This window comes from Urocampus carinirostris, chromosome 17 (genome assembly GCF_059441175.1).
Source record: "Urocampus carinirostris isolate Australia breed hairy pipefish chromosome 17, RoL_Ucar_1.0, whole genome shotgun sequence".
NCBI classification, from domain to species: domain Eukaryota; kingdom Metazoa; phylum Chordata; class Actinopteri; order Syngnathiformes; family Syngnathidae; genus Urocampus; species Urocampus carinirostris.
This window is the reverse complement of record NC_142365.1, coordinates 983,900-1,038,801: the sequence shown is the minus strand read 5'-3', so window position 1 is coordinate 1,038,801 and position 54,902 is coordinate 983,900. Positions and strand designations below refer to the sequence as shown.

Sequence of the window (54,902 nt, the reverse complement as noted above, 5' to 3'; positions counted from 1 at the left end):
CAGTCCTGTCAATCCCCGGTTGTCAGTCCGTCAACAAACCTCTGCCCCGCAAGACGTGGGCTTCGACTTGGTCCGGTTCCCTTACTGTGTTTCCTGTCCGGTATTGTTCCCGTTTATTTTGTCCTGTTTGATATCAGTTTCCAGCTCCGTTCCCGTCTCGTTTGTCCTGTTTAATTTTGATATCCAGTTTTGATATCAATCCTGTCTGTCCTGTTGTTTAATATCGATTTCCAATTTCGTTCCCGTCTAGTTTGTCCTGTTTATTTTCGTTATCCTGTTTCATTATCTATTCTGTCTCTCCCCCCCTGTCTGGTATCGACCCCATCCGTCCGATATCAACTCGGGCAATTGGTATCGATCTCGTCGGCCTCTGGCTTCCTATCATTCCACGCCAGACTGCTGCCTGACGTGCGTCACTCCCCATTTCCCGTAAAATAAAAGGCTTGTGTGAGAAAGGTCACGCGTTTGGGTCCTGATCCTGTTCCGGTTTATGACAAACAAGGCCTAAAATTGTGTTATAACCAAAGAAAATTTGTAAAATCCCTCTTCGGGCCAACAGCATATTTGGTCTTGGAATAATCCAAAAGCCATTGAAAGTAATCAAGTTACATTACATTACATTGCAATATAATGGTAGTAGGATTACCTTACCAGTGTTGGGAATAACGACATTATAATTAACCGCGTTATTTTGTGACATTATGGGTAATGTAATTCTTATGTTATTAAGCTTATAACATCACGTAGAGAGAGGGATTGGATAGTCACTTTATATTGTTTTAGTGCTGACTTATGTTGTGAACAAAATCTTTGAGGTGCAGTGGCCTATGTCTACTTGACCAGTTCTCTCAGGTTGATCACGTCACTGTAACCATTGGGTGCTAAAATGTTCTTGCAAAGTTCATGCATAAGTTCAGTGCCCCTTGTGTTTATCCAAGGTATTGTTTCGATATTATAGCTATAAGAAATGCAGAAAAATAAGAACAGAAGTCCAAGTTCTGCTTGAAATGCATCCTTTTACAAAAAGTTTTCTTGGAAACAAGTATTTATCAATAAACGTAGCAATGGTCAACTGTTGTTTACTAAACAATGATGAGCGCTCAAAACATACTTTTGTTACGAATAAAAGATGAGGGTTCAAGCTTTATTTTGTAATGCCTATAATGTCAGGACCAGAACGGAGACAGGACCCACTCGCGTAACGATTCTTTCAAGTTTCATTGGAAGAAAGGAAAGGGTTGCCCCCGCGATCCAGTGATCGCTGGGCGCAGGAAGCAGGTCGCTCTGAACGCGGAAGTGGGACTCTGGCGCAGGGCGATGGCGGTGTCGGGAACGGAAAAACGGGTCAGTTGCCGGGACAGGAGAGCAAAAACGTGCTCGTAAGCGAGTCGTAAGCCAGGAAAGGAGAGTAGACGTGGTCGAGGACAAAAAAGGTCGAAAGCCGGGACGGGAGAGTAGACGTGATCAAGATCAAATCGGGTTGAAGCTGAGGGACGGACGGGAGCAAAAGCTGGTTGGAGTCAGGGTCAAAAAAAAGGCTTGCCTAGATGGACTGACCAAAGGCAAAATGAATTGGTTGGTTAGTGAGTACCTATAACTACTGACTTTTTCAATGTAGCATGCCCAACACTATATATTACTAATGACTTTTTCCTTGACGTAACTAGTAACTGTATGGGATTACAATTTAAAAGTAACCCACCCAAACTCTGTCGGGAAGTCCCCCAATTTAATCTTCCTCGGTCCTCGGGGATCCTGTTTACGCGGCGATTTAACAGGTCCGCATAACGCACACCTGGAGTTTTCAGGCGCCGGCCATCATGGTCGGTCGGCAGCCATCTTCCACCTGGCCCGCTTTGATGCCATTGATCTTGTTTTTGGCTCTGCTTCGCATGGCAACATCTGCTCATTAGGGCAAATGACCGGTCGGCGCTAAAAACGGAACGGACGAATCCTCTCCAAAGCATCTCCATGTGTTTCACATCAGTCCCTCCGTCCCGTCCCTTATGGTTCTTCTGTTCCCTGAGGCGACGTTGTTTACTGATGAAAAACTGCTGCTTCCCCTTACTGAGAGAAGGTCTCGGCCTACAAATCGGTTCTGTTAACTCACAGGGGGTAGTTTCATCCGTCGATCAGATGTTTACTACAAAAAGTCTTTTGGCGCTTGACTGAAAGACACCAATTACTTACACGGACAAGTTACTTCATTGAAAAAGTATTTCAGTTGCCCTGTTGAGTACTGACACCAAGAAGTAGTGTGTTATGTCGTTAAATACGGTGGTACCTCTACTTACAAATGTCTCTACATACAAAGGTTTCAGGTGCTTTACTAAACATTAGCATCGTAATTTATATCTACAGTGTTCATTATACCTCTGAAAAGTAATGGATCCCGGGGACTCGCATGCTCAAAAATCTATGGGTCCCAACAGAGATCTAAGGGTCCCCAAAGTTTAGTCTTATCCAGGTTGAAATTGTAAATCGGCGACAAATATATCATATAAATCCATATATTCATTCAGTTTTAATCATTATTGGTAATACAAATCAGTTATCACTTCAAGATTTTTCAGTTCACAAAAATATTTTACATTATACAAAATAATATTGCTGAAATATGAATCTATATATTCATGCTGTTTTATCATCACAGTTCATTGGTAATACAAAGCAGTTATCACTTCAGATTTTTCAGTTCATATATTCTTCATGGTTTGCTGTCCCGCCACAGTTGTAATGCCTTCTTCAAGGTCCAATCCATTATCATCCTCCTCATAGCGTCACCAGGAATATAATTGAGTCCATTTTGGCAGAATAGTCCTTTTCTTGCTAGGAGTATTCTTTTGTTTATTTTCTTTCGTCGAACCGTTGGCTTCAACACACGTGTTTTCCTTGCCTCTGCCATCTTCCGAAGAATTTCTCCGCCGTTTTTTTTGCCTGAATTATTGCCGTTGTTATCACTTTCTGCATTATGTTTCGATTTATTACTGAGACTGAAGAAACGACCAATTTTGTGTTGATTTTCACCTTCCCTCGACGACAAGCACCGAGATCAGTGTGCAGACGAAAACTTGAACCGCGAGACCAAAACAACAATGGCTGATCTGCCTGATGAAAAGTTTGGAGTGCGGTAAATCTTTCTTTAAAAAAAAAGGAATCAGTTAATAATGACAATTTTGTGTCAAAAAAAGTTGCGTCCCAGGGACGCGTGTGGATTTGAAACCTTGCGTCCCCAGCAAAAATGAAGCGTCTAGGACGCAGGGACGCAGGCAAACCAGAACACTGTATCCAAATCAGGGGTGTCAAACTCATTTGAAGTCAGGGGCCACACGATAGAACAAACATTCTGTTGAGGGCCGGACGAGTAGATTAAAGCGAAAGAAAAAGAGAGACAAAGAAATAAGAGAAAGAGGGAGGGAAAAGGAGAGAGGGGAGGACAAAGAAAGAAAAAGAGAGAGGGAGAGAGCGTGAGAAACAAAAGAGTTAAAAAGTCATGAGTGAGAGGAAAAAAGAAATCAAAAGAGAAATAGAAAAACAGAAGGAGGGAAAAGAGTAAAGAAAGCGCGAAGGGTAGGAAGAGAAAGAGAAAAGAGAGAAAAAGAAAAAAGGAAGTTAGAGCAAAAGAAGTTAAAAAGACACAGAGTGAGGAAGAAACAAAGAGCAACAAAGGAAGAGAAAAAGAGAGACACAGAGAGTGAAAGAGACGGAGTGGGAGAAAAGGGGTGGAAAAGAGAGACAGAGAGCGAAAAAGAAATGCAAGTACAGTGTCTTTGTTCAAGGCACCTGGCTTTGGCAACATCAAGTTGACCTATTTCAACCTGCAGCTTGTTTTTCTCTTGCGCTTCTCTGAGTGTCGTCTGGCTGGCTGGATTCAATCCCTTAGCGGGCCTGATCTGGCCCGCGGGTTGCCTGTTTGACACCAGGGATCTAACTATATGGCAGTGGCTATTTTGAATGGTGAAAAGATGCGATGTAAACAACTCGGAAGAGAGAGGAAAACCGTGCCGCTGAAAACGGCGTCAGGCATGCAGTTATATTACCCCGTTACGTAAATAACGCTGTTATTCCCAACATTGCCGGCCATTTTCACCTCATTGGCTCGGTAATTACCACGACGACGGACTCGACACTCTTCCCGGTCGCTTTAAGAGCAATGGATTGACATATTTGTTTTGCTTCCCGGCACGAGGCAGCCATTACCACTAGGATTCACGGATGGAGCGCATGTTTGACTGACAGAAGCACCAGCGCCACCTTGTTTTGGTACTAGCGTGGTGAGTGGGGTTCTGCTTAACGTCCCTGCGCGAATATTTCTGCTTTCTACAGCAACTTTCGCTCGGGGGAAGCTCTGATTTCCATCAAATAGGATCAAGCCGGGACATCAGGCCTGCCACCAATCATCTCAGCAGGCTTCGGTCGTGGCCTTTTGACTCGTTCCGTGAAAACAGCTCTCCAAGATGGAGATTCCTTTTCCAAAGTGCGTCACTGCTGAAAAACGGCTGAAATGATGTATCAGCAAAAGAGCGGGGCAGGTAGAAGGGACCATATATTTTCTTCCAGGATTTATTCTTTTTTTTTTCAGTGAGAATGCCGACCGAAATGCGGGTCTCATTTCTAGAGAAGAAAAGACATTTCCAAATGCCCTCAAAAGGTATTCGATATATATGTATTTATATACGTATGTAACGGGTGTCATAAAAACTTTTGTTTTATTGAAATTCCTGCTGAAATGTGTTGTATAGTTTCTGTAGAAGTGTCCTGCAATGATGAGTCCAACAGTGCCACCTGCTGGTATGGGGTAAGGTTTGGTTTGGCTTTAGACATGTGACCGGAAGGCGGGGTTTTGTTGAGGTGCTGCTCCACTTTGTATCTACACTTCCTACTCAGAGCTTACACTCTACTCTGGTGTCAGGACCAGGACGGAAACAGGACCCGATCGTTTCTCACAAGTTTATTGAGATAGAGAGAGGAAGGGCAGCGCCCAAAATCCGGTGCTCGCTAGACTCTGGAAGAAAGTCGCTCTCGCAATCGGATTGTAATCCGAATACGGATGTGGATCTTCCGTAGCGGGGGATGGCGGTGTCAGGAAAACAGGTCGATAGCCGGGACAGAAGAGCAAAAACGTGGTCGGGTTCGGAAACGAGTCGTAAGCCAGGACGGGAGAATAGTTGTAGTCAGGATCGAAAATGGGTCCTATGCCGGGACGGGAGAGCAGGCGTGGTCGGGATCAGAACAGGTCGTAGCCGTAGACAAACGGGAGCAAAAAACGGGACAGGTAGGAGTCAGGGTCGAAAAAGGGTTGCCTGGTGTTAACTGAGGTTTGCAGACGGACTGACAACAGGTGACAGAAAGGGTTTTAAATAGTGACAGGGAGCCAATCAGAGTCCGAGGCAGTTGGCACCAAAGGAACGGGCACAGGTGAATCACATCGGTAATCATGACACTTTGAAGTAGAATAAAACGGACATTTTGGGCATGAGAGAGGAAGTACTTTTTGGAGTATGAGAGGAGGCTAGTTTCAAGAGTAACAGGAAATCAGTCTAGAGTAAGAAACTACTTTTGGTGGTAGAAGAGGACAACGCTCGATTTCGATGAAAAATAAAGGGACAGCATAAAACAAGTACTTAATTTTTGGCATTGACTATGGTGGCTTTCAAAAAACGAGTCGAAGACAGACGGGAGCAAAAAACGGGACAGGTAGGAGTCAGGGTCGAAAAAAGGCTTGCCTAGTTTTCACTGAGGTTCGCAGACAGACTGACCAAAGGGGACAGATGGGACTGGGTTTGATACATTTACAGTTTCAAGAGCCTTCACCTCATAAACAACGAGGACTATCTTAAACGAACGTTAATTCTTACTTGCGTATGTGAACCTGATTCAAATGTCCGTTAGAAAGAACGGAGTATTCAGGTCTCGGCCAATGTGGAGGGGAATCGGGATTTTCTGGGAATGAGTCACGGGTTGATTGGTGGACCGGTGTCAGTTGAGTGTGTGTTATTGTTGTGTTGGCACCATGAGTGTCACTGGAGCCTCTTGGACCCACAGTTGTTGTTTAGCGCTAATGCTAGCATACACAAAAGTGTGAAAAATGATTTCATAAGCACGTGTCAAATGGTGATGTATTCAAACAGTAACACGAGTCCCGCAGACTCTTAACTTAGTGTCTGTCCTAAACACCATCTCAGCGGAGAAATGTTGATGTTGTTAGGACTTTAGGAAGCAAACAGTGCCGCGGGGTAAGGTTCGAGAGGTTCGTTTCGAGTGAGGCGCACTCACAATTACAAATAAATGAACCTTAATCGTATTTATCATTTGGTTGTGTTGGCGTAGACCAGGGGTGTCAAACTCGGGGGCCACACGATAGAACAAGCATTCTGTCGGGGGCCGGACGAGTAGATTCAAGAGAAAGAAAAAGAGAGATAAATAAAAGAGAAAGAGTGAGGGAAATGGAGAGAGGGCGGGACAAAGAAAGAAAAAGAGAGAGAGGGAGAGAGCGTGAGAAACAAAAGAGATAAAAAGTCGTGAGAGAGGGGGTAAAAGAAAGGGAGAGGAAGAAAGAAATCCAAAGAGAAATAGAAAGACAGAAGGAGAGAAAAGAGAAAAGAAAGTGCGAAGGGTAGGAAGAGAGAAAGAGAAAAGAGAGAAAAGGAAGTTAGAGCAAAAGAGGTTAAAAGACACAGAGAGAAAGAGACAAAGAGCAACAAAGGAGGAGAAAAAGAGAGAGAGAGAGAGAGAGTGAGAGAGAGAAATAAATACAAGTACAGTGTCTTTGTGAGAGGAACCTGTTTTTTTGGCAAAATCAAGTTGACATATTTCAACCTGCAGCTCATTTTTCTCTAGCGCTTCTTTGAGTGTTGTCTCGCGGGCCGGATTCAATCCCTTAGCGGGCCTGATCTGGCCCGCGGGGCGCCTCTTTGACACCTGTGGCGTAGACAATCCGTGTCCCGCGCATTTTGAAATCAACTTCTGGGATTCTGACTATTAGAAATAAGAATCAAGGCTGAAGAGAGCAGTTCTGTAGAGGATTTTAAAACAATCAGGAAAAATAAGAAACAAACCGAATATTCTGGACTTCTGAACAGGACAGAGTCCTCCCAAACAAGGCATTGATATAATGGGAAAGGCCTTGGATCGGCATAAATGAAACTTTTAACTGAAATGGGATGTTCCAGTCACCGTAAGGGAGTTACTGTTATGATCTAACGCGCCATCGTTCACCAGGTGGCGCTGGAGAATCCCCGCTCCGGCATCCCATTATTCACACTTGCCGTTCTTGAAGGATTTGGTCTAAATTGACTGCTAAATTGTTGTGTTTCAAGCCAATCCAGCCTGCCCAATTTCCTGGCTCCTTGTCACCTATCCCCCCGAAAGACTTCCTTTATTTCTCCAGCCATGAGTTTTTTCCGGACTGTGTTTAGGTTTTGATCATTTCTTACATTCCTCCCCGATTGGAGCGCTTTTTGTTAACTCCCTCTACCCCCCAAACAAAACTGTCAACACTGCTCATGTGTCAACATTTGGGTTCAACTGCCAAACATTACAATCATATCTTCACAACAGACCTTTGTTAAGACTGGATCTAACTTGATTTTGCAAGTGGGATGATAAAATGATGGCAGACTTATCAGAACACCACTTAGAAGAATGGTTTGGGAAAACAACCACTGAATGATTGGATACATTGAAATATCATGTGAATACAGCAAGTAAAACTTCAACAAAATAAATGGATTTTTTTTAAAAAACTAAATAAAAATGATGATTCCTAAAGTATTGATATGATGATCAAATTAAAAACAAATGCAATCACTTCATATTTGTCAGAGCCAGAACACATGGTAGACCCAAACGCGTCACGTTTCACTCAAAAGTTTATGGGGATATTGAGGAAACAAATGCCAGCGATCCGGTGCTCGCTGGACAAGCGTGATCGGAATCCGGAAGTGGATTTCCCGGGGCGGGAAATCGGAGCGTGGCCAAATGGGAGAAACGGGTCGATAGCCAGAACGGGGGATCAGAGTGTGGTCGGTGGTCAAAAATGAATCGTTAGCCTTAGCGGGAGATCAGAGTGCGGTCGGTGGTCAAACACAGGTCGTTAACCGGAGCGGGAGATCAGAGAGTAGTCAAACGGATAAAACGGGTCGATAGCCGGAGACAAACGGGGAATCAGAAACAGACGAGTGGTATAGGATGAAAAGGGGACCGACGAGAGCCAGAGTCAAAGTGCTTGCCTTGCGTATGCAGAGGTTCACTGACGGACTGACAAGGTGGGACACTAGTACTGGGTATAAATAGGAGGGGAATCAATCAGGCAACCGGCAGCAGCCGGTGCCAAACAAGCGCGTAATCATGACAATATTGACACATTTGAATAATCTAACAATTGGCAGAGCAAGAAAGCCTAACATAACTAGTATAGAAAATAAAATACATTGTATTGCCACTTAAACTTGTAAATGAAGTCTATATGCTACTCTTTTGGAATATAAGCCCTAATAGATAATGGAGAAAAAGTCTATGCAACGCAAAATAAATGACTGGATGTCTTGACTTGTTGTTAGCTTGCTAATTCTATTACTAACTCTGCGGTAAACGAGAATCCTTGGTCTCACTACTGCCCTCTGCCATGAGGCAAAAGAATGGCGTGCCTCACTCTCCATCTGCAGAATCTTAATACAGTAATGAGTTACATACTATTTTTTCAGCAATTCAAGAAAAAAGCACAAAAATTGTAAAGTTGAGTGAGAAATAGCTTTAACACTGAATACATGTAACCATGTGCGTTCCCTTCTTAAGGTTTCTTCATTTTCCTCATGTTGAGGTTTTTGAGTTTTTCCTTGCCCTCATGTAGGTTTTAGATCAGGGGATGCTGTCGAAATAGTCTATCTAGCTCTTGCTACTTCTTGTGATTAAGGGCCAAACAAATAAAGTTGACTTGGCGATTAGCATGTAGTTATAAGCATGTAGCTGTTAGCATGTAGTTGTTAGCATCTACTTGTTAGCTTGCTGTCGTTAGCTACAAGATGAACACTGTGTAATGACACAGTAATAACCTAGTAATAACACAGTTATAATAAAATGAACGGAAAGGATGTAGCATATAGTCATGAACATGTAGTCGTTAGCATGTTGTTGTCGTTAGCATGTCAAGTGCGGCCCTCGTCTCTTATTTTACTCATGCTGAGGTTTTTGAGTTTTTCCTTGCCCTCATGTAGGTTGCAGATCAGGGGATGGTGTCACGATGGTCTGTAGTTTGGAATAGTCTTTGATCTGCGCAGCCCTTTGAGACTCTTTGTGATTAAGGGCTATACAAATAAACATGACTTGACTTTACCCAGTCTGCACTGAAGGTAAATACGTTGGTATCCTATATTTTGTGACATTTTTTCAAAAGAACTTTGCTTGCACTTTGTTTTGAAACCAATATCCAGGACGAAAATGAGCCATAGAACTCCGAAGTAATTATGGGTAAGTGGTATGTTTAAATTGATATTGGACACTGGCTCTGGCATTATTATTTTTTCATAGATTTGATGAAATATTTTTTATATTTCCATGAGAACAGCTGAGGCACCGCCTCATCTGCCTCCCCTGATTGCACATCACTAGAAACAAATAATTTCCCGCAGCCGCCTGACTGACTAGAGATATTTCATTTGGACAACATTCCTGCATCATTTACAACTCATATTCCTCATATTGAGGATTTTGCTTCACGTTGCTACATGCTAGTTAGCTTGGTAAGCTAATACGAAGCCAATTGAGCAAACAGATGGCAATAATTAAGTCGGACTTCTTGTTATTTTGTTTTCTAGACAAATAGTTGACATTGAGAAGCGGATGACGGCTTCCGGGCCCGATGCCAAAACAGACAAGAGAGCCGTAGATGAAAACTAGCAAAGAGTAGAAAAACATCATCGGTCTTGTCCACCCCGCCGTGACTCCATTTTCATCCGGGCAGACTGAAGACTACACAAGAAGAGGCAATCGATTTTTTTTTATGAGTTATATGTTTTAGGGCAAAGCCACACACATGCTAACATCCTTCGCTAGCCAGGGTTGGGTAGGGTTACTTTAACTGGATTACCGTATTTTCCGCACTACAAGGCGCACCTAAAAGTCTTAATTTTTTTTCAAAAGCTGACCATGCGCCTTATAAGACAGTGCGCCTTATATATGGATCAATATTTAATCGCAAGGTCTCGCAACTTACGCAACAGCCGCCGACTCGATTTTCCCCCGAAGGCGAAGTCGTTCGCGGTGTATGCTGGGATTTATATACCGGCGTTTCATTGGCTAACCAATGTGTCAATCATCATTTGAATCGATCGCTATTGGCTAAAGTTATTCGGAGCCTCGGATAGGCTAGAGGGCCGAAACAAACTCTGCAATTGGCCGAAAAAGATGTGTCAATCATCCGTTAAATCGATCGCTGTTGGCTGAAGTTATTCGGAGCCTCGGCTAGGCTAGAGGGCCGAAACAAACCCTGCAATTGGCTGAAAAAGATGCGTCAATCGTCCGTTAAATCGATCGCTATTGGCTAAAGTTATTCGGAGCCTCGGATTGGCTAGAGGGCCAAAACAAACCCTGCAATTGGCCGAAAAAGATGACTGAATAGCAAGCTTGCTAAACTACGCCATAAAGAAACATGTTTCATTAGTCTGTATTTGTAAACATTTTACTCTCCTGGATTTACTACACTCACGGTTGTAAGAAGACCATGATTGCGTATCATTATTGAACGTGAGAACTTAGGTGAGCTATGCGGCTTTATATTTTCCCGGTATCTGTTTTAGAACGATCTTGATGTTGCTGTGATGAGTTGAGTGAATTCAACTCAATTCCAAGTGTTTATTGTCATATGGACAGTAAAGTTGCAAGCGAAAAAGAAAATAGAAACTAAGGAATGGTTGGTATTTCTTGAATCCCAAGACTTTAACCTTCCGAATGATATTTGAAACGATGCATTTGAGAGACATCGTACAGACACCGCATTAGCACGTGTCTATGACACATATTTGCTTCTTTGCAAGCTTTGGGAATGTTAAGGGGGTAAGAAGTTTGACTGAACTATCTGACTGTTTTGTCCACGTTCCCATTGTAGCGCCTTATCATCCGGTGCGCCTTATGTATGTCAAATATAGGACCAAAAACTATATTTTCGGGGTGCGCCCTATAACCCGGTGCGCCCTATAGTGCGGAAAATACGGTACTTTCAAATACTTTTGGATGACTCCAATACCAAATATGCTCATAAAAGACAAAATAAACTAAATAGGAATAAAATGAAGACTCCCAACACGTGGTAAGCTTTCTCTCCTGGCTTTGATCTCTTTGAACATCAAATGCGACAGAAACAAAATGAAAATCAATCAAAACAGCTTTTTGCCGTTCCATGTATTCCGTTACTCCCCAAGCCTGCACAAAATTGAGTCATTGTATTCATATTGAGTTTCTTTTGTCTTTTATTAGCATATTTGGTATTGGAGTCATCCAAAAGTCATTGAAAGTAATCCAGTTCAAGTAACCCAACCCTGTCGCTTGCGCACGTAAAAAAAAAAAACCGCTCCCTTTCAAAGTATCAAAACAAATAACAAGCAGAGATAATTGCGTGTTGTAGACATGAAAATACTTCATGTGTTTGCCAATGTGGGTTGAAATGGATTGTGTTTTGGAGGACAATGAGTCACTTCCCACATGATTGACTTTCTTATTTTGAAAAAATAAGTATTGTATTTATTTATTCAGCCAGTATAAACCATAAACATGATATATACAAGAAATCATTTGACACGCGAATACTCAATAATGATCAAATAATAGCTTTAAAAGAAAAAAAAGAATAGAGTAAAAATATATTGTAGTGTATAGTACAAGGTAATTATATAGAATAGTTTAAAAAGAAAGAATATGGAAATAACAAGAATAGAATAGAATGCTGAAGCAGAAGTAGTTTGTGTTCAACCAGCAGAAATTTTTCATTCGTCCGAAAAACATTGTTGACATCTCCTTAGCACTTTCTGTCACAAACCAGGAACGGAGACGGGACCCAATTGCGTTCGTTTTACTCAGTTTTATTTAGAAGGACGAAAGGACTTGCACCCACCGTCCGGGGATCGTCAGTCACGGTAGCAGATCGCTGGGATTGCGGAAGTGACACTTCCGTGTCGAGCGCAGGCAATGTCGAGAGCGAGGGAAAACATAAACGGGTCCAGAAAAAAGGTCGGCAACGGGAATCAGACGGAACAACAGGGCAGGATAGAGTCAGGAGTCACAAAAGTTTGCCTAGCGTGTAGCGTAGGTTCACAGACGATCTGACGGGTGTTGTCAGGAAGGCGGGGGTTTGAAAAGAGGCAGGGAGCCTGATTGGCTCCCTGTCCCTATTTAAACCCACTCCTATCTGTGCCCTTTTGTCAGTCCGTCTGCGAACCTCAGTTTACACTAGGCAAGCCTTTTTCGACCCTGGCTCCCACCTGTTTTTTGCCGTCTGTTCCCCGGCTTCGACCTGTTTTTTGATCCAGACCACGTCTACTCTTCTCTCCTGGCTTTCGACTCGTTTCCGACCCCGACCACGTTTCTGCTCTTCTATCCCAACTACTGACCCGTTTTTTTCCGTTCCCGACACCTCCATCGCTCGCCACGGAAGTTCAGAGAGACCTGCTTCCTGCGCCCACCGGATCGTGGGTGCAACTCTTTCCTTTATTCCAATAAAACGGAGAGAAACGTAACGCATGTGGGTCTTGTCTCCGTTCTGGTCTTGACATTCTGAGGTAGGTAGGTAGGTAGGTAGGTAGGTAGGTAGGTAGATACTTGATTCATCCGGGTAGGGAAATTCACACTTCCAGCAGTCTACCCCGTTGTTTATTAACAGATGAACATGATGCCCTAGGGGTGCTTGTAGCGGAGCGGATGACGTCACGCTCGTCCAAAAGTTCGACATCCCTGGGGCAGATGGAAATCTTTTCTTTGTGAAAATCCAGGGATACACCACCTCGTGTTAGCAAGTCCGCCTCCTCTCCGATTCCCCCCGGCTTTCGTGTCTCTGTATAGCGGCGTTGAAGCCGGATAGCTCCGGGTGGCTACACGTTAGCGTCCGGAATGCTAAACGTGAACCGCGTTTCCGCAAAACACAGCAACTGCGCTCGTTTCTGACCTCGACCACGTTTCTGCTCTCCTATCCCAACAGCTCACCCGTTTTTTTCCGTTCCCGACACCACGATTGCCCGCCACGGAAGTCCCACTTCCGCGTTCAGAGCGACCAGCGATCACCGGATTGCGGGTGCGACTCTTTCCTTTTTTCCAATAAAACGGAGAGAAACATAACGCAATTGGGTCCTGTCACCGTTCTGGTCTTGACATTCTGAGGTAGAAGAAGATGATGCTCCTTCTCAGCGTAGAAGAAAACGCTATTTTTTTGGCGCACCCGATGTGGCAGGATTGTGAAATAAGATATTTTCTTTTAGCATTCACCGCAAGAATAGCCGATATAATGACATAAATATGTTCATATCGCTCGATTTTTGGCCGGCGGTCATAACATTGTGGCTGACTGGCGTCGAGCGCTGAAAAACAAAGCGGATGAAAGAGAAACCGTTTCTGCAAACATAAAAAAATGAATCCGTGGCTGCTCGATTGTTGTGTAACGTTGTCAATGCTGCCAAAATTCTTCATTATAGTACACGATGATGAATGTATATGGTGAGCATGTTTTTTCGGAATGTTCTGAAAGCTTGTGACACTTTGCTGCACGCTGGTCTTCCTGCAGCAAGCCAGACCTTGCACATGGAATGTGGTTATCAGGATTCAAAACCCCCCCACCACCCCAACCCTAAAAAAAGCTGACTGCGTCAAGATCCCGACTCCGGGGATTATTCCCACTCCCTCAATAGTTACAACACCGACATGACACTCACTCCATACGAAACAAAGCGGCGCATATTCCGTATGGGTCCGAGCATTCACACAAAGTCGGTGAGCAACGCTTGAAACAACAGTGAGCAACGGCAATCCCAAGTGTGGCAACTGAGTCATTATCAAACACTTCCAAAACTTGACATCACGTTACATTTTGCTGAGTTTCCGGCAATGCAAATTTTTTTTCTTCTTTTGAATGAATTGACTCGTGTAAGATTGCAAAGATAGCAGGGCCTTCAAACGTCATTTTTTTCCACAACAATTCTTTCCATTTCTTTTTTTTCCTGGTATCTTTTGTCGCATTATCCTAACATTTTTGGGGGCTTATTGAGTCGGTTGCACGATACACAACGGTATTTAATCACATTTTTTAGTGGAAGTACAATGTTGGCAACAAGATTGACTTAGTATCATTGGAAATGATTTGAATGCAACACAAACTTTTTCTTCTTTTTTCCGTGTTTTTTTTCTACTTTTTTTTTTAATTCCTTTAAAAAAATGTCATTGGTTTATTTTTTCCGAGCTGTTACTTTTTTCTTTTTGTTCTCTATTTACTTTTTTTCTACATTTCTTTCTTTTCTTTTTTTCTGGCGTTTTTTCTTTGTTCTTTTTTTCTTTTTCATTTGTTTTTTTTTCTCAGCGCTTCACTCCTTTTTCATTTTGGTATTTTTTTCTTTTTTGTTCTATTCCCCCCTTCGTTTAAATCATGTTGTGCATCATTTTACATCATATTTGGTCATGTTGGGATTAAAGAAGCAAAAACAACCCGAAGAGCCGTTTAGGACCCGAAAGAGCCGGTTCCTTTTAGTGAGCCGAGCCGAAGAAACCGGTTCTCGAAAAACTGACTTTACTCAACTTTGTTCTACTTCGACCTTGACTTCCAAATACCGCATTTAGAAAACAGCGTCGGGGGAACCCGTGTATTTTGACCTTCACGCACTGTAACTTTGACTTAAGTCGCTTCTTAATGAGTCATTTTGAGCCCTGATTTTTGTGCACTGGCTAGATTTTCTCGTGCGCTGAGAATGTGCGAGCAGTGCGCAATTGCACACCCGCGCAGCTTGGAACACTGAAAGGGACCGCCGTGGTTGTTTGTTTTTTATGATCAGTCCCCCCTCACCCCCCTCTCTCCTCGTCACCCCACCAAAAACAAAAGCGCGAGCAATAATCTCAAAACCTGAAGGAATTTGCACCAAAATCTCACATGTTCCGTGAAAAGCAATAAATAATCGAGCCAGGGCTTTCGCAATCCCAGTTTGGCTTCCCGGTCGCATTCCCGGCGAATAAAAAGATATCATTCGTATGATTTTGACAGTGCTGATAAGGCAATACTCTGATTTATTTTGCTAATCGCTTCATCATTTGGCCCCCTTTGAAATCGACTTTCTCTTCCCCCGTGAAACACTTTGTCCTGAGGCACGTTATTTCCGTGACTTTTCTCAGTGTTGGGAGCAAAGAAACACGCTTCTCTGCATGAAGTACTCTAAGGCGTTATTCATAACATTTTGAAACACTACTCTAGTTACAAAATGGTGCGTTACCCCTTTAATTAAAGCAGGCATGAGTCATTTCACGTGTCCTTAAAAAATTGAAAGTTCTCTGTTAGATATAGTGTAACATTTATTGGACTGAAATCTGACTCCGAAGACACTTCACATATCTTGTCTAAACGCTGATGAGCTGCTCATCTCTTCCTGTCACCCGTTGTCAGTCCGTCTGCAAACCTCAGCTCCCGCTAGGCAAGCTCTTTCGACCCTGACTCTGTCCTGATTCCTGTTTGATTCCCCGTTCCGACCCCTTTTCTGAACTTGATTACATTTTTGCTCCCCCGTCCCGGGCATCGATCTGTTTTTCCCCTGCTGCCTTCCTCGCCACGTAAATTCCACTTCCACGTCTGAGTAACCTGCTCCCCACGATCAACGATCTACGAATCCTGTATTCTACCCTTTCCCTTCTTCCTAATAAATCTCAGAGAAAAGCACGCAAGTGGGTCCTGTCTTCGTTCCGGTCCTGACACTTGCAGTTGGTGTCACGGACCAGGAACGGAGACGGGACCCAATTGCGTTTGTTTACTCATTTTTACTTAGAAGAGAAAAGAGGACTTTCATCCACGATCTGATGATTGTCGGTCACGGGTAGCAGAGAGCAGATAGCAGGAACGCGGAACTGGGACTTCTGTGTTGAGCGAAGGTCGTCGTTGAGAGCGAGAAAACAGGTCGATGGCCGGGGCAGAGGAGTCAGACAGAAAACAGGGCAGGATAGAGTCAGAGAGTCAGAAAAGCTTGCCTAGCTGGGAGCATAGGTTCGCAGACGATCTGACGGGTTCTTTCAAGAAGACGGGAGTTCAAAAAGCGTCCAACAACCAATCAGGGTCCGCATCAGTAATCATGACAGTTGAAGCATATTCAAAAGTCGGAGATATTATTGAGCCAAATCCCTGACTTTTCTATTCCTTTAGATTAGATTAGATTAGATTAGATTTTAGAAGTACAAACATTTACAGAACGTCAACAAACATGGGAGCACACAAATAATGATTTTCAGTCCGGGAGTTGCAGGTGCAAGCACCAACCTCCAATGAACCCCTAATCCAAATTCCCCATTTCTCCGTTTTGTGATCTTTTACCTCCGCGCTGGCAATTTGGGAAATTTCACTCTCCGCTCTGTGTTTTTCTCCGAGTGCGAAGCCGCAGAATTGCCTGCCGGCTGTCATTTAGCCGTGCGCGCACATGCTCCATAATGTCTTATGCCGCATAAATCAACTTCTTCGACGCTGAAAAATAACTTGTCGAAAACTGGATTTTGTCTGCCAAAAAACTAGCATCCTCTTCTTATGTAATAATCCCTCCAGGTATAATATGAAGTAACCTAGCCTGGTACAAAAATGTCAGTGATTTTGTTTACTTGATTAATAATGATTCTTAACAATGAAAGGGTTGGTTTTTAAAACACAAATAGGTCAAATTCCCCTAAAATGTTACCGTTTGTGTCAAGAACCAGATCTGGATCAGGACCCAAACGCGTGACGTTCTCACACAAGCCTTTTATTTTACGGGAAATGGGGAGCCGTGCACGTTAGGCAGAGGTCTGGCGTGGAAAGACGGGAAGCCAGAGGCCGACGAGATCGATTCCAATTGCCGAGTAGATAATGAATCAGGATATCGAAAAAAAACAGGAGACGGGAACGAAAACTGGAGAAAATAATAAACGGGAAAAAAATAGACGGAAACAAAACTGGAAACCGAAATTAAACAGGACAAAATAAATGGGAACCATACCGTGCAAGAGATACCAACAGGAACAGGACCGAGCCAAAACCCACGTCTTGCGGGGCAGAGGTTGGTTGACGGACTGACAAAGGAAGAGTGAGAGCACTGAGCTTAAATAGACGGAAAGCCAATCTGGTAACGAGCCGCAGCTGGCGCCACACGGGCGGGGCCAATTGGGCGCCATGCCAACCATGACAGTTTGAGGTTAAAAACATGTAAATATTATAAAAATATAATGTAAATTCCCCAAAATCAAATATATTAAAATACATTTATTTCAATGTCCAATGTTCCCTCTGATGGTTTGATTTGTCACATGATTCACCTACGCCCGCTCCTTTGGCGCCAACTGCCTCGGACTCCGATTGGCTCCCTGTCCTTATTTAAACCCACTTCTATCTGTCACCTGTTGTCAGTCTGTCTGCGAACCTCAGTTTACACGAGGCAAGCCTTTTTCGAGCCTGACTCCCACCTGTTTTTTGCTCCCGTCTGTCCCCCAGCTTCGACCCATTTTTGATCCTGACCACGTTTACTCTCCCATCCTGGCTTTCGACCTTTTTTTTCCCCGACCACGTCTACTCTTCTTTACTGGCTTACGACTCGCTTACGACCCCGACCACATTTTCTCTCCTGTCCTGGCTACTGACCCGTTTTTCTGTTCCCTACACTGCCATTGCTCGTCACGGAAGATCCGCCTTCAGAACAACCTGCTTCCCACATCCAGCAATCACCGGATCGTGGGCGCAACCCTTTCTCTCTCTTCCAATAAAACTTGTGAGAAACGCAACGCAAGTGGATTCTGTTTCCGTTGTAGCTGATGTCCAGAAGTTTCCTGCACATGGTTCCTTCATGGCCTCGGATTTTCACTTCCAGTTTTGCTGTGAGAGTCCAAATATCGCAGCACCTGTCCCTCCGGATGGGTTGAAGACTGGCAAGTGCGCTATCCCGGCCATGATTTCTGCTTCTGACCCCTCTTCTGATATAACAGCTCCAAGATTTCATCCAGAGTATTAATGATTCTTCCTTTGATCTTCAGCATTTGCTCATTTTATTTCCTCCGATGCGGTCGAAATTGGAAGTTCTCGACAAATTTGTTCGTGACTGCCTTCTAATTGCTGCGATCGGGATCAGAAAGCAGTCTACCATCAAATGGCGCGTTTAGAATGGTCTTAGCATGAACTGTGAATTCAATTATTTTTCTTTAATAATTCCAAATCCTTTTATTTAGGAACGCTTACGATGGATACGATCTTAAAAAAAAATGTCAGTTGTTGATAATAATCATAGTAAGTCATTGTCCCTCTAGGTCTGTTTTTGTCACGATTCCTGATGCAAGGCACCTGTGCCTTCTCCTTTGGCGCCAACTGCCTCGGACTCTGATTGGCTCCCTGTCACTATTTAAACCCACTCCTTTCTGTCACCTGTTGTCAGTCCGTCTGCAAACCTCAGCTTACGCTAGGCAAGCTTTTCAACCCTGACTCTCTCCTGTTCTGGTTCCCGTCCGTTTCCCTGCTCTGACCCCTTTTCTGATCTCGACCACGATTTTTGTTCCCCCGTCCCGGCTACCGATCTGTGTGTACTATCCTTTCCCTTCTTCCCAATAAAACAAAGAGAAACTCACGCAAGTGGGTCCTGTCTCCGTTCTGTTTTATTTGCCTCATAACAAGTATCGGGTTTTGGGTGGGATTTCGGGACGTGTACCAAAGCGGACTTTGCTCAAAGATGGAAAAACACGAGTCGAAAGTTGAAGACATCCAAAGGTGAACCGTGAGCGCCAGCGAAATATGGAAGCAATAAGCCTCACGTGTCATGTGTCAGTCCATGAAAAGGAATGGGTTGGTGCTCTCATTTCACCACAACATGTAGCCGGAATAAATAGGAACGAGAGCTGGACATGCATGCCATACCCAGTGGGCGATTGGGTGAGAAATCTACGGCTCTGCATCAACGTTCCCTCTAAGGGATCGCGCACTGTCCGCACATTCTCAGCGCACAAGAAAATCTAGCTAGCTCACAAAAATCAGGGCTCCAAGTTGCTCATTAAGAAGCCAATTCAGTCAAAGTTACAGTGCATGAAGGTCAAAATACACGGGTTCCCCTGACGTTGTGTTCTAAATGCTGTATTTTGAAGTCAAGGTCAAAGTAGAACGAAGTTGAGTAAAGTCATTCGAGTTTTTCGAGAACCGGCTTCTTCGGCTCGGCTCACTAAAAGGAACCGGCTCTTTCGGGTTGTTTTTGCTTCTTTCATCCCTATATGACCAAATATGATGTGAAATTATGCACAAAATGACTTAAAGGAAAGGGGGGAATAGAACAAAAAGAAAAAAATACCAAAATGAAAAAGTAGTGAAAAGCTGAGAAAAAAAAGAAACGAAAGGAAGAGAAAAAAAGGACAAATTCAGAAAAAAGCCAGGAAAAAAGAAAATAAAGAAACAAAGGAAAAAGGTAAATAGAGAACAAAAAGAAAAAAACAGCTAGAAAAAAATAAACATAATGAGATTTTTTAAAATGAAATGAAATTACCTGCATTTCTATGGCGCTTTTCAAGTCAATGACTGCCCAAAGCGCTTTACAATGTCCTCCACATTTCCCAATTTTCTTGCAGCCATGTAAGGCGCTAACCTGCTTATTGGGGGTATTAGGGGTTCAGTGTCTTACCCAAGGACACTTCGACATGTAACACGGACGAGCCGGGATTCGAACTGGGATCCCTTGATCCCAAGACGAGCGCTCTACCTGCTGCCCCGGAAAGGAATTAAAAAAACAGGGAAAACCAAGAAAAAGTTTGTGTTGCATTCAAATCATTTCCAATGATATCAAGTGAATCGTGTTTCCAACATTGTACTTCCACTCAAAAATGTGATTAAGTACAGTTCTGTATCGTGCAACCGACTCAATAAGCCCCCCAAAATGTTAATATTATGGGACAAAAGATAGCAGGAAAGAAAAAGAAATGGAAATCTTGTGAAAGAATTGTTGTAAAAACAAATGACGTTTGTAGGCCGTACAATCTTTGCAATAGTACATGAGTCAATTCATTCAAAAGAGAAAAATCATTTTGCGTTGCCGGAAACTCTGCAAAATGTAACTTGATGTCAAGTTTTGGACATGTTTGATGATTAATTATCTTGCCACACTTGGGATTGCCGTTGCTCACTGTTGTTTCGAACGTTGCTCACCGACTGCGTGAACGCTCAGACCCGTAAGGAAAATGACAGGGAACATTGGTCTGCATATAGGCAGGAGGCTCCACGGAGCACAGGGCCAAACCGTGTTGGTGCTTTGCCAAGAACTGATGTTGTGAACTGTGCTTTCATCAGTCGAAAGTGTCTGGTTTTTATTTCCCATTTTTTTGTATCCTTTCAGTTTTTCTAGAAAATGTTCAACGTTCACCCTTGAAGACCAAACTCGACATTGTCTAGTGCAGTAGTGCACTATGGTTTTACGATTTTGAGTTGTGTTAAGAGGCAGGCACACTCAAGGTCAAATGAATAAGAAATGTGTCTCTAATTAAAAAGGTAAAACTTGAAGGGTCACTAACAGTTTCTCAGGCTACTCCTAATGCCTCTTGGGGCCTGCTCATTATGAATCAAGATGGCCTTCATTTTTAGTGCTGGAAAGTGTGCTTGAGAGGTTGCCTCCCACATTCCAAGTCTCCTCGAGAGCTTGCCTCCCTACATTACTCAGACGCATTGTGTTGCAAAGTTTCACCGTCCTTATTACTCATTCATTATACTCGCACGCCATCTTGCGACCAACATTATACACTGCATTGTCACACAATCATCCTGAACCTTTTAAAAGGAGATATTTGTTCTATTTGGGACTTGGGTACTCGCTAAAAACATTTCAAGAAGAGACATGAACGAAAAGAAGAAAATCTGTCCTATTGTTTACATTTCAATTCATATTTTTAGTTCCACGTCGAGATGTTACATCACCTGCCACAAGTGACTTTAACCGAAAAACCTCAACGTTGTATATGCAACATTTGAGTGTCAGGACCAGAACGGAGACAGAACCCACTTGCGTAACGATTCTAACAAGTTTTATACGAAGAAAGGGAAAGCGGGAAGCAGGTCGCTCTGAACGCGAAAGTGGATCTCCCGTGGCGAGCGATGGTGGTGTCGGGAATGGAAAAAAGGGTCAGTAGCCAGGACAGGAGATCTAAAACGTGGTCGGGGTCTGAAGCGAGTCGTAAGCCAGGAAAGGAGAGTAGACGTGGTCGGGGACAAAAAAGGTCGAAAGCCGGGACGGGAGAGTAGACGTGATGAGGATCAAAAACGGGTCGAAGCCGGGGGACAGACAGTACCAAAAAACAGGTGGGTATCAGGGTCGAAAAAGCTTGCCTAGAGTACACTGAGGTTTGCAGACGGACCGAAAAAAGGGGACAGATAGGAGTGGGTTTAAATAGGGACAGAGAGCCAAACAGAGTCCGAGGCAGTTGGCGCCAAAAGAGCAGGCACGGGTGAGTCAAATCAGTAATCATGACATTGAGTCCTTTTAAAAACCCGTTTGTTTAAAAGAACGCTAAACCTCACATTAAGTTTGCTAAAACCTCTACGAGGAAGGGAAGAGTTTGTTTATTTCCATTTCTTCTCGGCTGAAAGCGCGGAGGACTCCAAAGTGGAAGGACGCTCATTAAAAGAGAGAGGCAGTTTCCATTAAATGGGAACCCCTGGCCATGAGGCGCGCTTGATTTCGCCGTTTATGAAGAAATAAATGACACAATAGTCGTCTGTGGACCCAGAGGAGCTCCATGTAAGGACATTTTATCTCGCGGGGAAGCAGATTGAAAGCACCTGCTCCTAAGTGAAGCATGCCGAGATTACCGGTTTCCACCGATGAAGTGACACCACCAAAAGCCCGTTTCTTTTTTCAGATTGTCAATCAATCAATATACTTATTTCAATATTCATTTCCCTTCGCACTTCCCAACCTGACACAGAACACTAAGCCCACAGCACAAGAGCTGAGTTCCTGTGCCATGCAACACTTCCATTATCTGCACCGCTTATCCTCAGTAGGGTCTCGGGGGTGCTGGAGCCCATCCCAGCCATCTCCGGGCCACCCTGAACTGGTTGCCAGCCAATCACAGGACACACAGGGGCAGACAACTCGCTCGCTCATTCAGACCTAGGGACAATTTGGACCGGCCAATTAACCTATTGTGCATGTTTTTGGAACGTGGGAGGAAACCAGAGTGCCCGGAGGAAACCCACGCAAGCACGGGGAGAACATACAAACTCCGCACAGGAAGTCCGGTGGCTGGATTTGAACCCATGACCTCAGAACTGTGCCGCACACCCGCTAACCACTGCGCCGCCGATGCAACACTCAGTCATCAGGAGAAAAGCCCAACAGCATACACTGGTTTACCCCCTCCGCATCATATCCTTCACCACTTATATATATATGCATATATCCCTAGCACACACCCTTGCATATATTGTGTATAAAATAAATGAAAAATAAGGCATTGTTATTTTGTGCAGCAATGTTGTACATTTTCGACACCGCCAAGATATCCCACTTCCGCGTTCAGAGCGACCTGTTTCCCGTGCCAAGTGATCGCTGGATCTGTTATTGATGGAAACGAGGAAGGGGTGCGCCCACGATCCGGTGTTCAATCCTGACTCGGTTTGTGATCCGAACACAGCTATGGCGGTGTCAGGGGCGAAAAATTGGTGGGTAGCCGGGACTGGGAGAGCAAGATGTGGTCAGAAGCGAGTCGGAAGCCAGAATCGGAAAGTAGACGTAGTCGGGAACAAAAAGGGGTCGTGAGCCAGGACGGGAGAGCAGACGTGATCGGGATCAAAACAGGTTGACAGACTGGAGCAAAAAACGTGACAGGTGGGACTCAGGCTTGCCGTGTAAAAACAGAGATTCGCAGACGGACTGACAACAGGGCACAGAAAGGAATGGGTTTAAACAGGGACAGGGAGCCAATCAGAGTCCGAGGAGTGGGCACAGGTGATTCACATCAGTAATCAGGACAGGTTATAGAAGAATCTTAGCAGTACAGTCAATTTATACTGCTTCTTTGTTGGCTTCTTCAAATAAGAAGAAAAATACATTTCAACTTATTTTTGCTTTTCTTTTTCGTAATTGTTTTTCTAATCATTGTCGAAAATACCACTAAAACTGAGCAAAACCATTGAGTATCCCCTCCTGGTAATAATGAATTTAGTTTGGAGCGCACGTGTCCCCCACACATGTCAAAACGTGTCCCGGCTGCAGCCCAGCTTGGACGGCTGCCTCTTAAATTGAAAGCACTGACAGTCCCCGAATGAAGTGTTCCGTCTTTTGCGCTGACAGCAAACTCATAAAACAGCATCCAGCAGTTTTGTCCCGCTCAGGCTCTTTGCCTAAATGCGTCTCTTTCCCGGCAGCGTCCGCCCATCCCGGTCACCGAGAACACGCGTCTACCTCCTTTTCATTCCTATCCGTACCTGCCGAGTTTTTGTCGTACAAAGTACGTTGATGATGCATTTTAAGACGCGTACGAGAAAATCTGTACGGAAAAACGCAAATTTGTCAATGATGGGTACCATCCGGTAAACACCGACGATTCACCAAACGGCAAATCCATCGAGTCAAACGAGTTCGCCGCGGTAGCCTCTATCTCGGTATCGTTTTTTTTCGTTGCAAACGAAGCCGGCGGTTTGATGCTACTGTGCGCGTGCGTCTGCCGCCTGGGGATTTCCCATCATGCATCATTCCGATCACACGTGAACAAAGTCTTAAAAAATATCGGATTCCATGCGGTAGTTGTGTAGTGAAAGGAAGTCCGTCTCATTAAAGAGGGCCGGCTCTCCAACGGCTCACCTGCTTTGATGCATTCTATTACGAATGATGATGTTGTATAAAGAAGCTAAGAAAAAAAGGAAGTATAAGAGGAGAAAATGAAAAATGTTCTCTCTTTAATAAAGGTAATATAATATAATAATATAATAAAGCTTTTATCGTCGCCAGCACCTTTAATCGGGCATGTTTAAGGACTGTGCTTCCCTAATCCATTCAATACGTGGACTGAGCAATTAGGGAAAAAAACACTGGACCGTGTGTACAGAAAGACAAAACATCTAGTTGGATCCGCCCATCTCTGTCTGTCCCTCACCCCCTCATACACTCCCCTTCTGGAGGAAAACAAAGCCTATACAACAAGGGCAGTACAAACATTTTCTTTGTTCCTTCATCTCTTTATTTTCCTTATCCTCACTGTAAAATGTGGAACTGGAGTGCCACGTCCAATTTCGTTGTCGCAATATATCCCATGTTGTAACAATGACAATAAAGGTATATTCTATTCTATTCTAATATCAAATCCAGCTACCAACCTTCCTGTGCGGAGTTTGCATGTTCTCCCCGTGCTTGCATGGGTTTCCTCCGGGCACTCCGGTTTCCTCCCACATTCAAAAAACATGCATGTCGGGTTCATTGGCCGGTCTAAATTGTCCCAGGTGTCCCCTGCCCACTGTCCCAAGACAGCTGGGATGGGCTCCAGCACCCCCGCCACCCTACTGAGGATAAGCGGTGCAGATCATGGATGGATGGATGATAACCAAACACATAACCAAACACATGTACACTATAACATGTTAAACTACATAAATAAACACGTTTGAAAAATAAAATAGGGTGTCAGTGTCACGAGGTGGGCCGGACCAGAACGGAGGCAGGAGGCAGGAAGGGAGAACTCAATTGCGTTGACGATCCAAACTTTTATTTACCAAAATAAAAGTCGTCCAAAACTCAGGGACAAGACAGAACAAACAGGCTTTAACAAAAAAACGTGCAAACACAGGTTTCTTCTGACTCAAACCAAACAGGACAGAGCAAAACAGAATGGGAAATGCAGACAGAAAATGCAAAACAGAAAGTGCAATGAGCCAGCACCCGCAAAACCCACAAGCCACCCTTAAGTAGCACACACGCAATTAGCTGATCTGCGTCAGCTGGTGCCCAGGGGGCGGGGCCAGCCGGTCGCCACGGCAACCATGCTTACATGACAGTCAGATTATTTTGTAAGGGGAAATACGACAGTTTGTAAGGGCATGGAGCCCTGGAGCGCCACAGGTATGTTCATATTCACAGACGAGGCGAAGTACTTTGGGTTTTATCTTCAACGAATGGTCATAAAAAAACGAAGTACTGAGGCTTGTCAGGAAACGTGCAGCGTAGCGTGTTAATAGCATGATATATGGCACGGCAGGTTGGACGTTACGTCACGGAAGCTTGCCGGGGAGAGCTACGATTCGAGCGCAGACGAGCAGAGTCCTCGAAGTTTCGAGACGATCCTTACCGACGTGAGCCGGGTCGGCCATTGCGTCATCGCTGGCAGTACGACTCGTATTTTGGAATTGAGGTCGTAAAAGCGGAAGGCTGCCGTTAGAGTTCTTTCATTCGGCTCGGGTGGATTTATGAAGGCCTTCGATGAGAGAGAGCGTGCTAAAGACCAACGTACTAGTTAGAGACAGTTGCGTGGAAAATAGTTCGATTGCGAAATCAAAGCGTACGACTGTCCGATGGGACTGCTGCTGTTGTTTTAGCGAAGTTTCAATTACTGTCAACAGTAGAACTGTCATGGCTCACCTGTGCCCGTTCGTTTGGTGCCCACTGCCTCGGACTCTGATTGGCTCTCTGTCCCTATTGAAACCCACTCCTATCCCTCCTCTGTTGTCAGTCCATCTGCAAACATCAGTTTACACTAGGCAAGCCTTTTTCAACCCTGACTCCCACCTGTCCCGTTTTTGCTCCCGTCTGTCTCCGGTTACGACCCGTTTTTGATCCTGACCGCGTCTACTCTCCCGTCTCGGCCTTCGACCCCTTTTCTCCCCAACCACTTCTACTCTTCTTTTCTGGGTTACGACTCGTTTCCGACCCCAACCACGTTTTTGCTCTCCTGTCCTGGCTACTGACCCGTTTTTCCGTTCCCGACACCGCCATCGCTCGCCACATAAGTTCCACTTCCGCGTTCAGAGCGACTTGCTTCCTGCGCCCAGCGATCACTGGATCGTGGGCGTGGCCCTTCCTCTTTCCTTTAATAAAACTTGTGAGAAATCGTGAATATATTTGTAGATCTGAACAATACTGTCATGATTACTGATGTGAATCACCTGTGCCTGCTCCTTTGATGCCAATTGACTCGGACTCTGATCGGCTCCCTGTCACTATTTAAACCCACTCCTATTTGTCACCTGTTGTCAGTCCGTCTGCAAACCTCAGTTTACTCTAGGGCAAGCTATTCGACCATGAGTCACTCCTGTTTCGGATCCTGTCTGTTTCCCAGCTTCAACCCATTTTTTGATCTTGACCACAGCTACTTTCCTCTCCTGGCTTTCGACTCATTTCCGACCCGACCACATTTTTGCTCTCCTGTCCCGGCTACTGATCTGTTCTTTCCGCTCTCGACACCGCCATCGCTCGCCACGATAGTGCCACTTCCGCGTTCAGAGCGACCTGCTTCCCGCGACCAGCGATCACCGAATCCTTTCCCTTCTTCCCAGTAAAACAGAGAGAAACGTACGCAAGTGGGGCCTGTCTCTGTTCTGGTCCTGACAAGAACTACAGGAGCAACCATATTTTTTCCCAATGATGCGGGCTCTTTATACCAGTTCCAAACATGGCAAGCTACAAAAGCGTCTGTCAGTGAAGGAATGAGAGGATGGTCATTTCTTAACCCGATGTTGAGAAACCCAGTCATTGCCTCGTCTTTTTCAGAGTTCTCCCATCCGTCCGTCAGCGACGATCTGTTTTTGGTTCACTGCATGCTGAACGATTCGCCAATAAATGTGTTCCGTCCTGCTAATGTTCCTAAGATGAAATTGCCACAGCCATCAATTCCTTCTGTAATGAAGATAAATGAGCTGATCCCAGAAGGCAAGTGAGCCCAGAACTTCTCAGTTGTTTCTCCAGTATTCACATCCAGTCCGACCTTCCAGTTCCTACTGATTTAAATGAGTTTTGCACCCTGGAGGTTCTTGCACATGTCTTGAAGGGGTTGACTGATTGCTTATAATGCGACCAGTTTGCCAGTTCCAAGTCTTGAAGGTCTGGAATCCTGCAGGTTTTAGATGTCTCTGTTGTCGAACACACATGACGCTTCTGCAGATTGCTAACAGTTTCAAAATGTGTATTTGGACTCTGTCGAGACCAGAACGGAAACAGGACCCACTGTCGTGATGTTTACCACGAGTTTTATTGAAAGAGAGAGAAAGGGCTGCGCCCGCGATCCGGTGTTCGCTGGACCCGGGAAGCAAGTCGCTCTTGTACTCGGATTGTGATCCGAACACGGAAGTGGATCTTCCGTAGCGAGCGATGGCGGTGTCAGGGGCAGAAAACTGGTCGCTAGCCGGGAAAGGACAGGTCGGGGTCGGAAATGAGTCGTAAGCCGGGACGGGAGAGTAGACGTGGTCACTGCATGCTGAACGTCTCCGGTTACGACCTGACAACAGTCTCCAGTGCCTGATATCTATCCTGTCCGTCCCGTCCTGTCCGGTATCGACCCCATCTGTCCGATATCTGCTCGTGCAGTCGGTATCGATCTCGTCGCCCTCTGGCTTCCTGCCATTCCACGCCAGACTGCCGCCTTACGTCTTCCACCCAACGATTGCTGAATCACTGGCGTTTTGTGTTAACATGCATGACTCCCCATTTCCCGTAAAATAAAGCTTGTGTGAGAAACGTCACGCATCTGGGTCCTCATCCTGTTCCGGTTTTGAACATTTAATCCTGTCTAAAACATAAAATAATTCATACCATACTAACAATTTAGGTTTCTTGAAAGGGAGTCTCGGAATCTTTAGGAAAAGATCCCCGATGATGAAAAAAACTAGGATTCTTCATGGATAGCTTTCATCTTTACTATGATCGACTCGTCACCTTTAATGCGGCGTTCTGAAGGATTTTATATATTTGACTATAAAGGATTTTATACGATTGAATACAAGTTACATTTATTGAGTTTAATGCAAGATATTCAGTGACTGGGCTTTAGTTCAATGACGGGGCACGCCGTTCCAAATGCAGAAGATTTTGACTAGGGCATTTGATAACAGGACTCTGACGGAGGACGGCAGGCGTTGTTTTGAGAACAAGGCCCTGATGACGTAGAAACGCTCGGTGTCGTTTTGAGCGTTCCAGACATCGCGACGCTCTTCTCCGAGATGGTGAAGCCCAGGGGGCTTCATGGGCACGCCCATGGGAGGAGCCGAGGCGCCATCTCGCGGGGAGACGTGGGCCAAGAAGGGAGAGCTAAAGGACTTCAGAAGAGGGCTTCCCAGAGACTCCGACGACACTAATTTGGCCGTTTTCGATGGAGTACGCTTTGTTAAATGAGATGAAATCTGCTTCTGTGTGGAAATGTCGGCTTTCCTGTTCCTGACCGTCAAGAAACGAGCGCGCATAGATTGTTGGGTGTTTTTTTCGGTTAAATGAAGTCAGATAACTCATTTGAACAATTTGGTAAACGCTCCATTTTGATATTAATTCCCAACAGTTCCTAGGAAACATCATGATTCCAAGAAGTTTCGTAACGTACTCGTTTTTTGAAGAATCTTTAGGAACACTGATCCAGGTGCGTCGGGGAACAGAAACATCTCAAATCTGGACTGCTGTCTTCAAGAAATCGACGGTCACCGTGACATTAAAACCTCCCGTTTGAGCAGCCATGTTTTTCAGGCCCGAAGCATCCATCTTTGTGTTTTTGGAGACCGACCCCAAGCCCAGCTGTCACGGACTCACGTCACAACGGCCCGTTTCCAAAACTTGGGATAGAAAGAGTCATCAAAGCACCAAAAAACACACTGCAGTTCCAGCATCTGTGATAAACCTCAACTGGCTTCTTGCCCTCCGGCTTTTATCCCTGGAAAGCAAAACCAAATGTTGTAAGGGGACGAGAACATTGTGGACGTAGGACATCTTTGCGGGATGATTCATCCCATGCTCACTCTTCAAACTCAATTGCACATGAGCAGGCACAAATACCACCCATTTCACACCACTTGGCTTTTATCGACCTTATTTGGTCATCCCATATGTGTACCGTTCCTCGTTGCCATTCGCCTAATTGCAGTAAATCGCTTGTTCATCCTCATTTGCATCTGACGTCATTTGAGTTGGCATGCCGGGTGCACGGCAGCAGACAGGAAAACGCTTCGGAGGGACATCAACACAGCCCAGAGAATCATCGGTTGCTCTCTGCCCAGTCTGGAGGACATCGCCTGCTCTCGCTACCTCAGCAGAGCAGAAAACATCATCGAGGACTTTTCTCACCCCGGCCACCACCTCTTGGACCCGCTGCCTTCTGGCAAGCGCTACAGGTCACACAAAACAAAAACAAACAGACCCGGAGCCATTACCACCCTTAACACACACCGCACAAAAAACGGAAACTCTTGCAAACACACTACCTCATACAGCAGTGTTCTGGTTTGCCCGCGTCCCTGCGTCCTAGACGCGTGATTTTTGCTGGGGACGCATCGTCTCAAATCAACGTGCGTCCCCGGGAAGCAACTTTTTGGACACCAAATTGTCATTATCACCCGATGACATTTTTTTTAAACAAAGATTTACAGCACTCCAAACTTTTCGTCAGGCAGATCCGCCATTGTTGTTTTGGTCTCGCGGTTCGAGTTTTCGTCTACACGCCGATCTCGAGTTGTGTAGTGGAAAGTCCGTCTCTTTTTAGAGAACCGGCTTTTTCGGCTCAACTCGTTCAAGAGAGCCGGCCCTCCAACGGCTCACTTGCTTTGATGTATTCTATTACGAATGATGATGTTGTATAAAGTTAAGAAAAAAAGGAAGTAGAAAAGGAGAAAATGAAAACAAGACAGGTTTGTGGTTATCCCTTGAATCGGTATATTACCAACAATAATTTGATGCAGAAAATGAATTCATAATTTGATGATTAAAACTGAATGAATATATAGATTTATATTATATAATTGTCGCCGAGGCAGCACGGCGGCGCAGCGGTTAGCGCATGTGCGGCACAGTTCATGTCTTGGGAACCTCCAGCTCCAGCCTTCCTGTGCGGAGTTTGTATGTTCTCCCCGTGCTTGCGAGGGTTTCCTCCAAGCACTCCGGTTTCCTCCCACATTCCAAAAAACATTCATTTCAGGTGTTGCATCCTACATGCCCACATTCTTGTGTAAATATTGTGTCAATTATAACTATAACCTTACCTTCTTTGTTCCTTTATCTTCTTTTCTTTTATCCTCACTGTTAAATGTGACCCTGGAGTGCCATGCCCAATTCCGTTGTCACAATATGTTCAACCCATTTTGTAACAATGACAATAAAGGTAGATTCTATTCTATTCTATTCTAGTTGTGATCCACAGAAACTCGTCAACAAGGCACCATTGTACAGAAGTTAGTGAGGGTTGTGATCATAATGGATGTAAATGAGTCACCGTGGTCCGTCCGAAAAATATTTTGTCATTCATGCGGCTTCGGAAAGTTGATCGTGGTCGAGTCCGTTTCACTAGCCTGAAGAAAGTCAGCTCGACTGAGCTGACTGTGCAAAGACACACACCAGGATTGCTTCTTTTTGAACCGGAACAGGATCAGGACCCAAATGCGTGACGTTTCTCACACAAGCCTTTTATTTGACGGGAAATGGGGAGTCATGCACAATAGGTAGCAGTCTGGCGTGGAATGATAGGACACCAGAGGCTGACGAGATCGATACCAATTGCCCGAGTTGCTATTGGACGGATGGGACAGACAGGGTGATATCGAAACAGGATATCGAAATGAAACACGACGAAATAGAAGGGAACGAAACTGGAAACTGATATTAAACAGGACGAAATAAACCATACCGGACAGGAAATACCAACAGGAAACTGGACTGAGTCTAAGTCTTGCAGGGCAGAGGTTTGTTGACGGACTGACAAAGAAAGACTGAGAGCAGTAAGCCTAAATAGACGTAGAGCCAATCTGTCAACAAGCCGCAGCTGGCGCCACACGGGCGGGGCCAATTGGGCGCCATGGCAACCGTGGCAATTTTTCTTTTTTGTTCCAACTTCCAATAATGGAGGATAATTCCGATATTTTTATCTTGTACGTTTTGTGTATTCAGTAAAAAGTCACTACATAAAAATCAATTCGTACCACGTTGTGGAAAAGAATGCTCATTATATTATTTTCATTTGTTTTACTAAATGTTTAATTTCTTCCTCTATCAAAATGAGAGAAAAAAAACAATGACAATTTTTTTAACCATAAAAAAAGCTAAATTGTCAGGACCAGAACGGAGACAGAACCCACTTGTATTGCGTTTCTCTCAAGTTTTTATTGGAAGGAAGAGAAAGGGTTGCGCCTGTCCCTTTTTTTGCTCCTGTCTGTCCCCGGCTTCGACCTGTTTTAGATCCTGACCAAGTCTACTCTCCTGTTCCGGCTTTCGACCTCTTTTTGTCCCCGACTGCGTCTTCTCTCCTCTTCTAGCTTACAACACGCTTCCGACCCGACCAGGTTTTTGCTCTCCTGTCTCGGCTACCGACCCGCTTTTTCCGTCCCCAGTACCCAGTCCTGTCTGTCCCCTCTTGTCAGTCTGTCTGTGAACCTCAGTGTGTACTAGGCAAGCTTTTTTCAACCCTGACTCCCACCTGTCCCGTTTTTTGCTCCCGTCTGTCCCCGGCTTCGACCTGTTCTGATCCCTGGGGTCTATGTCTGCTCTCCCGTCCTGGCTTACGACCGGTTTCCGTCCCCGACCACGTTTTTGCTCTCCTGTCCTGGCAATCGACCGTTTTTTTCGTCCCCGACACTGCCACCGCTCCCGACGGAATATCCACTTCCGTGTTCGGTTCACAATCAGAGTACGAGAGTGCCCTTCCTCTTTCCTTCAATAAAACTTGTGGTAAAACGCTACGCAATTGGGTCCTGTTTCTGTTCTGGTACTGACACTTTTATTATGTCAGAGCGATGTTTCTTCGATGCTGTTCTACTTAACAATATGAAAGCTCTGCAGAAATGTGACATCATGTACATATGAACAGTTAAAATACATTACAACAGCTTGAATTTCACCAAAGGAGAGCTGCACAAAACTTTTGACGGACAAAAGTGTGAAAATGAACAAATATCTTCCTCTTCTGCTTCATCAAACTTCAAAAAATCCTGCACGTCTTTCACACCCGGGCAAGAAAAATTCCAGCTTCTGTGCCATATTACAGTGAGGAGGCCTACTATGTGAAAGAGGAGCGCTCACTTTCTCAGTCGCTAGCCGGCAAACACTCTCTCGTCCAGGGAGAATTCTTTGCCGATCTGGATCCCGAAGACGGCAAACGGAAGCTATTTGCCACGATGAATGTTGACGGACAAAAAAAACGACGTCTTGTTTGGAACACCCCCTTGAATGACTGCAGCAGACTTCCTGTGACAAATTTTGTAGAGCCAGGTCAAAATGTCTCATTGATGAAATGAAATGAAAATTGAAATGATCTGCATTTCTCTAGCGCTTTTCAAGTCAATGACTTCTCAAAGCGCTTTACAATGTGCTCCACATTTCCCAATAGCGGCCTTGCAGCCATGTAAGGCGCTCACCTGCTTATTGGGGGTATTAGGGGTTCAGTGTCTTACCCAAGGACACTTCCACATGTAACACGGACGAGCCGGGATTCGAATTGGGATCCCTTGATCCCAAGACGAGCGCTCTACCTCCTGAGCGACTGCCGCCCCATTGATGGCCTCATTGTCCATCCCAACAAAACAGTAGCATCTCAACTCTATTGGCCCTTTGCACGTGTTGTCTCGTTGCCTTTTCTGGCAGAATGAGTGCCACGACGGATGGCAGGAGGCACTCGAGCGCACGGCAGTGAATGACGCAGTAGGGTTGAAACAAAGACCGACAACCGCCACAGAAGATAGAACCGCCACTTTTTAGCATGGTGAATAGTTCCTGTGAGATGGGCAAGCTTCTAAGCCTGATTTGGAATGGTATCCCTTTGTCTGAAATAAGGTCTGCCCGGACGCCCGGGGCGTGCATCTTTTACGTCTGGCGTACAACTTACAAAACGTCTCCGTTTTCAAGGAAATATATATTTTTTTTAAATAAAAAAATGAAAAAAAAAAACATTTCAAATCAAACGTTTGCTTTATTCTGATTTCTAAATCTTCGTTCGCTTTGGAAATTTCGGCATTTCGGTTCATTTGGGAATTTGCAGCCCATCGGAAGCCTGCATTGAATAACTACGTGTTTCTGGACTTTAGAAGATAGCACGGCGGCGTAGTGGTTAGCGCGTGTGCGGCACAGTTCTGAGTTCATGAGATCGAACCTGCTGTGTGGAGTTTGCATGTTCTCCCCGTGCTTGCGTGGGTTTTCTCCGGGCACTCCGGTTTCCTCCCACATTTCAAAAACATGCATGTCAGGTTAATTGGCTGGTCCAAATTGTCCCTAACGAGTGAACAGTTGTCCCCTGCCCACTGCCCAAAGATAGCTGGGATGGGTTCCAGCACCCCCGCGACCCTACTGAGGATAATCGGTGCAGATAATGGATGGACACAAGAAGATCCCTCTCCCGACCAAAGACGAGCACGAAAGCAAAGCCCAGAAGCGCCTTTGCCCTGACCCGACGCGTCGGCGAGCCTGGTTTTACGAGGGAAACTTCAACGGCGAGCCTCCCGACACCTGAACCGTAAATCTCCTCTACGTCGAGCGTTACGTAACTCCGAAGAGAACATACAGGCGACAGCCTGTCAAAACAAAGAGTGTTTGAATTTGACGAGTAAGCAAAAATGGAAGTCTCATAACAATAAAATATGTTTCTGATCACCACCAGCATGTTTTGCTCGATTGTTTTCCTTTTCGTTCAATTCTGCGGAGACGTCGAGCAAATTCCAGAAAACATGTTTGAGAAAATCCCCCGGTGCAAAGCCAAGATGGGACGCCGTCGTTTTTTCCTTTTTTCCGATCGTGTTAGAGAAGAGAGTCCTCACGCCACACGGCTTCAGGTATGAGCAGCGTGGGCTTCCAGCTGTGATCCAGCTGTGGTCAAACGTGAGCGTCAGATGGGAGGATTTTTGCACAGGCTCTGCAGGAGAGACCTCTGGAAGGAATGGCTGTCCGACTCGGGGACCAGAAATTCCAGCAGCGAGTCGCAGATGCGGTAAACCAGATGCCTGCACACAGTCCGGCGCCAACAAATGTTGAAATCCAGGTTGTTGCTATTTCGCCTCATATTCGACAGGATCTGTATCGGTTTTTTCTTTTCCGATGGCGTTTCAAGGCCACCAAATACATGAATTCCTCTACTTACAAACGTACGTACGAAATATTCAGGTTACAAAGTACCTGAAGGGGAAAATATTGCTTAAAGTTACAAAAGCGTTTCAGGATACAAGGTCAGAAATACGTATGAGTGAATCCCTGCATGCTCTTCGTGTCCCCTTCCCGCTCAGTCTACTGTATGGTACCGATGGACCACACAAAAGACATGCAGAATAGTGCACAAGGAGAAAAGGATAGGACAATTAAAACAAATCAAGGGATTTGACTTGATTTTCAGCCATTTTTTGAAGAATTAAACTAGGTTAACTCCTGTGAAGTCTTCAAAAGCAGCTTCAATTCGACTTTTGGCTTTTGACTGAACATTAGTGATTAAAACTTTGTTGCTGTTTCATCTTAACTTGAGTTAAAGCTTAAGGTAACATAAGTTACAGTACCTTGATTGAAGGTTTTAAACCCGTTTTAAATTGATTTTTATTCCCATTGGAGAATGAAAACTGATAGAACTCAAGTTTAATCTGCAATACCCGCTTTGACCCGGCCTTTGGCCACTGTCTAAGCATTAGTGATTAAAGCTTTGGAGCTGTTTTGCGTTAATCGCTCCCTATGATTCATTTTGAGTCGGACTTACCGGACATCAAATCAGAAAGCACTTTGATGCTTGATGACTCACTTGTTAATGTGCTGATCCTGCAAAGACTCCAGCATGGTCTCCAAGCTCATCTTGTATTTGTCACTGCCCAGCATGTCAGTGACGAGCTCTGCGGCCACAAAGCAGACGCGGTCGGGATCAGAGAGACAACAGGGGTTGGCTGGGACGCCAGGCGAGTCTACAATCAGCCACCCACCCGGGAGAAGCCGCAGGAGACATTGAAGGCATCGTTCTTTGGTTTCTTTTCTCTGTGCGGCGCTGCGTTCCGGCTGAGGCTGGCTGGGAAGCGTTCCCCCGGGCCAAACCGCCTCCTGCAGAACTTGCAGGTAAATGACCCAACAGGAGGCGCTGGTCAGGTGGGCCACGCCGATGTCCATCCATCTGGGGCACAAGAAAATACATACGGTATTACCTTGGTCAATGGGGGGCAGAAGATCTGCAAAGTTTATGTACCGTATTTTCCGCACTATAAGGCGCACCGGGTTATAGGGCGCACCCCGAAAAAATAGTTTTTGGTCCTATTTTTGACATACACAAGACGCACCGGATGATAAGGCGCTACAATGGGAACGTGGACAAAACAGTCAGATGGTTCAGTCCAACTTATTACCCCCTTAACATTCCCAAAGTTTGCAAAGACGCAAATACGTGTCGAGAACACGTGCGGATGCGGTGTCCGTACGATGTCACTCAAATGCATCGTTCCATCATTCGGAAGGTTAAAGTCTTGGGATCCAAGAAATGCCAACCATTCCTTAGTTTCTATTTTCTTTTTCGCTCGCAACTTTACTGTATATATGACACTAAACACTTGGAATTGAGTATAATTTAAAAATAGACACTCCATTCCATCCATTATCTTAACCGCTTATCACAGAAACATCGAGTTCAGTCTGAAACAAGATATATAGCCGGAGTAGCTCACTGAAGTCGTTGTGTTCATAATAATGTGCAACCGTGGTCCTCTTATATCCGTGAGTTTAGTAAATCCAGGAGAATAAAATATTTACAAATGCAAAATAGTAAAAAAATGCTTTCTGTATGCCGTCAGCCACGTGCTATACGCATTCATCTTTTTCGGCCAATTGCAGGCTTTGTTTTGCCGTCCAAGCCAATGCCAGCCTGTAAATGATAAAAAGGATCCGCCCCTTGACCTCCGAATAACTTTAGCCAATAGTGATCGATTCAACTGATGATTGACACGTCTTTTTCGGCCAATTGCAGGCTTTGTTTTGCCGTCCAAGCCAATGCCAGCCAGTAAATGATAAAAAAGGATCCGCCCCCTTTACCTCCGAATTACTTTAGCCAATAGTGACTGATTCAAATGATGATTGACACATTGGTTAGCCAATGAAACGCCGTTAAATAAATCCCAGCATACACCGCGGACGACTTGGCCTTCGGGGGAAAATCGAGTCGGCGGCTGCTTGCCTGAGTTGCAAGACTTTGCGAATTAATTTTGTTCCATAAATAAGGCGCACTGTATTATAAGGCGCATGGTCAGCTTTTGAAAAAAATAAAGGCTTTTAGGTGCGCCTTATAGTGCGGAAAATACAGTAATTCTTTATTTAGTACTCAAAAACTAGGGTCTGGAACACCTTTGACCCAAAGAGCCATTAAAGCAAATCCATTTTTGAGAGAGAGAGAGAGAGAGAAACACACCAGAGATTTGAGACAATATTCTACAAATTGCCAGACCCACATTCCAGACAAACTTAATTTTGGGAGCATTCTATTTTACTGTTTAAAGTTTGATGATTTGATAATATTTATGAAATAATAATAATAATCAAACCTAAGCTCTACATCAACAAGTATACCACTTTAAACTTGTCTCCTTCCAGCAATTACTTAAGATCATTGAGGCTCATATTGACCTTGATTTTTTTCTCTACTTACTTTCAAAACAAGGTGCGAGCAGAGTTCTTTTGAAAAAATGTCAGCAAAATACTGCAAATGAAAGGTTTTTAGATCTATTTCACTTCCGTGCAATTAACACATGCAAGACTGGGGAGCGTGCCGCCTGTGCATAGGTCCGCACACCCTTTTGCTCACCAGATCAAATTGCTCTGGGTGCTTGGCTGCTGTTTTTGAGGTGTTTACAGTTTGTTCTGTGGGTTTTCATAATGAAGTGATCAATAGTGAATATGCATAATTTAATGAGATTCCGTACAAAGTATTCCTTAGTGACATACAGACAAAACGGGGGATGTTGGTGAGGCACCCTAACTGCAAACTAGAGTTGAAACTCTGCTCTATGTATACTGGACCGAAACCTTAATAATACAACAAGCCAACTGGAATGATACAGCGAAAATTTGCACTGGTAAAGTTTTAGCTCTGACCCATATAAACTCATGAAAAGAGCCGCATCTGGCTCGCGAGTTTTAGGTTCTAACCCCTGCTCAAGACCAAAACCGATTTACAGGCTTAAATATTTGTTTAACGAATACAAGGACTGTACTTTATAAGTACAAATAACTGTCAAATTATAATTTTAAAAATAATTTTGCTGTTTTATTACATAAACAAATTCATGACCAGACTTCACTTTATACAGTGCATATATATATATATATATATATATATATATATACACAGACACACATATATATGTCTATAGCCGCAAAAAAATCAAAAGCCTTATAAGGAAGGAAATGCAAACTGTAATCCACATATATTAATTGGAAAATGTAAAGAATGTGCCCTGTTTGCCATTTTACAGAAACCATATAATTTGCCATTGTTAAACGTGCCAGGAAACCACTAGGGAGCGCCAAAGAGCTGCCTGTGGCTCCAAAACAAGTTCAACTCATCGAGAAGTGCGAGTTTGTTGGCGATACCAAGCATCTTCCTCTGCATTTGTCCAGAATGTTTTGCTGACGCGATGGCTTTTAAAGAAACTTGAAATTGAAAAAGACTTAGCATACGTAATGTGGGTTTGGCAAGCTGTCTTACATATGTGTACAATTTAGAGCGCTATTGACACACATGCAATAAAGGGGCGGGGCCACTGTTAAGCGAATCAGAACGCAGAGCACAACGAAAATGCAAAAAGTAGCGAATTCAGCGAAGGATTACCTTACATATACATCAGGCGTATGTAACGTGACATTATAGGCAAAGTGAAGCCAAACAAGCAAGCTAAAACCCCGAAAATAAAAACATCAATTATCAGGGAAAAAAAAACAGCAGCTCGAATTACCAAGTGACCGGTTGAACACATGATGTTAATGATCGGAGAAGACTGGAGCCTCAACAACAGCCCGGTCTTAATCATAGACATGCCTTTGTTGAGATCTCAATTTCTCATTTGCATTTGAAATAAAACAAAAAACAAAAGCTGGAAGGGAAATACGAGCTTATGCCATGCAACTTCAGAGAATGTTATTTGCTTACTGATGAAAAGGCATGAAGGGGATCGTCTGTAAGGAGAAAAGATTTCAGTTGCTATTAAAACGCGAGGTTTATAATATTGTATTGTCACTCATGCGTCATAATTGCCGATTTCAATCACCTGTGCCCGCTCATTTGGCGCTCTGATTGGCTCCCAGTCCCAATTTAAATCCAGTCCCGTCAGTCCCCAGTTGTCAGTCCGTCTGCGAACCTCTGCGTATACAAGGCAAGCCTTTTTCGACCCCGACTCCCACCTGTCCCGTTTTTGCCCCTGTATGTCTCCGGTTACGACCCGTTTTTGATCCCAACCATGTCTGCTCTCCCGTCCCGGCTTACGACCCATTTTTGTTCCCGACTACGTCGACTCTCCCGTCCTGGAGGAAGAGAAAACGGCTGTGAAAAGTCTTTGTGCAGGTATCAGACAGCTTCTCTACCATTAGTATTTTTACTTAATTGGACAGAGTGTGGGCAGCACGGCAGCGCAGTGGTTAGCGCATGTGCGGCACAGTTCATGTCTTGGGAACCTCCTGCGTGGCTTCAAATCCAGCTCCAGACTTCCTGTGCGGAGTTTGTATGTTCTCCCCGTGCTTGCGTGGGTTTCCTCCGGGCACTCCGGTTTCCTCCCACGTTCCAAAAACATGTATTTCAGGTGAATTGGCCAGTCCAAATAGTCCCTAGGTGTGAATGAGCGAGTGAGTTGTCTGTCCCCGTGTGCCCTGCGATTGGCTGGCAACCAGTTCAGGGTGTCCCCTGCCCACTGCCCGATGATTGCTGGGATGGGCTCCAGCACCCCCGCGACCCTACTGAGGATAAGCGGTGTGGCCAATGAGATGAGATGAGATGAGATGGACAGAGTGTCATATTTGACCACTAGGTGTCGCTTACGGTGGAGAGCAGTAGTCGGGAACCATTTTGGGACCTAAAGAGCTGTAAAAAAATATTTAGACGGGTGCTTAAAATCCTTCAAAATGCTTCAATTTGAATGTTGTGTTTTCAAGAGTGTTGAGGCTCATTTCGACCGTCATTTTTGTCCTGAATAATTATTTTAAAACAAGGTGCTGTTACGGTTTCTATGGCGCCCAATTGGCCCCGCCCGTTTGGCGCCAGCTGCGGCCTGTTGACAGATTGGCTTCCCTGCTATTTAAACCCAGCCCTGTCCCGTTTTTGCTCCCGTTTGTCTCTGGCTACGACCTGTTTTGATCCCGACCAAGTCTACTCTCCCGTCCCGGCTTACGACCCATTTCTGTTCCCGACCAAGTCGACTCTCCCGTCCTGGCCGACGACTCGTTTCCGACCCCGACCAAGCCTTGCTCTCCCAGTCCCGGCTACCGACCCGTTTTCCCGTCCCTGACACCGCCATCGCTCGCTACGGAAGATCCACTTCCGTGTTCGGATCAAAATCCGAGGATGACCGCGTCTTGCTTCCTGCGCCTAGCGAACACCAGATCGTGAGCGCATCCCTTCCTCTCTCTTTCGATAAAACTTGAGGGAAAACGTTACGCAATTGGGTCCTGATTCTGTTCTGGTCCTGACACGTATCTCATTTAAAAAAAATATTCGTAGCCTTTGTAGAATATCTACAACCCAATGTTGATGTTTAAATCTCATTTACCGCCAATGACGGCTATAGACGTCAAAGATCAGTTTTAATTTTACTGCCATTGACAGCTTTAGATTTCAACCCGGTTTTTGCATTCAGGAAGACTGGTGATAGGATTATAATTTAATAGGCACTCAAAAAAGGAAAGAAAACTACGATAAAGATTGAGCTTGCAAGAAGAACAGGAGAAACGCTAAATAATAGTCAAAATAACCCAACCTTGGCAATATAAGCAATTTTCTTTGCAAGTGATAAATCATCAAAATAGAGAACACCGTTGCCCAAGTGTTCAATAACGGTCAAAATAACCCAACCCTGGCATTAGAAACAATCTTCTTTGCAAGTGTTCAGTGTCTGGCTGGTGAAAAACATTTTTTTTCATTTCACTTAAAGTGATATAACATGTAACATTCAATGGTCACATTTTAATTAAAATATTTTGCTAAAGGCTTTTATTTCAAAAGGTCGTTTTAAATCAATTGAATGTCCGTTTTAAGGCTGTTTTTATCAATTGAATGTTCCTTAATAACATTCTCTTACTGTAATACACCGAAGCCTCCACAGACTCTGCCGCTATGGCGCAAGTGACACGCGGCTGGCTTAAAGGGACGACAGCGGTGCTAGGAATCAAAAACACAGAACCATTCCAAGGCAGTGGGGTATTTCCGTTTTCCGTTGTTCACATTCGTGTTTTCTTCTCCGTTTTATATATTTTAGCTATATTTCATTTTGTTGAAGCCTATCCTGCCCTTTATGAAGTCAAGTCATGTTTAGTTGTGATGCCCTTAATCACACTAACTCTGAAAGGGCTGTACAGTGTACTGTTACACCAAAATAATAAGAAAGTGATTTAAATATTTGTAAACAATGAATACATTTATACTTTACAGTTTAATAATAAAAATAATTACAGAACTATAAATCCCAGACGTATTTGCTTCTTTGCAAGCTTTGGGAATATTAAGGGGGTAAGAAGTTGGACTGAACTATCTGACTGTTTTGTCCACGTTCCCATTGTAGCGCCTTATCATCCGGTGCGCCTTATGTATGGAAAATATAGGACCAAAATCTATTTTTGGGGGTGGAAAATACGGTATATGATATAAGGAAACACATGTACAATATAACATGTTAAACTACATAAATAAACATGTTTGGGAAAAAAAAATGTATTTTGTAAGGGAAAATACGACAGTTTGTAAGGGCATGGAGCACACTCAATTTTGGGGGGGCCATAGATCTCTGTTGGGACCCATAGATTTCCTGGGACCCATCACTTTTCACAGGACCAATGAACACTGAGACAGTAACGCAATTCTGGCCATATTTAAATGTATCCAGGGTTGGGTAGGGTTACTTTAACTGGATTACTTTCAATGACTTTTGGATGACTCCAATCGCAAATATGCTCATAAAAGACAAAAGAAACTCAATAGGAATAAAATGACTCCATTTTGTGCAGGCTGGGGGAGTAACAGAATACACGGAATGGCAAAAATTATGTTTGGATTGATTTTCATTTTGTTTCTGTGGCATTTGATGTTCGTTTTTCTGGAGATCCAAGAGATCAAAGCCAGGAGAGAAAGCTTACCACGTGTTGTGAGTCATCATTTTATTCCTATTGAGTTTCTTTTGTCTTTTATTAGCATACAGTAAACCTCGGATAAGTCGGATCCAGATGGACCGGTCATTTTCATCCGACTTATCCGAGGATCCGACTTATCCGAGGTCGCAAAATTTCGAACTAAGAAGGCCTCGATGATTTTTGACGGAACCACAAAATCAGTGCTTTGTCGACATCTGGATGATCATTTACCCTCTGCCTTTTAGCGGTCGGAGCTCTAAAATCTGTCGCACACATATCTTTTATCTTCTTCTTGCTTTTCAGAATGTCGCTCAAAGTTTGAGGGCTCATTCCAAACTTCGCCGCGATGTCTTTTTGCTTCATGTGCTGATTCTTTTCTTGGAATTCAATGATAGCGAGCTTTTCTTCATACGTTCTAGTCTTGAGACTCCTGCCTTTGGTTTTAGAACTTGAGGCCATCGCCACACCGTAGACCGCACAGACCGCAAGGAAGTCCAAAGAAATTCACACAAATTCAATTTGAATGCTAGCACTACTGTAATAAGAAACAATGGGATTATGATTACGAGGCTTTGTTCTATGACCGCGTGCTGTGATTGAGAGTGCTATCATTCAACACTGAGGAGGAGTTTGATGAATAGCCTCTGCCAATCACGGAACGCCACGTCACATCAAGAAATCTTCCCGGAAAATCTGGGAGGGGTGAAAATCTTCCCGGAAAATCTGTGAGGAGTGAAAATCTTCCCGGAAAATTCCATCGCTTACTGCCACTGGAGGCTGAAATTTAGAGCATTTGGGAGATGTCCTAGGCGACCTGATACCGATCCGACTTATCAGAGGCGAAAACCATTAAAAAGGGTCAATTGTACGGAAAAATCCATCCGACTTAGGCGAGGATCCGACTTATAAAATCCGACTTATGCGAGGTGTAATACTACAGAAAAGCCTAGAGAACAAACGTTCCACGCAATTTGTCCGACTTATCCGAGAATCCGACTTATGCGAGTCCGACTTATCCGAGGTTTACTGTATTTGCAATTGGAGTAATCCAAACGTCATTGAAAGTAATCCAGTTTAAGTAACCCTACCCAACCCTGTAGTACGCAATGTCATGGAAATGAAACGTTCAGATATTCGAACAAAAACGCTTCGTTAAAAAGAGAAGACATTATGGAAGACGGGAGTCCAACCTTTCAATAAAAGTGCCAAAGATAAGCCGGATGGCCTTCTGGATGTTCTCGGTGCAAAGCCAGCTCCACTGCTCCTCCATCAACAAACACAAAATGTTCAGCACAACATCCGCTACAGCTGTGTCTAAAAAGCAAACCAAAGAAAGAAAAGGAAAACAATTGAAAGAAGCCAGGTAGACGATGCAAAATGTAGACTCGTGCTGTTCTCCAGTGGCACAAAAATGAATTACACCAAACAACTTTGCAATTAAGAACGTGTTTTTGACAGTGTGCCTTCTTGAGCGCCTCCTAGTGGTCAAAACTGCTCAAAGAAGAAAACTAATAACAAGTAAAAGTGCTATCATATAAAGAGGGTTGGGTAGGGTTACTTTACCTGGATTACTTTCAATGACTTTTGGATAGATATATAGATACTTTGTTCATCCCCGAAGGGAAATTCACATTTCCAGCAGCATCCCTGAGCTGAGAACAATAGAGAACAATCATAGAGAACAATCGAAAAATAACACGGGAGCTGCTGGAGTGGCTGCCATTCGTGACGGCGCCGGAAGAAAAGATTCAATTTGAATCATGTACAAACAAACAAACAATTCCAATAGCAAATATGCTCATAAAAGACAAAAGAAACTCAATAGGAATCAAATGATGACTCACAACACGTGGTAAGCTTTCTCTCCTGGCTTTGATCTCTTTGATCTGCGGCAAAACGAACATCAAATGTGACAGAAACAAAATGAAAATCAATCCAAACAGCTTGCCGTTCCATGTATTCGGTTACTCCCCAAGCCTGCACAAAATGGAGTCATTTTATTCCTTTTTAGTTTATTTTGTCTTTTATTAGCTTATTTGGTATTGGAGTCATCCAAAAGTCATCCAAAAGTAATCCAGTTAAAGTAACCCTACCCAACCCTGCATATAAACTTGCTTTTTTATCATTTGTTTTACACAACATGCGCCTCAAACTGACATCATTGTCTGCCATCTTGCTGCTACGGCAGGGGTGGGCAAACTACAGCCCGCTGGCCAACTGCAGCCCGTCAAGCTTTTTTATCTGGCCTACCAAACAAAAATGTAAAAAAAAACATATAATGATAATATTTATAAAATTGCCAAATAAAATATGTTGATTTGGTGCCACACTTGTCCCCAGTGTCGCCAAAAATTCCAAATAGCCATCTACTTTTTGTTGACTATCATGCATTTATTTATTTTTTTTATCAAGAAATTCACAAAATGTAATGGAAAAACCATTTTGAGCTAGCCGAATAGCGTTTGGAGTTTTCTTAAATGTATTTTATCAAGGCACATAGTGAGTATTTTAAATCCAATTTGATTTAATGATTTAATAGACAACAACATAAAAAGAAATATAGCAAATTTGTGTAAATGTCTGCATGTCTCTTTCTTCATAAATGCATACATATGCTGCTATTCTAAAAAGACATCACTATTTTTGCCAGAACGGGATGTGCAAAAAAAGAAGAAAGAAAATAGAGGGATGTCGTTTTGAAATGGCAGCGATGATATGAGAAAAAATGGATAGCCCGACATTATTTTCCATGTAGGCCAGATGTATTGGATTCAAGACTTTTGCCAAATATTTTAAGCTAATACAACTCTAAAAATGTACCCATAGCTGTGCTATAGGTACACAAAAAACTCAAAAAGGCTGGCCAAAAAAGGGAAGTCAATTTGTGTGTTTGTGAGATCCAGATCAGGCCCGCTAAGGGATTGAATCCGGCCCGCGAGACAACACTCAGAGAAGCGCAAGAGAAAAACAAGCCGCAGGTTGAAATAGGTCAACTTGATGTTGCCAAAGCCAGGTGCCTCCAACAAACACATTGTACTGGTATTTACTTCTCTCTTTCTTTTCCAGCCCTTTTCTCCCACTCTTTCTCTGTCTCTTTCACTCTCTGTGTCTCTTATTTTCTCTTCCTTTGTTGCTCTTTGTCTCTTTCTCTCTCAGTGTCTTTTAACCTCTTTTGTTGTAACTTCCTTTTTTCCTTCTCTCTCTCTCTCTCTCTCTCTTTCTTTTCTACCTTTTTTCTCCCACTCTGTCTCTGTCTCTTTCACTCTCTGTGTCTCTCTTTTTCTCTTCCTTTGTTGCTCTTTGTCTCTTTCTCTCTCTGTGTCTTTTAACCTCTTTTGCTCTAACTTCCTTTTTTCCTTCTCTCTCTCTCTCTCTCTCTCTCTCTCTTTCTACCCTTTACACTTTCTTTTCTCTTTTCTCTCCTTCTGTCTTTCTATTTCTCTTTGGATTCTTTCTTCCGCTCCCTTTCTTTTCCCCCTCTCTCATGGCTTTTTATCTTTTGTTTCTCCCTGTCTCCCTCTCTCTCTTTCATTGTCCCACTCTCTCTCCTTTTCCCTCCCTCTTTCTCTTATTTCTTTATCTTTCTCTTTAATCTACTAGTCCGGCCCCCGAAGAGAATGTTTGTTCTACCGTGTGGCCCCCGAGTTCAAATGAGTTTGACACCCATGCCTTAGAGTGTATTCTTGTGCTTTTTAGCACTTGTTTTTGGTTGCATTACACCGAGGGGTCGGGAACATACGGCTTGCGAGCCAATTATGGATCTGCAGACCCTGTTTTGACTGTAAATCGCTATCTAGTCCTCATTAAAAAATACATGTTCATTGTTGAGGAACTTTATGATGAAAAGCCACAGAACAAACTTTAAACACCCAGAACAATTTGATTGGGTGAGCGGTAGGAATGGGCAGAGCTATGCACAGGGCACTGTCTGGAGTGAAGATAAATATGTTGTTTTCGGTATTTTGTCACATTTCTACAAAAAGAATTTAGCTGGCACCTGTCAGGACCAGAACGGAAACAGGACCCAGTTGCGTGATGTTTACCACAAGTTTTATTGAAAGAGAAAAGAAGGGCTGCGCCCACGATCCAGTGTTCGCTGAGCGCGGTAAGCAAGACGCGCTCATGCTCAGATTGTGATCTTCCGTAGCGAGCGATGGCGGTGTCAGGGGTGGAAAACTGGTCAGTAGCTGGGACTGGGAGAGCAAGACGTGATCGGGGTTGGAAACGAGTCGTAAGCCAGAACGGAAGAGTAGACGTAGTCGAGAACAAAAAGGGGTGGTAAGCCGGGACGGAGAGCAGACGTGGTCAGGATCCAAACAGGTCGTAGCCGGACACAAACGGGAGCAAAAACGGGACAGGTGAGAGTCAGGGTCAAAAAGGCTAGCCTAGTATACACGGAGATTCGCAGACGGACTGACAAAAGGAGAGTGACAGGACTGGGTTTAAATAGCAGGGAAGCCAATTTGTCAACAAGCCGCAGCTGGCGCCATACAGGCGGGCCAATTGGGCGCCATAGCAACCGTGACAGCACCTTGTTTTAAAATAATTATTTAGGACAAAACTGACGGTCGAAATGAGCCTCAACACTCTTGAAAACAGAACATTCAAATGGAAGCATTTTGAAGGATTTGAAGCACCCGTCTAAATATTTTTGCTTTTACAGGTCCCAAAATGGTTCCCGACTACTGCTCTCCACCGTAAGCGACACCTAGTGGTCAAATATGGCACATTATCCTATTAAGTGAAAATACTAATGGTAGAGAAGCTGTCTGATACCTGCACCAAGACTTTTCACAGCCGTTTTCTCTTCCTCCAACTCTTTGCTCGGGGGTTGGCATAAAAGCTGTTCCTGTTCCAGAACGAAATTTTCCAGCCTGGCCAAGGTCATGCCGTTCAGCACCTTCCAAAACAAGATCTCAAAATTCATTTTTGGATTAAATACAAAACGCAAATCCGTTTTGGCTCACCGGGCTGCCTTCGCTGAAGCAGTACGTCACTTTAGGATGCAAGTCGGGCGTGTTGAGGGACGGGGACACTTTGCTCGGGAACATCAGTCTCCTAATGAAGGACGGGTCGGAATTAGGCCTCTCAAACTCAATTTCTTTGAGCTAGGGTCTCAGTAGGATTGGGCCGAATCAGGTTTTCCACCAAAATCTAAAAAAAAACCCTGTTAAATGATTTCAACGAAATCTCTTTTTGTTTTAAATCCCTACAAAATAAGATCTAAAAATAAAATTGTTAAAAAAGATGTAGAAAGAATGTGAAAATCAACCAAAGGAATCCATAATCCTCATGGGCTGGACTTAAAGGGACTCTGTGTTATTTACCTTCTCTTCGTGGTGTTAGAACTGTCATGAACCGGAACAGGATCGGGACCCAAATGTGTGACGTTCTCACACAATACAGTAGTAATACAGTAGTAGTAGTAGTAGTAGTAGAAGTATCTGGTGGTAATACATTAAAACCCAATGATGCTTTCAGGTGCATCTGTTCCAGGAAATACCACTATACATACCGGTTTATATATTTTTACAATAAGAGCAAAAACTGAAAAATAAAAGACAAATGTATGGAAGACTGTCAAGAACCGGAGCAGGATCAGGACCCAAACGCGTGACGTTCTCACACAAGCCTTTTATTATACCGGAAATGGGGAGTCACGCACGTTAGGCAGCGGTCAGGCGTGGAAAGACAGGAAGCCAGAGACCGATGAGATTGAAACCAATTGCCCGAGCTGATAACGGACAGATGGGGTTGATACTGGACAGGATGGGACAGACAGGGGTGAATTTGAAACAGGATATTGAAATTAAACAGGACAAACGAGATGGGAACGAAAACTGGAGAGAATAATAAACAGGAAACAAATAGACGGGAACGAAACTAAAAACTGATATTAAGCAGGACAAAATAAACGGGAAATACCAACAGGAAACAGGAGTCAGAACCCACGTCTTACGGGGCAGAGGTTTGTTGACGGACTGACAAAGGAAGAGTGAAGGCACTGAGTTTAAATAGACGGAAAGCCAATCTGTCAACGAGCTGCATCTGGCGCCACATGGGCGGGGCCAATTGGGCGCCAATGACAACCATGACAAAGAAAGGCTGCAGGACACAAAGCGGCAATCAAAAAATGTACACACTGTCCCTTTAATTTCGGTATGGCATGTGATCCCTGGTCTAAAGTCTGACCTGTATTTTCTACTGTCCGGAGTTCTCCCGTCTGAGTCGCCTTCGAGGTCCTCGGTTGGGCTCATGGTCTCCGGGTGAGGAAAGGCTGTCTTCAGGGTGTCTAACGCGTTTTCCATCATCTGCGCTGGCAATCCAGAGAGACACACATCAAAAACTGGACCGGGAGATATTTTTTCTCTATCTACAAAAAGAAAATGTATCAGGCCAGTTACAGTATAGAAAAGCTCATTTAAAGGGACACTGTGTCATATTTGAACACTAGATGTCGCTGTAAATGTATTCTTGCGTCATGCAGAAAAAATTCAAAATCCAAAGAAATTTGGGGGGATAGAAGTGTTTTTCATTCTTCTGAAAAATAAACAAATTTTGAAGAGGGTTTTTTTCCACGGCAGAGATATGTTAGGGGAGAAGTAATTGATCAGGAATGTTTCAAAATAAAGCAAAATCTATCCATCTATCCATTTAATTGGATGATTTAGTAAATTTTTTCACTGCACAACTGCTATTTAAGGTCCACAAAAACAGTGCCAGAAAACATCCAAAAATGATTCCTACGGAAAGAGGGAAATTATAATTCAAGGGGCTGTCGTGAATTCCTAATCCCAAAGGTGAGAACCACCAGGAAAAGTATGTGTGTGTCTGTGTGCGGAGTCAAACTTTGGAACAATTTACAAGACCAGATCAAACAATGTCCAACTATTTACGGATTTAAATACAAAAAAACATGACTGGCGGAATACAGAGATGAAGAAAATGGGGTAGATTGGAAATACTGCGTTTACAACTATGGTTAACTTTGTTGTTATTGTTGCTATTGTTATATCAGAACTGTTATTATTAATATTATTACTATTGTTGTTATTATCGTTGGTGTATTTGGTGGGGAAGATGAGAGGGTAGGGAATAGAAGCATCTGCTTCTGACTACCCCGTTTCGAACATGTTATGTCACATTTTTTGTGGTTGAGTTATTGTTTTTGTCCTGTTTTTGTTTTGATGTTTGAAATAAAGTTTTCATTCATTCATTCATTCATTCATTCATTTACGGAAGCCATTTACCCCTAGTGGGAGGTGGATACAGTCACGAACACACTCACATTCACCAAACATATATTCTACTTCGCTCTTCCCAACCTGACACCGAACATTAAGCTGAGTTGGGCTGAGTTCCTGTGCCCTGCAACAGGCCGGAGAGGTTCAACAGCATACACTGGTTTACCCCCTCTGCATCAAAAGTGTTGATATAAATCATTCTCAATTATCCCCATCCATCCATTTATATTCGGGCCTTCATCTCATTCTATTTCCCACCTTCTCCCAGTCAAACGGCCTTCATCCATTCTTTCCATATGTCCAAACCCAAAACTTCAAGGTGATGCATGCTGAGAAAAAATGGAAAAAGGACAGACGCGTGTCCCTTGTCACCTTATCGATCCTTGACTTAGCGAAAGGTCTTTTTCCAAAATAGGTGCAAACTTCCGAGTTGAGTGACAAGAACTCCTGCATGTCGTCGCTCCTCGCCGTCTCGGGTATGCTGTTGAGTTGCTAGAAGACAGTGAAAGACACGCTTCACAAATGTCCCACTTCCCTGAATGCATCGCGTCTTTTAAATCATTGCTAGTGAATAGAGGAGTCCATTCCAATGCTAACAGGAAATGAGCGCCTTCCTTATATGTGAACCAGAATCTAGCATCCGTGATGCGGACCTTGAGGAACGTGTCCAGTTGGCCTTTCCGGGCTTCCACCTTCTCGCCCTCCGTGTTTCCGAAAGGAAGGTCTGGGAACATTTTCTTTGGACCTTTTACATCTGCGATACAAGACGGTTAGTAGCGCTCGTGTTAAAAAAGGATCAAGGTATAGTGAAGGTACCTCACAAGTAGGGATGTCCCAATCTTATTTACCTAAACCTAGGGTTCCTACACCTTTTTCGTACCCAAGGACTTTTCAAGCACTTTCAAAGCCAAGTTTTCACATTTTCCAGTACTTTCAATGGAAAAAAATTCAGCGCTAATCTAAAGATGGGTGTTTTTCATTGACTTTGATGACTAAAGATGCTATCTGTCATGGTTACTGTGAAGCACCTGTGCCCGCCGCTTCTTTGGCGCCAACTGCCTCGGACTCTGATTGGCTCCCTGTCCCTATTTAAACCCACTCCTATCTGTCCCCTGTTGTCAGTCTGCCTGCGAACCTCAGTTTACACTAGGCAAGCCTTTTTTCGACCCTGACTCCAACCTGTTTTTTGCTCCTGTCTGTCCCCCGGCTTTTGATCCTGATAACCTCTAGTCTCCCGTCCCGGCTTTCGATCTTTTTTGTCCCCGACCACGTTTTTGCTCTCCTGTCCCGGCTACTGACCCGTTTTCCGTTCTTGACACCCCCATCGCTCTCACTTTCGCCTTCAGAGCGACCTGCTTCCCGCGCCCAGCGATCACCGGATCGTGGGGGCAACCCTTTCTCTTCCTTCAATAAAACTTGCTAGAAACGTACGCAATTAGGTCCTGTTTCCGTTCTGGTCCTGACACTATCTGCCGCAAGCACCTACTTTGTGCTATTCTGAGCTGTTCTTACCTATACTCTAGAATCTTTTACTTTTTTTGTGTCAACGGGCTGCAATAAACTGACATGAATTCTGCCGTAATGCTTCAACGATGCACACACATCTTGGCTAGGTCACACTTGTTCATAAAGACTGAAAGAGCTCTATTGGTGTTATAGGGGCAGGGTTGGGTAGGGTTACTTTAACTGGATTACTTTCAATGACTTTTGGATGACTCCAATACCAAATATGCTCATAAATGACAAAAGACACTCAATATGAATAAAATGACCAAATTTTGTGCAGGCTCGGGGAGTAACGGAATACACGGAACGGCAAAAATGATGTTTGGATTTATTTTCATTTTGTTTCTGTCGCATTTGATGTTAGTTTTTCCGTAGATCAAAGAGATCAAAGCCAGGAGAGAAAGCTTAACACGTGTTGTGAGTCATCTTTTTATTCATATTTAGTTTCTTTTGTCTTTTATTAGCATATTTGGTATTGGAGTCATCCAAAAGTCATTAAAAGTAATCCAGTTAAAGTAACCCTACCCAACCCTGTATAGGGGTAATAACAGAGTTCAATACCGAAGACAAAAGAAGAAATAAGTACTGTTTGTATGAAAAGCAGAACAAAAATAGCCAAATTTGGACTCCTTTTAATATAGATTGCTCCGAAGGAGAGTGCATTCAATCTCTAAATCGACTGTTAATCTCTTACTTTTTGTTTTAATAATTTTGATTTATATTTTATGCGTGTTTTTCAGAGGATCTGCGTCTGAATTGGTTAAAATAGTAAAAATTCTTGCATTTAATAATTGATTTACAGCACCGAAGAGTTAATATTTTCCTTTTTTGTTTTCTTGTTTCGCATATTCAGGGATTTTCTGTGGTTGTTTGACTTTAAATTTCTATTTCTATTTTATGTGTGTTTCAGGGATCCCTGCAAAGCGTATGAAATTAAAAGTTACTAAATAACTTGGTGCATAATGTTTCATTATTATTGATAGTACTGCATAACATTCGAAAACAACGTAAAATCTGAGGAGCCATTGAGGAGCAAAAGAACCGGCTCTTCTCAGTGAGCCAAGTCAAAATAACTGGTTTTCTAAATAGAGCCGTCCTCATAATGACAAGCCACCAGAGCAGGTGTGCCGGCGTCATTTTCATGCGCTTTTTAAAAATGTTCCTCGTTTAATGTGCGGTCTATAAAGTCGTACTGCCAGGTAACAGTCCCAATGGCAACAATTTCGATCATTTTCAAGCTCTTAACCCAAAATTCAAGCATTTTGAAAGATTTCAAGTACCCGTATGAACCCTGTAAACTAATACTGCTACAGCGTCCCGATCTAGTCAAGTCAAGGTCTAAATTATATCTAATGAGACAACATCAGGTAGCAATTGGGTCAGCAGCATCGGAATGAGACATCCCTACTAATCAAGGCAGATGTTCTCACTCTTGACAAACTTCTTGACATCCGGGTTCTCCTCCAAACGAGTCTGCAAATTGAGGAACTCGCTATATCTGCGATTGACTGAGTGGCATGTCGGGCTGCCACTTTCTGGACATGCAGAGGTCTCGAACTAGAAAAGAAAAAATACAGTGTCCTTTGTTGATGTTCCCCGTCTTTTCTTAGGTCATAGACTCCTGAAACTGAAACTTTACCGTGATGGTGTAAAGGGTATACGGACACGTTCCGGTGCCACGCTGCTGCCTGGCGCTGACTGTTCCTGCGATTTGTACATTTTGGATGTCGAGGGATGGTTTGCCTGGACCGTCAAAGTTTAGAGGACTGAGACAAAGCCTGTTTGGAGGAATCAAAGGACATGTGGGCCTATTCGAGTCCGTCGCCGCCGCCCTGGGACCGAAACCTTTAAACGGGCCGAAGCAGCCGAAATCCTCATCGTCGTCCGTGGAGTTCCTCGCGTTGCAAAAGTTGGTAGAAGGACCGCATTCGCACAAGCGTCCGGTAGCGTCATCCCCTGTGTCAGACCGGGCCAATGAGTACTCCGAAGGCGTCTTGGACTCTGAAAGGGGAGAGTAACCTCCGGACTGGAGGGGACAGCAGTTGAGAAGACCGGCTCTCCCAGAAGAAGTCTCCAGGCTCAGCATGCTCAAACGTGAGATGGATTCACTCATTGGACTGAAGAGCCCGGAGTCACTCCCGCTGCCGAGGCTTGCTTGATCCGAAGACGACAAGCAGGTGATCCACGAGTCGTGGAGAGGGCAGACGTACATCGGTTTCCGCGATCTTGTAACGACGTCCACAATGGTCTGGTTGAGCCAGTCGGGATCCGAAATCCTGCCGACGAGCGGTAGGAAGACGTTGCAGGTGATGAGCTCGGTAACCATATAGCCTCCGGTCCTGGTTTCCATCTGGGGGTATGGAACGAGCACGTGCAAGACCAGGTTCACCAGCGCTCGGGCGTAGCGGAGCTCAGCGGTCGCGTCGGCCACCGCCGCATGGGGGGGCTCCGCTTCCTGGTAGAGACGCCAAAGGCTGACATCTTCGCCTTTTTTCTCTTGCTGCTTACGCCTGGCCGTCATGTAGCTTTGCAGGTGGCGGCCGTACAACTCCAGAAGTTGTTGGACCAGCGCTTTCCTGTCTACCCGCCTCGCCCGCTCCTTCAGCTCCATCACAGACTCCAGCATGGAATTGCGTACCGCTCGCTCAAACTCACCTTCCACCTCTGGCAGAAGGGTGCGATACCAGGAAGACACGAAATCCCGCACCGCTTTGTGGACGGCGTTGTGGATCTCGTGATTGAGCCGCCATTCGTGTTCGGGTGAGGAATGAGGGAGGGTCGCGCCGCCCAGGGGCAGGAAGTGCTCCAGGTGGAGAAGGCTGTTGGCATCTAGGATGGCGCGGGAACCCAGCCAGCCTCCCAAAACCACCAGGAGGCTGGTGAAGATGCAAAGCAGCCAGACGTTCACCAGCAAGTGGAAAAGGAACAACCAGGCCAGCAGAGCTGCGAAGGCCAGCAGTCGCCTCCGCTGGCCCAGAAATTCTGATACGGACCACTTTTTAGAACTTCGGAATAAAGGCATTACAGACAGCACCCTGATGTGTACCCTGATGAAAAAATAGATGTATCATTATCAGCTCGGTGGCCTTGGGGGTATGGCGCCCGCCCCGAGACTGGGAGGTTGTGGTTCAAGCCTCGGCCGAGTCATACCTAAGACTTAAACATCCCTGCTTGGCGTTCAGCATTAGGGGTTGGAATTGGGGGGTTTGCTCACCTAATGACTCCCAACACCTCAGTTGGGTTGAGCGAGGGGGCTGGGAATCCCCTCCTCTGTATCAATCTCCCAAAAAGAGTCAGAAATGACTCTAGCCACTAGGGGGATGTGGTATATATAATAATTTGCTCTAACTTCCTTTTTTCCTTTTTTCTCATTCTCTCTTCCTCCCCTTCGTGCTTTCTTTTCTCTTTTCTCTCCTTCTGTCTTTCTATTTCTCTTTGGATTTCTTTCTTCCTCTCCCTTTTTTCCCCCCCCTCTCATGACTTTTTATCTTTTGGTTTCTCACGCTCTCTCTCTCTCTCTCTCTCTCTCTCTCTCTCTCTTTCTTTCTTTGTCTCGCCCTCTCTCATTTTCCCTCCCTCTTTCTCTTATTTCTTTATCTCTTTTTCTTTCTCTTGAATCTACTGGTCCGGCCCCCGACAGAATGTTTGTTCTATCGTGTGGCCCCCGAGTTCAAAGGAGTTTGACACCCCTGCTTTATACTGTCAATTTGGGCAGCTTTAAAACGTGAAACTAGTACAATAAATCAAACATTTTCGACGGACTTTGTGTCTTAAGAGGTTTAAATACTGACAATTCCTCTGAGGAGAGGGGACTTTATGCACAATTCCTATCTTATAGTAAATAGAATGTTTTATACTGACTTTGAGTTGCATTAGTGTGCTATATAAATAAAGTTGGATTAAGACGAGAAGAGCACTAAAATCCCAGCGCAATTTAAAGCTTCATTACATTCTCGCGAGATCTTGTTCGTTCTAACGAGACGCGCTGTCACCATGGCAACATCCCGGTCCATGTGGCTTTCTAATTATTGGAGAGGTTAAAATACCAAAAGGTAGATAATAGTCACAAAGACAAGTTTAATTTTCAGCAAAGTCGAATTAATGTGAGTTCTAAAGTCACCTGGAAGGTTGGAGCTTCAACTCTTCTTCTCGTCTTTTAATCCTCTAACAAAGATTAGGAGGAATCAACCCTTAATTCGCTTTAGGTGGCCACCCTACCTGCCAGACTAAAATTCTTCGTGGTCTATATATGAATAACAGAAGAGAATAAATACAAATTTAAGAGCTTTTCCAAATTTTCCCTCACGAGCAGGGCTGTTTCCAGGCATGAATCTCAGGGGTGCATAACACGACTAGTTTTTAAAAATGTGCTGTTTATTCTTGTATTTTGAAGTTTCTTTGTCGTTGCATTGAATAGTAAATTTTTGAACAGGCATTTTGTTGTGTCATGCGGGATTCTACATTAAAGTTGCTTAGTATAAAAAACTTGAAATGAGTTGAAAGT

At 44.1% G+C, this 54,902-nt stretch overlaps 1 protein-coding gene across 6 annotated transcripts; it reads right to left on the bottom strand.

The window, feature by feature from the left end:
• Positions 1–30,769: 30,769 nt before the first annotated feature.
• Positions 30,770–54,587, bottom strand: snx19a (sorting nexin 19a). 6 transcript variants are annotated; one of them, XM_088321461.1, is made up of 12 exons: positions 54,519–54,587; positions 52,038–53,445; positions 51,829–51,955; positions 49,546–49,646; positions 49,265–49,384; positions 47,841–47,959; positions 46,616–46,706; positions 46,425–46,548; positions 42,839–42,962; positions 35,264–35,448; positions 35,089–35,176; positions 30,770–34,309 (listed from the first exon to the last, which is right to left on the bottom strand). In XM_088321461.1, the coding sequence occupies exons 2-12, from the start codon at positions 53,418–53,420 to the stop codon at positions 34,195–34,197; spliced, it is 2,577 nt and encodes an 858-aa protein (XP_088177587.1). In that variant the 5' UTR covers positions 53,421–53,445; positions 54,519–54,587; the 3' UTR covers positions 30,770–34,194. The 6 variants fall into 6 exon arrangements, with proteins under 6 accessions (XP_088177587.1, XP_088177588.1, XP_088177585.1 ...); XM_088321462.1 differs by having other exon boundaries at positions 30,770–32,564; XM_088321459.1 differs by having other exon boundaries at positions 35,089–35,448.
• Between the last annotated feature and the right edge of the window lie 315 nt (positions 54,588–54,902).

Bases quoted from the DNA above. Each gene is read 5' to 3' on its own strand.
- snx19a (XM_088321459.1), bottom strand. From the start codon at position 53,420: ATGCCTTTATTCCGAAGTTCTAAAAAGTGGTCCGTATCAGAATTTCTG. The intron at 49,385-49,545 runs GTCCGCATCACG...ACTGTCTTCTAG, and splicing joins AACTGGACACGTTCCTCAAG to CAACTCAACAGCATACCCGA. The intron at 47,960-49,264 runs GTGACAAGGGAC...TTGCCAGCGCAG, and splicing joins CTAAGTCAAGGATCGATAAG to ATGATGGAAAACGCGTTAGA.